This window comes from Mauremys reevesii, linkage group 17, assembly GCF_016161935.1.
Source record: "Mauremys reevesii isolate NIE-2019 linkage group 17, ASM1616193v1, whole genome shotgun sequence".
In the NCBI taxonomy this organism is placed as follows: Eukaryota; Metazoa; Chordata; order Testudines; family Geoemydidae; genus Mauremys; species Mauremys reevesii.
The window spans coordinates 8,073,801-8,144,689 of record NC_052639.1 but is presented as its reverse complement, the minus strand read 5'-3'; the positions used below and the strand labels follow the sequence as shown (position 1 = coordinate 8,144,689).

Here is a 70,889-nt window from a genome sequence, read left to right as displayed (position 1 = left end):
AGGTCATTCAGATCTTCCTGTATGATATCCCGGTCCTTCTCTGTGTTAGCAATACCTCACAGCTTTGTGTCATCTGCAAACTTTATTAGCACATTCCCACTTTTTGTGCCAATGTCAGTAATAAAAAGATTAAATAAGATTGGTCCCCAAACTGATCCCCGAGGAACTCCACTAGTAACCTCCTTCCAGCCTGACAGTTCACCTTTCAGTACGACTGGTTATAGTCTTCCCTTTAACCAGTTCCTTGTCCACCTTTCAATTTTCATATTGATCCCCATCTTTTCCAATTTAACTAATAATCCCCCATGTGGAACCGTAACAAATGCCTTACTGAAATCGAGGTAAATTAGATCCACAGCATTTCCTTTGTCTAAAAAATCTGTTACCTTCTCAAAGAAGGTACAGCTGTACAACAAGCCCATGGAAAGGAATAAGGGGATACACCGATTGAGTCAGCAAGACATGCACGTGTATGCCTGTCTACTGAGAACTCCAAGGCTTTTCCATGCCATGTGCTGTGAAGCTTGTGTTTGGGACACAGGAAGTACAAGCCACATGGCAAAGGGAATATAAAGGGCAGCTGCATCATCTGCATTTTCTCTTCAATCCCTCTTCCTGCCTCTGGATCAACTTCTCTACAAACTGAAGCCTTGAACAAAGGACTGAATGACCCATCCAACCTGTGGATGTGTTCCAGACGGACTTTCACACCAGCAACTCACCAATACATCTAAGAAACCTATATATAGATTATGGAATGTATCTGCCTGCTTTCCCATTTAACTTCATTCTTTTGTTCATTCTTTCTTCTAAACATTTAGTTTAGATGCTAAAGGCTTGGCTGGCGTGGTATTTTGGGTAAGATCCAAACCTATAGTGACCCGGTAATGTGGCTGACCCTTCCACCCGCCCACTTCCTGGATCCAAATAGGCTCACTCTCCTGCTGCCCTCTGGCCTTGCAGTATCACAGTGAGCAGAGTTTTTAAATAACCTCTCATTGACCGGACCTAAGTGCTGATTGGGAGTCAGAGAACTGTCATGCAATAAAGGGGGCTGCACAATTTCTTTTTTCAGCGTCTCGTTAACCAGTGTGGGGATCAAAAGCACAGTTTGTGACTGGTCAGTGAGTTTAACTTCAGTGTTAACCACCAGTTTTGGGAGCATCTGCTCTCCTTTTTCAGCCTGCCCTGACCCTGGCATTTTCAGTGAGGACTGCCCCAGGCACACCAGCTCACACTGAAGATCAATTAATAGAATGTTTGTTTTATATGATCAGGTTTTATGAAATCAACTGAACTCCTTTGTTTTCTTTCATCTGAGAAGGGTTTCCAGTTTCCCAACCTGATGTGATCTCCCAGCTGAAACAAGGGAAGAGCCATGGGTCCCAGACCTCCAGGGTTCAGAGGACAGAGAGATCCTGGGAGCACCCTGCACAGGTGAGGAAACATTAAAGCAACTCAGAATCTGTAAGTGCCTGAAGGAAACATCTGGGATGCCCTACAATGCCCTTGGGAGCTCTCTTGTTTCATTATTGTCCCTAGCAGAGGTCGTATCCTCGGAGTAAATATAGCTCATGGCTTCCTATAGATCCTAGCAGACACCAGGCAGTAGCTTCCTCCCTTCCTCCTGCAAAGTTGGATGGGATGTGAAGGCTGAATTGATCCCCTCCTCTCTCCTGTTTGGGGGAAGAACTTGGGGGAGTTCAGTTCCTGATTTTTATTTGACCTCTCTCCAGTACTTGTATTGGTTTGGCCTTCCCCTTTCCATCCCTGTTTGAGGTTTCTGTCTCTATCACAGCAGGTGATGCAATGGTATGTGAGAAAGAGGAACAGAATTCTCAGCAGGAAAATGTTGAGCAAGGGGATAAACACAGAGAATTATCGCAAAGATCGAAAAGGAATGTATGCAGCAGTCATGAGCAGGGAAGATCCTGTGAGATTCAGCACAGACCAGAAAGAGAGCTGGGAAACCAGCCAGGTGAGAAAATGGGTAAATTTTTTTCCTGTCAGCAAACTCAGAAGGGCCTTAAGGAATCCAGAACACATCAGGAAATCCTCAGGGAAAAGCGAAAAAATACATGCACTGAGTGTGGGAAAAACTTCACTCGAAGATCAACCCTTTCTCAACATGAGAGAATCCACACAGGGGACAGGCCCTATGAATGCAGTGAGTGTGGAAAATGCTTCACTCAGAGATCAGCCCTTTCTGAACATCAGAGAATCCACACAGGGGAGAGGCCCTATGAATGCAGTGAGTGTGGGAAAAACTTCACTCACAGATCATGCTTTATTAGGCATCAGAGAATCCACACAGGGGAGAGGCCCTATGAATGCAGTGAGTGTGGAAAAACCTTCAATCGAAGCTCACACCTTATTAATCATCAGAGAATCCACACAGGGGAGCGGTCCTATGAATGCAGTGAGTGTGGGAAAACCTTCAATCGCAGCTCACACCTTATTAGGCATCAGAGAATCCACATGGGAGAGAGGCCCTAAGAATGCAGTGAGTGCGGGAAAGGCTTCACTCAAAGATCAGGCCTTTTTCACCATAAGAAAATCCACACAGGTGAGAGAACTTATGAAAGCAGTGAGTGTGGGAATACCTTGTTTTAGCACTCAGCCCATGTTAGTCACCAGAGAATCTGCGAGGGGAATCAAGACCATAAAAATCTCATGGGCTATCAATACCCTTTTTTCTTTAATACTTTTTCTGATTCCCACATAGAAACTTTTAAAGCTGTTTGAACAATTTGTAGCATCATTATCCCTCAGCTTCTCCAGATGAGTGACTGTTTGAATTCCCCTTTCAGGCCTTTGATACTTTCATCTCCTTTCTATCAACTCCATTGTCCCATGAGTAATTCGAATGTGGCCTTCCTATCAGGAGCCAAGGATCATCACATTTCTACCATTCCTCCTATTACAAAATTATTGTTAGAGTAACCAATGATACAGCTTGCATCACTGCCAGTTGTTCTCACATTGCTCTGGGTTTTGCTGAAGAGCAGTTATATTGGGACCTTTTCAAATTATATTTAAATGAAGAGGAGCAGGGCAGGGGAAAAAAGTGTCATTTCAGCCTCTGTGACACTGGAAGGAGATGGGGTGACTCAGAGATTCCCTCCTTCCCCATCACTGCAGAACTGTTACCTTTTTTCTGAGCTATGCAGAGTTAATCTTCATCGATTCCGTGGTGAGCTGGAGCCGGTTCCCACCGGTTCATGGGAACCGGTGGTTAAATGTTGAAGCCCTTTTAGAACCGGTTGTCCTGGTTCTAAAAAGACTTTTAAATTTAACAAAACCTGTGGCAGCTCCCTGCCCTGCCCCTTGCCCCAGCTCACCTACCTCTGCCTCCTCCCCTGATGCTCCCCCCGGCTTCTCCTCCCCTGCTTCCCGCGAATCAGCTGATTCACAGGAAGCAGGGCTTCCTGCAGGTGAACTGGGGTGGGGATGGGATGTAAGGAGGGCTCCAGGCTGGCCACGCGGCACAGCTCCAGGCCGGGCCCTGGCCCAGGCCCTGACTCTGGCTCTGGGCCCGACTCCAGCCGCACAGCTCGGGCCAGGCCCCGACTGCGGCCACGCGGCGCAGATCCAGCTGGGGCCCCATCCCAGGCCCTGACTCCGGCCGCGCAGCTCTGGCCTGGCCCCGGCGGGGGTAAGAGGCCGGGGTTAGGGGGTTGGATAAGGCAGGGACAGGGAGCGGGGAGTTGGATGGGGCAGAGGCTCTTGGAGGGCGGTCAGGGAATGGGGAAGGGGGGGGGTAGGCACCGCATAGGAGTTCTGGGGGTCTGTCGGGGTGTTGATGGATGGGGTTGGGGCAGTCAGGGGATAGAGAGCAAGGCAAGTTGGGTAGGGGGGCAATTAGGGTTGGGAGTCTCGGGAAGGAGTGGTCAGGGGACAAGGAGCGGGAGCGGGTTATGGGTTGCAGTTTCTGAGGGGGGTATTTGGGGTCAGAACATGGGTGGGAGGTGTACTCACCGGATGGTTCCCTACCAGGTCTTCGGCAGCGGGTCCTTCACCCGCCGGAGCCGTGCCACCGAAGACCCGGTAGGGAACTGGTTCCTAAGATTTTGGCAGCTCATCGCTGATCACATTCTATCCATCCACTTTTCAACGTGTCATGTAATTAAGCATTCTTCATTGTCTGTGCTTGGAGGTGATGCTTTGACTTCTTTAATCCTATACCAATGTCGCTATGACTGGAGATGAAAGTATCAAAGGCCTGAAAGGGGAATTCAAATGGATCCCAAACACAGTGTGATCATTTGGAGTTTAAATCCCAGGTTCCATCTGATGATAAAGCCACTTCTGGCAAGGTGGTTGTTCTGTCCCCCATTATGGTGATGCTCGATACTAAAAATTTGGTAAATAGCATAACTGACTATTGAGACAGTGCTCAGTGAAACTGGTTTGAATGGATCAGAGGAAAAAGTGATAAGGAGAAATCTCTTGTCCTGATTCTGAATAATCAGATATAAACTGCTCTGGAGTTTCACTCCACATTTTCATTGTTATGTATTCTATCTCTCTGTGATGTGGATTTCTATCTTTCTTGAAGGCTCTGGTCACTCAGTTGGATATTAGTACAGTTGGATAGGATGTAGCTCAGATTTATTGGAGACATTAGGAGGAAATGACCATTTGCTAAGGTCATCATTTTTCACTTCATCTTTGATTTTCCCCACCCCTCAATGATGACATGGAGAAAGTTCAAGTGTAGTTCTGTCAACAGGAGAGAACTTTCTAATTTACTGGACATGCTAACAAAGAAACAGTGGTGATATAAAATCTCCACTCGGAAATGGTGAACAACAGCAGAACCCCAACTAACTGAAGGAAGTGCATATGATCACAGTGTAGTTCAATTGTTTAAGTCAATATTGTCTCTGATGTTCTGGAGAGAGAATTCCACTGTAAGTGGTTTTGAACTAGGCAAAATGGTTTCCAAAGCATTTATAACCCAGGCCCCACAGAAGATCTCTCCTAGCTAATCCTATGTTATGGGAGATGCTGCCCTTCAAGACGCAGATGTTGAGGAAATAGAAGTGGTTTTTTTTTTGTTGAATTGTTGAATTTTGTTGAATTATCCTTTGTAGTTGGTAAAAATGTGTATAAAATTGAACCAGTGTTGGAAATCTAATAGCTACAGATAAATAGCTATTTTTAATAGAAACTCCAGCTCTTGTAACTTGTAACAGGGATTCTGTTCCAGGCCTCTATCCAGTCCCTTGACTGGAACTGTGCCACCAAATTAAAAAAAGCTGGACATGTTTTGGGAAGCCATTCCTCACTAACACTGCTGAGATTTGACGTGGTTTTGTAAAGGATTCTACTTCAGAGAACTGTAAATTTACCCTAACCAAGGATTTGGAAAGAACTGGGGTGGAAAGAGCACACGCTCAGTTCTTGGTTTCCACCCCAGTAAAGGAAGCTATGGTGACCAGTGACCCAAGGAAAGTTGTTTGTACAACTCCACTTCCTAGTGCAGTGTCACTGATTACAGTTCCAGAGGATACCAGGGTTAGTTTGAGAACAATCATCCTTCACCGTTTGGATCCAAAGAGAGAGTGCTTCAGAGGACGTTCCTTCCCCGTGGATCCCAAACTGGCTGCCTGATTGGGTAACAAGGACTTTCAGGCTGTAGAAATGATGGTAACCAATGAGGCAATGAATGTGTCAGGCTCCAGTTTCAGACTTCTGGATACACACATGTTGAGTCCTGATTCCATGGTTTTGTGTCTGATGCTATGGCTGCACAATTAAGCTGATGTTGGTAACTGCACTGCTGTAGCGCTGGTATTACAGATGCTCCAAGCCAATGGTAGAGATCTCTCCCGTCGGACTTCATTAGTCCAGGTCCCGCAAGCGGTGGCTATGTTGGCAGGAGAAGCTCTCCTGCTAATGTAGCGCTATCTACACAAGGGGTTAGGGCTGTGTAACCACGTTGCTCAGTGGTGTGGATTTTTACCGATAAATGTTTTTAGTGTAGACCAGACAGTTTTACCTTGTGTTTTATGCATTTACATCACTTCTCCTCCACCTCCTTCTACTTTGAAAGATTAAAAAGTGTGACGAGAGAGGTATTTTTCCTCATGATGCAAACATGCCCATATAGGAGCCCCCTTCCACCAACACGCATGGCAGAAGAACCAGAAATATATGAACTCACAGAAGTGTTGGGACAAATCACAACTTGAATCAAGGTTCAGTTGTTGGCAGTGGGGATTAAAAGAAAATTATCACATGACAAGAATGTGTGATCTTTGAATATGGTGGTGCTTCCAATGAAAATGAAATTATAGGTGAAGTTATTGGTTAAAGAGTAAGAGACTAATTGTGTGATTAGAATTAAATTGGGAAAACTGAAAGTTGCCATGTTTTTTGTTTTGTTAGTCATACAGGAAATGATGGCTAATCTTGAAAAGTTAATTTGATTTAATTTACCCCCTGTAGTGTAAGGGGTTTTGGTAGAAAACCTCACTCCAAAGGTTGGGGTGGGAGAATGTGTGTGTGAGAGAGTGAATAAGAGAATATTGGGAAGTATAGACTTAAATTTTTTGTATTTCAAATAGAACTTATTTTGCTTAGCTTAAAAATCAATTTCTATTAAAAGGAAAACTACTTGAGGTGAGAAGTTGTATAATTTTTTACTCACTTAGCCTGTAAGGGTCACTGAGTTCCCCACGTCTCTGATTTGCAAAGGAAAGGCCTGACATCTGTCACAGGATGTGCCCAGTAGGTAGGAAAGCTGCAATTGTCAACCATCAATCTCCAGGAAAAGGAGAGTTCCAACCATTGTCATTTAAGTATCTTATTGTTTCGTTCTCTATTTTTTGTGCTGGCCTTTCTGTTGTATCAGAGTGTGACTGTATAGGTCAGTATAGCTTAGTGCATGTGTGACAAAAGCGCATTGGTCTCAATTAGCAAAGGGATCACTGTTAGTCACAAGCAACACCTGCAACAAACAACAAGCAACAAACTCACCACAGCTAATACACTGATTTTTATGATTTTTATCCAGGAAGCATAGCAGTGAGATCGCTACTGAAAGCTTGTAAAGACAGCACTGGGAGCAGTGTCTGATGTTTTCCTGTCTAGCCGGCTTGCTTCCTAGAACGAATGCTCCTTGAGTGGGGTGATCCACAGGGAGTACCTCAAACCTCCAAAGTGCCTGACCAGGGGCAGGACATTAGCACAGCAAGGGAGGGGTGTGGCAGTGACATCACAAAGGCCTTTTGCAGGACCTCAGACTATTGGTCAAAGGTGGTGGGGAGGTGGTGACCTCACAGAGAGATGCTGACATCAGCCAGGCAGGACAGGGGCGAGGGGCCAGGGAAACCTCAGAGACCCCTGTGGCTTTGCTTCAGCAAGTCTCCTTCTCCAGGTCTCTCTTTGAGGACTGAGAGAGTATTCGGGTTCACGTACGTGAGCGCCAGGAGGAACCTCTTTCGTTTTCCCCTTCCCTTTTCCTGATTTTACTAGAAAACAGCCGTCCTTGTTTAGAAGGTAAGAGCCTCCTCGAGGTTTGAAACCTGTTCAGTTTGATCCATCAGGTGACAGTTGAATTCTAGGCATGGAAAACACGAGCTTAAGGAGGCAGAATTTTATTGCGCACCTGGGATTTTGTCCCTTAGAATCACTAGGGACATTAGGGTTTGTCTTTTTTGTTTCACCTCTTCCTCCATCCATCACTCCCTCCTTTCTCTTTGTCTCTTGCTGCTTTTGTCCTTTCTCCTGTTCCCCTCCCAACAGCAGGAGTGGTGTGTGTGTGTGTGTGTGTGTTGCGGGGAGTGCTTGGTAGCTCCCACTCTGGGAGGTCCACCCAAAAATATGGGGCTGAAATAGTGCTCAGGCAGTGATCCCCACTGGTGACCTGGGCCATCCTTTGGGCTCTCTGGTGAGAACCCTCAGCCTCCCATCCTCAGTCTCTACCCTGATTGGCTGAGCAGGGGGTTATTGACAGGGAGGAGACTCGAGTCCTTGTTCTCTTTTAAGACCAAGGAAATAAGTCATAACCAGTCATATGTTTGATTAATTTTGCTGCTTCTCTGCATTAATGGTCTCTGAGCAGTTCATGATTCTCTCTAACATTGCAGTTCTCCTCAAATACTTGCTGAATAATTACTGTGCACTGTTGTTGGTCTGGAGCTCATCTGAGAGCACTTTATTCAGGTCATTCAATGTGTGAAATTCAAGATCCGATGGTTAGTTTGAAAATCAGGGCTCTTGGGTCCTATTCCCAACGCTGCCACTGACTGGCCGTGTGACCTAAGACAAGTCAATTCTCCTTTCTCAGCCTTAGCTTCTCCCTCTTTCAAGTAGGGATAATAATGATCCGCTCCTACCTACCTAAACACACTCACTCTTCCCCAACACACTTACTGTCTCTCCCCACACACACACACAGTCTCCACACTGCAGCTGAAAAGCAGCTGGCAATCTAGTAGGATGCCCATGGAACAATGGGATAGAGAAACCTGCATCACTGAAAGTACAGCCATGGAGACACCACACACCAGCCTTGCCTAGCTGGCAAAAATCAAACCTCCACAGAAAGACGCCTATGGTGTCATTCCCCAGCTCCCTAAGCCCTCAGCCACAACCACTTAACACAGGGGCCTTTCTACACTCTGGTTCTGTTCTCACTGAAGGGTCATTTCCAATGGTTTGCTCAGACCAGCTTCCCCAGCACACTCACTGCTGTGCAGCTCTGTACGTGTGGCCATGGCTGAACAGCAAGAATTCCTGCCCATTTCCCTTCTGGCATGGCTAGAGTGTGTCTGTGGTTAATGATGTTGCTGTAGATTGTTCATTCCCTGCCCTGGCAATTCAGACAGTCCCTTTTCCCAACATATCTCCAGCACATCAGTCCCTGGCTGGGTCTCCTGGACAGTGGAAAACATCCCTTGTTTGGTGCTGCCAAGGGGATCGTGCAGAGCTGAGACATCCCTCGGCTTGGATCAAAGGGGGAGTTGGATGGAATTTATCACACAACCCTCCCTGCTCCCCAGAGCCCCATGGGGAGAATGTAGAGAGGGGGGAGTCATTCCTCCCCTGTGCTCCCAGAAGAGCTGCTAGGGCTCTTTCCTGCCAGCTACTCACCCCTGGATTCACCCTCAGCTCCTGGGATCTTTCTGCTCCAAAGGCTCCAGAGGCCTGGGGTGGGGAGGGCGTCACTGCACAGTCTGAAACACAAGGGAGGTTTCTGGAATTGAAGGAAGGAGCAGAAAATGGAGAGGAAAGAAACAGAAAGAAAATGCCTCATCTCTCTCCCCTCCCCCTCCCAGCAAGAAATGTTACCAAGGACCAGTGTTAGGGGAAATGGTGCCCGGGGCAAAACTTGTATTTTGGCACTTCCCCACTGCCCCTGGACGATCCCCCTCCCCCTTTACCGCTAGCTCCTGCACTCCCACCTTCACCCCTAACTCCTGCCCCCTCCTGTGCCCTAACCCCTACACTGTGTCCCCTTTGCCCTTAACTCCTGCACTCCCCTCCTGTGCCACCAGCCACTGCCCCTCTCCTGCACCCCCTTCACCCCAAACCCTGCACCCCCTCCTGTGCCACCAACCACTGCCCCTCTCCTGCACCCCCTTCACCCTAACCCCTGCGCCCCCTCCTGCACCCACGTGGGGACACTGACCTGTGTGCATGGAGCAGCTGGCATTGCTGCCTGCTCCTGCCTGGGATGCTGCTCCTCCGGGCACCCCAAGGGGCTGCTGGGGGGGGGGGGTGTGAGAAGCGACATCATCCGAACTCCCTGCATCCAGTGACTTTCCTCAGCCGGGCTGCACTAGGGGAGGGCAGAGAGCAGCAGCTTCTGATGCTCCCCTCACAGCCCAGCCCAGCTGGGGAAAGTGACCAGGACGCAGGGAGCACATAGTGTTGCTCCTCGCTTCCCCCAGCCCTCTATGGGGCCACGGAGGAGCATTGGGGCAGGGAGAGCAGTGAGCACCTTTGCACTGCCACACGGTGCCCTTTGACCCCTGGAGCCCTGGGCGGCTGCCGGGGGGCCCCACCCCTAAGGCCGGCCAGGCTCCCCAGCACGAACAGCAGAGAACACAGGGAGACTGGCCACCCACTGAGCAGAGGTAGCCTGGGCGGCTCGTAATGGAGGCTCGGGGGGCTCAGCCTCCCCAAACCTTGCGTCGCCCAGGGGGCAGTGGGGCCCATGACTAGGGGCCCTGGCCAAACTGGGCCCCCTGGAAAAGTCTCCCCCATGTCGGCCCCAGGGCTGGAGGAGCTCCCACTCCCTGCTACGGCCCGGGGGCTGCAGCAGGGGCACAGAGCATCTCTGGTCTCGGGGCCACAGCGGGGCAGGGGTAAAGGAGTGACAGGGTGGGGCCAGTGGGGGAAGGGGTGGAACAGAGGTGACAGTGGGTGGGGCCGTGGGTGGAAGGTGTGGAAGGGGGCGGAGCCACAGACAGAAGGGGGGGGCAGGGTTCCGGTGCTGGGGCCCCCGCACTTGTTCTCCCTTTCCCTGGGCTTTGGCATCACTAGCCCCTGCTTAGCGAGTAGGGGTCAGTGGTCCCCAAAATGTGGGGCATGATTCCTAGGGAGACACAGAGGAACATTCATGGGGGCACCTCAGGGCCTGAGCCAGCCCCCATGGAGGGAGCAGCGCTCAGCCCCACTCTGCCCCAGCTCTTTCCCAACCCCACCCTCAGCCTGGGCCCCTGACTCCCAGCCCAGCCTCGACCCCCTTATCCCTGTCTGCACCCCTCTCCCCAGCAAGCAACAGCCCCACTCCCAGCCCCGGTTCTCGACGGCGGCTTCCAAGGGGCCACAGCCATCGCTAAGAGGGCACAGTGTGAAATGTTTGGGGACCCCTGGTTTAGGGTGACGTTCTCAATCACTTCTATGCAGTCCAATAAAAGCTATTCCTCACCCACCCACCCCTCCATCAGGACAGTCTAGGTATGTTCTGCTGCCCTTCACTCATGCAGGAAGGATAACAACATTTCATTCCACTCAATCCTAAAGTGATTTGTAACCCACCACCAGCCAAAACTGGTCATTTTGGGAAAGTGGCCGCATCACACTCCATAGCTAGGCAGAGTAGGTGTGTCTACGCAAACACGGTCTGTTCCTGAAGTCTTTCCCCCAGCTACTCACTAGATGTGAGGGGGGAGCTCATTCAGCCCCTGCTTCCGCTTAGTATTTCAAAACTCCTTATTGTCCCTAGCTCTGCTGGCCTTAGATTTCTCCTCCTGTCTCTTCATTGATGCGGTGGCCGAGTGGTTAAGGTGATGGACTGCTAATCTGTTGTGCTTTGCACACATGGGTTCAAATCCCATCCTCATCGGATGCATTTAGTCTTCATGCCTCTTCTATAGACAACCATCTCCCCTTTTGGTACAATGACAGATCAAACAATGTTGCTTCTTGCAATCAGAAACTCAGAACTCTCTTGCTTTAAATAAAATGTCTAAATCCCAGATTTCTTTAAAAAAAAAATCTCTAGTGCTGTATTTCCTAGTTTTTATCTCAAAAGGGAACATCCTCATCATCTCCCCCAAACACTCTGGGACCTGCCCAAATTATTAAAATACCCTCAACCCGAGCAAGGCCAGAACAGTGAACCAGAGCTAGTGTCTAGGCCAAGCTGTTCTGAAGGAGGCAACTCAAACATTTTCTCCCTGCTTCCCTGGGCAAGGTCTGACTGAGAAAACAAAATTCCCCAAACTGAAAAACCAATACTAGTCTGTATGGGGACTTTGGTTTGCAAGTATTATTGTTATTATTCTCTTCTGATTTCTGAATCAGTTCAGTTCAGTCTTTGTCCTCCAGGTGTGTTTCCAGCTGCTGAGTTGTGGGGGAGAGAGGCCAAGTCATGATGTCTCTTCCCCTCTTTCATAGTTTCTTCCATCTTGCTAGGAAGCTCCTTTGCTACCATGTGAGTCAAGCAGTGTCCATTGTCTCTGTGCTATCCCGGAGAAGCCTGCATTGTACACGGTTCCTGGGATAGTCCTTGGGAGTGTGGATCCCTTCAATGGGCCAGCAGCGAGTCTGACTTCTCCATTGTCACACCTGAAAGGCTGGTGGGGGCATTTCCCAACCTCATAACATATCTCAGTAACACACACAGAGCAAAACTTCATAACTTCCCAACCAATGCGAGCACACACAATCCAACAAGATATTAATGTTCAACAGATCAAGACTTTTGAAATGATACCTCACCAGGCAGACTTTGTACAAACCATGTCATCATTATATGAGAGTGGTGAATATGGGGCTTCCAGGTGCTGCTCTGAGCACAGCGTGCCACACCTGGGCTTACACTGCAATGGAGACGTACCCTTAGAGTCCATCTCTCCTGGGATAAAGATGGCAGCAGGGCTGGCCTGGGTCATCTGACTTGGGCTCATGGAACTAAAGCTGAGGGGCTAAAATCTGTGGTGCAGATATTTGTGTTCACACTGAAGCCTGGGTTCAGAAACCCTCACCCCTCCTGGGGCCTCAGAGGTTGGGCTCAAGCCCGTTTGTCTGCACTGTAATTTTATAGTCTTGCAGCCCGAGCCCCATAAGCCTGAGTCAGCTGAGCCGGGCTTTGGGACAGGTGCCCTGGGTGTGTTAATCACAGTGTAGACATAACACTAGGCTACGTCTCCAGTGCAATGAAACATCCTTGGCTGGCCCGGGTCACATTAATCAGGGTCATGCGGATTGGGCTGTAAAGTTGCAGTGTCCGTGTCTGGGCTCAGACTCAGTTCCCTGCTGTAGGAGCCCAGAAGGGTGGGAGGGAGTTTAGCGAGTGGAAATGGTGAAACCGCATTGAGGGAACTGGACCACTGACCTACCAGCTCTTAAGTCCCAAACTTTCAGTAACTCTATCGTCAGTGCCTGTGAGTGTAATTTAAACCATAAGAAAAAACACACTGGGCCAGACCAAAGATCCATCTAGCTCTGAATCTTGTCTTCTGACAGTAGCCAATGCCAGGTGCCCCAAAAGCCACTCCTCACCGCACCACTAGGAGTTGAACCCAGAATCTCCTGTTTACAAAACAGGGGCTGTAACCAGCTAAGCCATGGTGCCTGCTGTTACTTAAAGCATCATGTCTGCCCACACCTGACTCTCTGCCAATCCCCACTGGGCCCTGACAAGCTTTGCTCGTGTTTGGATTCTGTAAAGCAGAGGAGCAGGGGAAGGTTTACGCCCAAGGTGTGTGTGATATTCTTTGGACAGGTCTACGCTACAAAATTAGGTCGGTGTAATTACATTACTTAGAGGTGTAAAAAATGTCCACCCCCCTCCAGCAATGCAGTTCTATCAACCTAATCCTGGTGTAGATAGTGGCTCAGCTGTCAGAACTTTCTGGAGCTATGAAAGGGGAAGGGCCCAGCCTCTGTAGCAGGAATGCAGGGCAGGCGAGTTCACGGAGGGCATTGTGGGATACTGGAGGCCGCCACTTATGGTGATATAATGACCAGCAGCATTTACACTGACAATTTGTCACTTGAAGTTTGCTGCAAAAAGCTCTAGGCCTCTCGTCGAGGTTGGGATTGAGGGGCACCGGGAACAGGAGGGGCTGTGGGTTGGGACAGAGAAGAAGCTGCCGACCGAGGGAGCGTTGTGTGTTTTTCATACAACTGAGCAATATCATTCTGCTGAAATAACTTTGTAGTGCAGACCTGGCCAAAGATTCTCTCTCTCTCTCTCTCTCTCACACACACACACCCACCCACCCTTGCAAGGAAAACCTCACCTGCTCCTCTGCTTTGCAGAATCCAAGCACATGGAAAGCTTGTCAGTCCCCACTGGGAATGGCAGGGAGTCATATGTCGGCAGAGAGTGTCCCTTAGCCACAGGCAGTCACCATGGCTCAAGCACCTGTTTTGTAAACAGGAGATCCTGGGTTCAACTTCCAGTGGTGCCTTGTTGAGTAACTCTTGGAGCACCTGGTATTGGCTACTGTCAGAGGACAAAACAGAGCTAGATGGACCTTTGGTCCAGTCCACTATGGTTTAAATTAAACTCACAGGCACTGATAGAGTTGATGAAAGTTTGGGAGTTAAGAGCTGATAGGTCAGTGGTCCAGCCTGTCACAGATGACCCCCTCCCTCTGGGACAGGGGCAGGTCTGAGCTCTCACACCAAATGGCTCATTCTGGCTGCCAGAATCCACGGGCAGCTCCTTTAGTTTACACCAAGGATTGAATCCTGCTTTGTGCACCGTGTGCGAGAATGAAAATCCTAAACCACCCTTTGAAATAACCAATGCAGCAGGACGTGTTATTGTCCCTGCTCCAAAGCAGACAGACCCATGGAGAAATGTCATGAGTCCAGGGTAATACTCCACTGCGGTTTTACCATTTCCACTTGCTAATCTCCCTCCCAACGTCCTGGGCTCCTAGAGCAGGGGACTGAGCCTGAGCCCAGACACGGACACTGCAACTTTACAGCCCAAGCTGCATGACCCTGATTAATGTGACAGGAGTCAGCCGTGGGTGCTTCATTGCACTGTACATGTAGCCTAACCTTATGTCTACACTGTGATTAACACACCCAGGGCACCTGTCCCAAAGCCCGGCTCAGCTGACCCAGGCTTATGGGGCTTGGGCTGCAAGACTAAAATTGCAGTGCAGACATATAGGCACTAGATTTGCCTTTTTCCAATCATCCAAGACCTCCCCCAATCGCCATGAGTTTTCAAAGAGAATGATCAATGGCTCTGCAGTCACATCTGCCAACTCCCTCCGGCCCCTCAGATGCATTAGATCCAGAACCAAGGACTTGGTCATGTCCAGCTTTTCTAAATAGTCCTTAATTTGTTCTTTCACCACTGAGGGCTGCTCACCTCCTCCCCATACTATGCTGCCCGTGTCTGTGAAGACCGAGGCAAAAAAAAAAAAAAAAAGCATTGAACACTTCAGCTTTATCCACATCATCTGTCCCTAGGTTGCCTGCCCCATTCAATAAGGGTCCCACACTTTCCCTGACCCCCTTCTTTTTGCTAACACACCTACGTAGAAATTGACTTTGAAGCTAATCAAAAGAAGTTCCATTTGAAATACAAATCGATACTGGGTCAGTTTTCTCCTCTATTCTATTTCTCACACACATTCCCCCACCCCAACCTTTGGAGTGAGGTTTTACAGCCGGACATTTTAGGCCAAGGGGGGTAAGTTACATCAAAGAAGCTTTTCAGGATTAGCCCCCATTTCCTACATTACTAACAAAAAGAAAAACAAGACAAGTTTTATTTCTCCAGTATAATTCAGTTGATCACACAATTAAGTCTCTTCTCCGTTAAAGAGTAACGTCGTGTTTAATTTCATTTTCATTGGTAATAATAAATCCTCAACAATTAAAGAATTTTCTCACATATGGCAGTTTTCCTTCAATCCCCCTTTCCACCAGTGAACCCTTGAGTACAGTTGTGGTTAGGGATTAGATCGGGGTGGACACATTTTTTGGCCCGAGGGCCACATCTGGGTATGGAAATTGTATGGGGCCATGAATGCTCACAAAATTGGGGGTTGGGGTATGGGAGGGGTAGTGGGCTCTGGGGTGGAGCCAGAAATGAGCTCAGGGTGTGGGAGAGGGCTCCGGGCTTGGACAGGGGATTGGGGAAGGGCGAGGGATGAGAGGTTGGGGGGTGGAGGAGGGTGCTCCAGGCTGGGACTGAGGGGGTAGGAGAGTGGGAGGCTGGGGCAAGGGAGGGGGTCAGTCTCCAGTTGATGCTTACCTCAAACAGCTCCTGGAAGCAGCAGCATGTCCCCGCTCTGGCTCCTACACAGAGGCGTGGCCAGGCAGCTCCCAGTGGATGCAGTTCCCGGACAATGGGAACCGTGGAGGTGGTGCTTGGGGTGGGGGCAGTGTGTGGAGCCCCCTGGCTGCCCTTATGTGTAGGAGCTGGAGGGGGGACATGCCAGTGCTCCCAGGAGCCGCACGGAGCCACAGCACATGCGGAGCGGGGCAAGCCCCCGACCCGCTCCCCGGCTGGAGTGTCGGAATGTGGCAAGCCCTAGCGCCTGCTCCCCAGTGGCTGGATTAAAATGTCTGAAGGGCCAGATGCGGCCCCTGGCCGTGGTTGCCCACCCCTGGATTAGATACAGTCCTGGATCAGAATCTCTGTAAAATAACAGAGATGAGGTTCCTATTAAAAATGCAGCCATCTCACATACGACACTGATTTCGTCCTACACACAGTTCCATCACCCACAAATGGTGAGTTCAACAAAAACACCACTTCTGTTTCCTCCACATCTACATCATTATGGACAGTGTCATGGGGTTGATACATCCTGTCACAGGGTGTGTGGCCATGTACAGAAGAAGGCAGGAATTTGGGTGGGGGGGTCAAGACAGCTTGTCTTCAGGTGGTGACTCCATCCAGTGGTGGGTGCAGTGTGGGGAAGAGGGACCTGGGACCACCCTACTCCACCAGGTCCTGACCCAGGGCCTTGAGGATCCAATACTCCTGTGTCCAGGGTTGATCTCTCACTGCAACAGTCCCGCTCCCTGAGTCACTTCCCCCCTTACGTCCAGAGTCGGTAATGTCCCGGCATCCAGCGTCGCATCCTTGGCGGTCAACTGGGTGTCTGCAGGGGCCTCAGGGTGGCTGGATGGTGCAGCCTGGGGGTCCAGCAGCTTCCTGGCAAGAGCCCACAACATAGGTTTGTTCTCCTCCTCAGTCCACCCAGGCTGAGCTGAGCTGCTCCCTTTTATACTCTGTCTCCAGTCGGCGCATGCCCAGAGAGGGGGAGGGGGTGTGGCCTCTTCAGCCCACATGGCAGTTAACCCTAGCAGTGCCAGTTCAAGGTTGATACACCTCATCACAGACAGCATTTCCCAAATGTTGGGATTAGCTAGGAGATCTCTTCAGGAGTAACCTCCTGCAGGGACTGGGTCACAAATACCTTGGGAACCAAATACCTGGGCATTTTGCCTAGTTCCAAATCACTTGCTGTGGAATTCTATCCCTGGATCATCTGAGACAATATTGACTTAAACAATTGAACCACCCTGTGACCATGTGCAATTACTTCTGTCAGTTGCACCATTTGGGGTCTGCTGCTGTTCACCTTTTCAGAGTGGAGGTTTAAAACCAGACTGTTTCTCTGATAATATGTCCAGCAGCTTGGAGTATTCTCTCCTGCTGACTGAACTGCATTTGAATTTTCTCCATGTCACCATGCAGGGATAGGGGAAAAACAAACCTAAAGTAAAGAACGATGGTCATTTGGCTGAAATTTCCCAATAAATCTGAGCTACAATCTGTCAAACACCACTAACGTGCAGTTATATGACCAAGGACCCTTCATGCAAGATGGAAAACTCATATCACAGAGAGGTAGAAGACACTTTCATTTTAATTTAAAGTGAAATTCCAGACTAGGTTACATCTGATGTTTCAGAATCAGGATGAGAAATTCTCCAATGATCCACTGAAACCTGCTTCACCCAGCGCTGTCTCATTAGTGTTATTTACAGAAGTTTTAGCACCTTCATAACAGGTGGAAAAAACAGCCGACCTTCCCAGAAGTGGCTTTGCCAATAGAGGGAAAAGGGGATTTGAACAGTGCTTGGGATCCATTTGAAATCCCCTTCCGAGTCTGTGACACTTTCACCTCCTGCCAGACTGACTGTTTTAGGATCAAAGACGTACAAGCACCATTCCCAAGTGACAGCCAAGAACATGACCTCACCAGACACTTTGGGAAGTGAAGGAATATGAAGGGGTGAACTCTGCATGGCTCAGGCACAAGGTAGCAGTTCTGGGGTGATGGGGTGACTCAGATTCCATCCTTCCCCATCTCCTTCCAGTGTCACAGAGCCTAAAATGACACTTATTTCCCTGACACTGCTCCAGCTCTTCATCATATTTAAATATAGTTTAAATGAGAAAAAAAAGTCAAAATAACTGCTGTTCTGCACAATCCAGGGTAATGTGACAACAACTGGGAATGAGAAAATCTGTCCTCAAAGAGGAATGTGGCAACTCGAACAATAACTTTGCACTGGGAGGAGGAGTACAAATGTGAATCTCCAGGTTTGTTTAGACAAGGAAATGTGACGGTGGTTAGGTCAGATCAGGAGGAAATGTGCAAGATAACTCCACCTACTTTCCATGGCCCATGTCTTTAGTGCAAGAATAGTTCTCTTTTTACATCAGGAAAGTGAACTCAAGCTAGCTAACTCCATGGCAACCATAGTGATGAGGCCCAGGTAGATTTTATCTCAACGTAACTGGTTGAAGACACCCCCTATCTCCCTCACCTGGGGTGACAGACATTCCTGGTAGAAAGGACACCCACTCCCATGACTCGCAGGACAATGGAGTTGATAGAAAGGACCACAGGATCCACCCCAAAGATGGGCGAGCTTCAAAACTGGGCAACTCATGTGTGGGAGCTGAGGGACCACAATGTGCAAAAGATGCAAATACCTTAATAGTCACTATCTGGGAACTGTCAAAAGAATTAAAGAAAAAAAATTTCTGACAGCTCTAGAGAAGGTTTTTATGAAGTTTATCTCCTTTACGGATTCTCTGATGTTTAGAAAGGCCTGAGCTATGACTGAAGCTTTTCCCGCACTCGCAGCATTCATAGGGTTTGTCTCCTCTGTGTATTCGCTGATGCCTACTAAGGGCTGAGGTACGATTGAAGCTCTTCCCACACTCACAGCATTCGTAGGGTCTCTCTTTCGTGTGGATTATCTCATGTCGAATAAGGGCTGAGCGGTAATTGAAGTTTTTCCCACACTCACTGCATGTTGTCTCTCTCTTTTCCGTGAGGATTTTCTCCTGGGATGTAGTTTCCTTGAGGTCCCTGTGAGTTCCCTGACAATTAATGGGTTCATCCACTCTCTCCTCTGAGTGGTTTCCCTGCTCTCTCTCTGGTCTGTGGTAACTTTCACCAGCTTTTCCCTGCTCACAGGGGCTGGACACGCTCCCTTTGGCTCTTCGCAGTAATTCCCCATGTGCTTCGGCGAGCTCAGCATCTTCCTGGTGAGGACTCTGCTCCTCGCTCTCCCTCACCAGCCCATCACCTGCTAGAAGGGAGGAGAAATCTCAGAATTGGGGATGGAAAGGCAGAGAACAAACCCAAGTAAGTGCTGAGGACACAGAAAATAAAAATCGGGGACTGAATTCCCCCAAACTCATCCCCATAGAGGGCAGTGGAGGGGATCAATTCTGCTCCCCACCCAGGACCAGCCCTTAGGGGGGGCCGTACGGGTGTCCCACCCAAGGGGGTGCCGGGCGCAGGGTTTGGATTCCTGCCTGACCTGCTGCCGAGAGGCTCGCTGGGCTGATGAAAGCGGCACGGGAGGCAGATAAGCAGCAGCGTGGGGGAGTGGGAGGGAGCCGAGCTGCAGGGGGCAGTTGGACGACCAGCCGTCAGAGCCAGGTGACTGCTCCGGAGCAGAGGGGCCCCTCTCCGCCCTGCTCCACGTGTGCAGCTGCTGCTGTTCCTGTCCCCCCCGGAGTCGCCCCTGTCCACTGCCGATGGGGAGCATCCTCCTGACTGCTCTGCGGGGGGAGGTGCTGATTGATGGCGGGGTGATCCCCTCCCCCCAACCCAGGTACCCGATTTCCACTGAGCTGGGGTGACGGGACGGGGGGAATCTGCGTGTGCTGCTGCCTCTCTGCCGGCAGCTGCTTGTGTCTGAACAAGCCTAGTTCAGGCTCCTGACCCTGAGAGCTTTCTTAAAGAGACAGCGCGCTCACTCACTCAGGGGCGCACACACACAGTCCTTCACACACTCCCCTCAACACACACACACACACCCCCACACCCCAGGGCTCCCTGCATCCAGGTCACTTCCCCCTGGGCTGAGCCGAGACATCAGGAGCAGCTGCTCTCCTGCCCTCCCCTTACGCAGCCTGCAGGGAAAGTGACCGGGGTGCAGGGAGCCCTGACGTCGCTCCTTGCTCCCCTCTCCCAGCCCCCCAGGGCTGCATGGGGTGGGGGAGCAGCAGTCCAGTGGGGGAGCGAGCAGCAATGCCAGCTGCTTTGTGCATCTAGGTCAGGTTCCCCACTTGGGTGCAGGAGGCTGCAGGGGTTAGGGGCAAAGGGGGCAGAGTGCAGGGCTGGGGCTCAGGAGGGGCAGGGGCTGGGGGCTCAGGAGGGGCAGAAGTTAGGATTGAAGGGGGTGTAGGGATTAGGGGTGCAAGAAGCGGAGAAGGCATTTGGGGCAAAGGGGGCACAGTGCAGGGGCTGGGGGCTCAGGAGGGGCAGGGGTTGGGGTGCGGGGGCAGATGTTAGAATTGAAGGGGGTGTAGGGATTAGGGGTGCAGGAGGGGAGAAGGCATTTGGGGCAAAGGGGGCACAGTGCAGGGGCTGGGGGCTCAGGAGGGGCAGGTGTTGAGGTGCAGGGGCAGGGTTTGGGGTGCAGGGGTATGCACCATGCAGGGGTTCAGGGTGCAGGAGGGAGGCACAGGGGGTATGAGTGAAGGGGGCACAGTCCTGAGCTTAGGGGCACATGAGGGAGGGGAAGGGGTTGGGGTGAAAGGGCACAGTGCAGGGCTTAGGGGCACAGGAGGGGGCAGGGGTTGGGAGGGGCTGGAGGGGGCAGGCGTTAGGAGCGAAGGGGGAGCAGGTATTTGGAGCGACGGGGGCACAGTGCAGGGGCTGGGGGGAAGGGAGGGTGAGGAGCCTGGGGAGCCCATGGGGGACAGAGGGAAGGGGGGTGCCATGCCCATGGGAGCCAGGGGCACCAAAATGCAAGTTTGCCCAGGGTGCCATGTCCCCAAGGCCCGCCCTGCCCACATCCCATCCAAACACTCAGTAGGAAGGGAGGGAGCTCCAGCCAAGCTGTCAGTCACCATCTGTAGGAAGCCAGGAGTGAGATCTGCTGGGGACTGTCCTGAGCTCACAGAGTCTGTGTGGGGAATCCCAGCTGGTTCTCTCAGGCACTGACAGTTTCTGGGTTGATTTCATGTTTCCTCACCTGTCCAGGGTCTTCTCAGGATCTCGCTTTCCTCTGAACCCTGAAGATCCAGGACCCACGGCTCTTCCCCTCCTTCCAGCTGGGAGATCACAGAGGGTTTGGAAACTGGAAACCCCGCTCAAGGGAAAGAAAACAAGGGAGGCAGGAGGGTACTTTGCCCACCTCTGGTATAGATGGTGACTAAACTTAACTTCTCATTTCCTGGTTCGCAGAGGTTTAATATAAACGCCCCCCCTCCAATGCAACCTTAACTTTGCCCCCAACCCTTAACCCTGCAGCTGGCAAGAACCACTGAGGATGGTTCTGTGTGGGCCGTGCAAAGGTTAACAAACTGCCACAGGGACTCAGGTGTTCAGCTCAACGCAGCAGTAACGGGATGAATTCTATGGTCTGTGGTATAAAGGACATCAGAGTAGATGACCTAATAGTCATATCTGGCCTTCAAAGCTACGAACCTATAATCGATCTGAGGAAAGACTAAGAGAACGTGCCACTGTCTGTGCTGTGTTCACAGGTGGGAATCCCAGCATCTATCCGCATGTCCTCCAGCTGTGTGCACGGGGCCAGCTGGAGCTGTGACTGGCTGACGGAGGGATGGGTTGCAGCAGCTGGGCAGAGCTGTGCCTGTGCTATGCAGAGAGGTGCATGTGAAACTTGGGGGGCCAGTTCTGCCTCAGTTCTGTGCTGAGTGTTGTAGGCTGTGTCAGCAAAGGTGCCCAAGGGCGTGTTCTTGCCATGGGGGTTGTCAGCACCCTGGCGACGTATGTTCCAGTGATCTGTGGGGCTCAGTGAGGGGTAAGTGAAGCAGTGACTCAAAAGGAAAACGCAGGTTGAGGGAAAAGAGGTGGTAACACTGCGAGTCTCAGCTGGTCTGTGTGCAGGAGGTTCAGCACTGGAGAGCAGGCCGGGGGGAGGAAGCTTCTATTTGCTATGACGGAGACGAACCCGAATATTATCTTAGCACAGAGAAGTCGTGAGACTTTCTGCTGCACTGCTCTGTTCCCAGAGCGCTCTGTAACCGGGGAGGGGAGAGGGCTAGTGTGTGTCTCTCTGGCATGTTGGGGTGATGCTGAAACAGGGCAGAGCAGAGGTGGCATTGTGGGAGTGCCATGAACCTTAACTCTTCATTTCCTCCTCTAAGAAGGGAGGGGACGGGAATCCTTACCCAGCGAGGTCACATTCTCAGAGTTCTTCTGCACGACGTCTCTGCAGAGGGCTCTCTGAGTGGGGTCCAGCAGAGCCCCCCTCTTCCCTGGAGAAATACACAGCCACCTCCTCAAAGGTCACCGGCCCCTGGAAGAGCAAGAGTCCAACACCTGCTGCCCCACTATTCATGGAGGAAAGGACCCAATCAAATGGAAGCTCTGAGACAGAGACAGTCAGCAGAGTCCTATCCCCACACTGCCGAGAAAGCCGGGGGGCACCACGGTGAGAGAACAAAGAGAGACCCCTTGTCTCTGCCAGCAGATCCATCACACCCCTACGAGCCAGAGGCTGATCCAGCCCCATGGCAGGAACCCAACACCCTCCCCACTGCCAGCAGCTGGATGTGAGGGGCCAGGACATCTTCCCTACACCTCCCAGGTGGGTGCCCCCTTTCCATGTCACACCAGCCCCTGGCTGGCAGGCTGAGGGTTCAGCACTGGAAGTCTGGTCAGTTTTCCCAGCCCCACCCAGGGGGTTGCTTTGTCTGTTTCCTGTTTCACAAATTAGGGAATTTTCTCCCCCAACACCCAAGTGTTAGTTCTGAGGAGCTAGGCCCACGTTAAACAAGTCCCAGCAGGTTTGTCACACTCTGTCCCCTCCCTTTCCTCACCCAGCAAATTCCCTGCCCCCCCCCAGACCTAACTCCCCAGAAGTTGCTTTTCTGCCCCTCCCCCTCCAGCAGGACCCCACCAGCCGCCCCCCAATAACCCGACCTGAGCTGGCTCCACTGCAGCCTCCCCTACCCCCCACCCTGTGCGGCAGCGGGGCCATGGCCGGGCGCGGGCCGGGGACTCGCGTGGGGCGGACACGCTCCTGCCGGGCGGGGTCGGGACCGGGGGCTGTTCGGGGCCGGTTATCACGTGGGGTCACGAGCCCCCGGCTCTGCCGCTCCCCGGGAACAGGCGGGGGGGGGGTCTGAGAGTCACCGGCTGGGGGAGGGGGCGGGGCCGGGGGGAAGGAGGAGCGGTGGGGGGCGGGTCAGGCTGGCCCCGGGGACCTCCCTTCCCTGGGCTGGGGAGGGCGGAAGCGCCCCCGGGGCAGGCTGGGAGATGTAGTTCCTCACGCTCCCTGGACAGGAAGTGACGTCGGCGAGGGAGGCGGAGCCGGACTGCGAACTCGCGCGGAGTGTTGGAGCCTCTCCCGGAGCCGGAGAAGAGTTTTGTGTCTCCCGGCTCTGGGCATGCGCAGATCGGGGGCGGGCGTGATCCGCTGCTGGGTGAGCGCCGCGCGCTGCTCCATTGTGAGCCGGGAGCCCGGGCGGGGCAGCGGGAGTGTCGGTGCAGCCCGGACATGGCCGGGGGGGGGGGAAGCCGGTGACCCCCGGGGAGCGGGGGGAGAGAAAGGGGGGGGCTGAGACCCCCTCGGATTTACCGCTGGCCCCCCCGTGGGGTCCCCCCCGCCCCCTTTCTCCCTAGAGCCACGAGCAGCCCCCAGGTGACCCCCACCCCTGAGAAGTTCCCTGCCCCCGATTGTGCCCCATTTTCTCTCCCCTTCGCCAGTGCCCAGCTCTCCCTGGGGCTGGGGGGGCTCTGGGGGTGTCTGGGGCCCTGGCCAGGGGCTCTGGGGACTGGGGGCCAGGGAAGATCTGGCAGGACCCTGGCTGGGGCTGTGGGGGTGTCTGGGGCCCCGGATGTGGGGTCTGGGCACTGGGGGGTGTCTGGGGGCTGCTGCTAACCCTGATCCTGCTCCCGGATCAGTTTGTGCCACAATCCTGGCTCCAAGCGCGGCCAGGCAGCCCCCAGCCAGGCCCACTCGCCCTGATAACTTTCTATCCACTTACCAAACACTGTCAGGTGAAATCACAGATTTTGCTTTTCTCCCCTCTTGAAAACTGCAGGAACTTCCCCCGCAGGGAATATTCATTCTCCCCCCCCCCAAGTCCTTGTCCTAGATCTGGGGGGTGGGAAGGGGGCTACAAATGCCACACAATGGTCTCTTCCACAAGCATTCTGGACTCCTTCTTTCTGAAATCTGGTTTCATTGAGACCATTGTTAATCCAGAGTCACTGCATGGAAAGACAAGGAGTGACTCCGGATGGACAGTGGGGCAAATGAGATCAGCAGTTCTCCCTGTGAGGAGGGGCTCTCATTAGCTGCTCTCCCCAGAGAGCTAAAGGAGGGAAGCTGCTCAAATGCTCTGTCCCTCTCTGCTCAGGATATTGGGGTTCAGCTTCCTGGGTCAGACGCTGCAGCCTCCACTGTGATCTGGGAGACCAGGCTTAGCAGCCGCTGCTCCCCCAGCAGGGGCTCTGTGCTGGGATGTGACCTTAATTAAAGCTGCTTCTCTGCCTGGCCCAGGTGATGACTTTCTCCAGCTGGTCCTAGCCCCTTGGGGCAGCCCTGGGCCCTGTTAATGCAAATTCTGAGCTACGGACTCCAGGTTATTGAAAGACCTCAGGGAAAGTGCTGGGGCCTGGCAGGAAAGTGACTCTGCACAAACAGCCCCTTGTCATTTCTCCTCCCATTAGCAATTGCCAGGAGAAAATCCAGCCATGGGAGAGCAAAGCCTCCAGGAATGGGACTGTCCCAGCCAGAGGGGCAGGGAGGGAGGACAGGGGAAGGGGAGACTGAAAGGGGCAATGGGAGAAGAGAGCTGGAAATCTCTCTTCCCACTCATTAGTCCACCTAGACACATGTATTGCAGCATCCCTGGGCAGAACCACTTTCCAGTGATCAAGAAAAGGCTCAGACAGAGGAAAAGCTGGTTCTTGACTCCATATTCCCCCTGCTGGGGTGTGGCTGCTGTGGGGTCAGTGTCTGAGGGAATCCCCCACAGTGACTCCTTTGGTTCTGCTCTTTTCTAGCCTTGTGTTCAGAGACTTTGTTATGCTATCGGGGGAGGGAGAAGGGAAGTTAAAAACCTCTCTGTGGGCTTAGCCTGGCAGGAGGGGCCAGCTCCACACTGTAATAAAGAGATTGAGCATTTTCCCAGGATGGCAGAATCTAGGATGTCTGTCTGCAGGGAAAAGGCCTGGGGGAATCGTCCTGTGAAATTAACTAAAGCCTGTTCTGAAACCTCCACCACTGCCCTTCTCACCCTCCCACGCTGCAGAATGACGTCCACGTTTCACTCCAGCTCATCCCATCCTCCCGTGGGACAGGGGAGAGAAACAGGCAGAGGAGCCTGTTCAGGTAGGGATTATCGGGGCGATGCTGGTGGGTTCCTGCAGGAGGGAGAGGGACAGCAAATACACTGGAGATAAGAAGATTTTATTTGGGGAGGGATAGCTCAGTGGTTTGAGCATTGGCCTGCTAAACCCAGGGTTGTGAGTTTAATCCTTGAGGGGGCCACTTTGGGATCTGGGACAAAAATTGGTCCTGCTAGTGAAGGCAGGGGGCTGGACTCAATGACCTTTTCAAGGTCCCTTCCAGTTCTAGGAGATAGGTATATCTCCAATTACTTTAAAAAAAAAAAACTTGCACAGTCTGGTTTGGAGCCGGGCAGGAAATGCACAAGGTGGGGAAGGGAGGAGGACAGCTTGTGACATTCCTGCTGGGGGGAGTTTAATGAGTGGCCCAGATTCTAGGAACAGACCCATGAGATTAGGAGGTGGAAATACCCTAATTTGTGAAACAGAAAATAACCCTCCTACACGGGGCTAGGAAAACTGACCAGACTCCCAGTGCTGGAGCCTGACCCGACTAACCAGCGGCTGCTGTGAGATATGAAGGGGGCACCCATCAGTGAGGTTTAGGGGAGATTCCCCTCCCTTCATATCCAGCTCCTCACAATGGGGAGGGTGCTGGGCTTCCTACCAGGGAGCTCTCCCTGGTCCTTGCTAGGGGCTCCATCTCCTGTATCGGTCTGTGGCTAGTAGGTGTGTGATGGATCTGCTGGGAGAGAAAAGGGACTCTCTATTTGTCCCCTTAACCTGGTGTATCCAGGATGCTCTGAGTGGGGTGGGACTCTGACTGTGATCCACCCAGAGCTTGCATTTGATTGGCTTCTCTCCCCCACAAATAGTGGGAGTGGGACATCAGGTACTGAGTATTGGACCCTTGCTCTTTCAGGGGCCGGTGACCTTTGAGGAGGTGGCTGTGTATTTCACCACGGAAGAGTGGGCTCTGCTGGACTCTGCTCAGAGAGCCCTCTACAGAGACGTCATGCAGGAGAACTATGAGACTGTGACCTCGCTGGGTAAGGATTCCCGTCCCCTCAGTTCTTGGAAGGGGAAATGAAGAGATATGGTTCACGCCAGCCCCACAATGCCACCTCTGCTCTGTCCTGTCTCTGCATCACCCCAATATGCCAGGGACCCACACACTGCCACAGACCCTCCCCTGCTGCAGAACACAGGAACAGTATTGCACAGTGTCAAATATCTCCTGTTTGCAGAAGTAAACTTCTTTGAGATGGGGCAACCACATCTGCATGCAGTGTTATGCTCCTACAAAGCACACGGGATCTTTATAGAGGAAGGTAAATACACAGCATTTATTGAGAATATAACAGTTACCATATGCTTTTTACACACACTCTCTCTCTCTCTCTCTCTCTCTCTCCATAGTTACTGGTCTGTTGTAGCTGAAGTCAATCTAATGGCCAGTTAGATTGAGCACGAGTGTGGGGCTGGGCTCTTGTCGGTCGCAATCCAATGCTCCGGGAGTGTGGCAAGATGAACCCAAAGTCCCATGGCCAAGCACCCTGGTTCTTATAGGGTTTTTTCCTTTGTTGAACTCTATGGATTTTGCTGTATCAGTTTGTGATCGGTTACTTCATAACTGGTGTAAACATTCCAGTGCACCTCTGAGAGGGTCAGCCTGTCCTTTGTTCTGATTTAATCAATTGTCCTCAGGGGTGCCAGCCTTGACCTCAGGGTCATCAATCTGCCCTTCATTATGGATGCGCGTTGTTGATTCTTTGATGTCATTTAAGTCTCTTGACTCCTTCTTCCTTGACTCTGTCTATAACAATGGCCTTTACACCTTCTCTTTTCCTGATGCATACATCCTCATTCACACAAACCCACTGAGAATACAAACAGTAGTGTTTTATATCGAGCAAAAAGGCATTGCAAATGAAACCTTGCCTTCAATGTTTCTCTAATCTACTTAACATAGACACAATAGTGAATCCTGTCTCTTACTTACTAAACATTAAAACAAAGACATGTAGATTTAACTAGAGTGCCTAATTTGTAATACATAAAGGAAACCATAGTAGACAGTGTAACTTATGCTAAAACAAAAGGTGACCATAATCAGTCAGAAGGATTGTTCTGGTCTGTCATTCCTTTCTGCTATTCAAACAGGGTGGCTGACAGGATGAAATCAAATCATACATTAAATTCTCCCAGTACATTGTAAAATCCAGCTCCTACAGCCGTATTCGAGATGTGGGCGCACCATAGATTTGTATACAGGCAATATGATATTTTCTGTCTTTTCTATCCCTTGCTTAATGATTCCCAACATTCCGTTCGCTTTTTGACTGCCGCTGCACATTGCGTGGATGTTTTCAGAGAACTATCCATGACTCCAAGATCTCTCTCTTGAGTGGAAACAGCTAATTTAGACCTCATCATTTTATATGTCTAGTTGGGATTATGTTTTCCAATGGGCTGCACTATGTGCTATCCTGACATCTAGTACTGCTGAGATCCTGCATTCAGTACTGTCCCTGCCCTTCCTGTTCCCTTTCTCCACTGAACCCCACCAGCCCATGGTTACTGTCCCCAGCTTCCCCAGGACTCTCTCATTGTCTCTGGACCTCTCCGTCAGCAAGAAGCAGTGGCAGGGAGACTTGCCCTCTCTCTGGAGTCTTGGATTTCTGGGACATGGATTTACTTTGTGTGTTTTGGGAGCCTCTTTGAAATTGAGTGTCTGTGACATTAACCACAGTGCAATCTGGAGTGTTGAACAGCTGTGTCCCCTCAGTTTCCCAAGCTGGGGTGACTTTTACACTGATTTACTGTGAGAGCAGCCGCTCCTGGGCAGTTATCACACAGTCTCCAGCATGTAACTCGCTCCCAGCTACACAGTATTTAGTGCTGCTAGTCAGCGACTCAGGAGTTACAGTGCAGCACAGGAAAACCCCAGAAAAGTCTCTGTTCCCAGACTTCCCCCAGAAAGGTGCATCTTTCCCTGTCCAGCACACCACTGAACAAGGCAAGCTCATATGACGTCTGTCATTTCATCAGTGGAAAATGACATGCACCAGCCTTGTTATCCCATGTAGATGAGTGGACTCACCCCTGCGGCACCCCCTGCTGGTGACTTCTGGGAATTAGCTCATTCCAGCTCCAGCGCACCCTCTGCAGGCCGGTGATCCGCCTGTCCTCTGGCCCCCCGTGTCCCTCCCTGGACCTGGTGCCCCTTTTACCTGGGGTGCTGCCCTCTGACAGTAACCCCTCAGTCTTAGGGTCTCCCCTCCCCAGGGAACTCCCACCCACTATTCCCGCCTCGGCTCAGTATAAGGCCAGTCATCGTCTAGCCCCACACCCTGGGGCAGGCTGCAGTATCAGCCACTCATCACTGGCAAGGAGGGTTTGGACCTGCTGCCTTTGCCTACCGCTGGGCTGCCCTCTGCAGCCCCCCAGTACCTATTGCCTTCTGCTAGGCCGCAGCCTGGGGCTTTCCAGGCTGGAGCTCCCCAGCTCCTCTGCCTTTCCCCAGCCCTGCTCCACTCAGGTACCCTGTGTCCAGCTCCCTGCCGCCAGGCCCATCTCCCTCTACAAACAGAGAGAGACTCTATCTGCCCCTGGCTTCTCTGCCTTTATAGGGCAGCTGAGTCTGTTTGGGGCGTGGCCCCAGCTGCAGCCACTTCCCCCAATCAGCCCAGCCTAAAAGCTGCTTTCTCCAGCCACAGCCCCCTCCCAGGGCTGTTTTTAACCCTTCAGAGCAGGAGCGGGGGTCCACCCCGCTACATCCCAAATGCAGTTTCCAACACACTTTAATCCAAACACGCTAGTTGGATAAAACAATAAAACAAGATTGTTAATTACCAAAAAAAAAGATTTTAAGTGACTACAGGTAACAAGTCATAAAAGTCAGAATTGTTTACAAAAGAAATGCAGATAAACCACAAATAAATTTGTTAGTCTCTAAGGTGCCACAAGTACTCCTGTTCTTTTTACAAACTAACGTGTAAGTCAGGGGTGGGTAAACTACGGCCCGCAGGCCACATCCAGCCCCTGAGCTCCTGGATGGGGAGGCTCCCCCGTCCCCTCCTCTCCCCTGCTGTCCCCTCGCCCCTGCTGTCCCACTGCAGCCTCAACATGCCGCGCCGCCAGCGCTCTGGCCCACCCCTCCTGGGCAGTGCTGCAGAGGTGGGGCTGCGAGCTCCTACTGTTCTGAGTGGCATGGTAAGGGGGCTGGTCTGCGCACTCCTGAGGGACCCCGTGTCTAGCTGCAGCAGGCCGCGTGGCTGTGGTAAGGGGGCCAGGGCCAGGGGGTTGGATAAGGGGCAGAGAGCCCTGGGGGGCAGTCAGGGGACAGGGAGCAGGGGACGGTTGGGCGGGGGGTCAGGGGATGGGGAACTGGGGGGTTGGATAGGCGTAGGAGTCCCGGGGTCTGTCAGGGGGCGGGGGTGTGGATATGGGTTCATATCCAGGACCCCACCCCCTACCCAACCCCGCTGCTACCTGTCCCTGACTGCCCTGACCTCTATCCACCCCCCTGCCCACTGACAGACCCTTGGGACTCCCACACCTATCCAGCCCCCGTCCCCCCACAACCACCACCCCATCCAACTGTCCCCTGACTGCCCCCTGGGACTCCCTGCCCCTTATCTAACCCCCCGACCCCCTTACCATGCTGCTCAGAGCAGCGTGTCTGGCAGCCACGTGGGCCACGCAGAGCCAGACACACTGCGCAGCAGGAGCGCTGCCCGCACGGTGGCGTGGCTGTGGGGGAGGGGCTAGCCTCCCCAGCCAGGAGCTCAGGCACTGGGCAGGATGGTCCTGTCGGCTGGATGTGGCCCGTGGGCCGTAATTTGCCCATCCCTGATCAAGGGCATAAACCTATTGAGTCAGCAAGACATGCAGGGGTATGTCGGTGTGCTGAGACTTCCGAGGCTTTTCCATGCCCTGTGCTGTGAAGCTTGTGTTTGGGACACAGGAAGTACAAGCCACATGGCAAAGGGAATATAAAGGGCAGCTGCATCATCTCCATTTTGTCTTCAATCCCTCTTCCTACCTCTGGAGCAACTTCTCTACAAATTGAAGCCTGGAACAAAGGACTGAAAGACCCATCGAACTTGTGGATGTGTTCCAGACGGACTTTCAAGCCAGCAGCTCAACAATACTGCTAATAACCTGATATATAGATTTTGGAATGCATCTCACTGCTTTTCCATTTAACAACTTTTTCTGTGTCGTGTCCTGTCTTGTCTTTCCATGCTAAAGGATTGGCTGGCAGTGTGGTCTTTTGGGTAAGATCCAAACCTATAGTGATCTTGTAATGTGGCTGACCTTTTGGGGTCAGAAAAACATTTTGTATATGAGCAGAGTTTTTAAATAACCTCTCACTGTACTGGACCTAAGTGCTGATTGGGAGTCGGAGAACTGGAATGCAATAAAGGGGGCCGTGTGATTTCTTTTTTCAGCTTCTCGATAACCCGTGTGTGGGATCAGAAGCACAGTTTGTGACTGGTCGTTGAGTTTAACTTCAGTGTTAACCACCAGTTTTGGGAGCATCTGCTCTCCCTTTTTCATCCTGCCCTGACCCTGGCATTTTCAGTATGGACTGCCCCAGGCACACCCGTCACACTAAGCACTGAAGTTAAATTAATAGAATGTTTTTTATGACAAAGTTATGAAATCAAGTGACCTCCTTTGTTTTCTTTCATCTGAGCAGGGTTTCCAATTTCCCAACCTGATGTGATCTCCCAGCTGGAACAAGGGGAAGAGCCATGGGTCCCAGACCTCCAAGGTTCAGAGGAAAGAGAGATCCTGAGAGCTCCCTGCACAGGTGAGGCAATATTAAACCAACTGAGAATCTGTAAGTTCCTGAAGGAAACATCTGGGATGCCCTACAATGCCCTTGGAAGGTCTCTCAGTTCAATATTGTCCCTAGCAGGGGTCGTATCCTTAGGGTAAATATAGCTCATGGCTTCCTGTAGACCCTAGCAGACACCAGGCAGTAGCTTCCTCCCTTCCCCCTGTGAATTTGGATGGGATGTGAAGCTTGAATTGATCCCCTCCTCTCTCCTGTTTGGGGAAGAACTTGGGGGAGTTCAGTTCCTGATTTTTATTTGACCTCTCTCCAGTACTTGTATTGGTTTGGCCTTCCCCTTTCCATCCCTGTTTGAGGTTTCTGTCTCTATCACAGCAGGTGACGCAATGGTATGTGAGAAAGAGGAGGAGAATTCTCAGCAGGAAAATGTTGAGCAAGTGGATAAACACAGAGCATTATCACAAAGATCGAAAAGGAATGTGTCCTGGAGTCATAAGCAGGAAAAATCCTATGACATTCAGCACAGACCAGAAGGAGAGCAGGGAAACCAGCCAGGGGAGAAAGTGGGTAAATGTATTTCCTGTCAGGAAACTCAGAAGGACCTCAAGGAAACCACAACACAACAGGAAATCCTCAGCAGAAAGAGAAAAAATACATGCACTGAGTTTGGGGAAAACGTATGTGATTACTCCATCCTTATAAAGCATCACAGAATCCACACAGGGAAGAGGCCCTATGAATGCACTGAGTTTGGAAAATGCTTCCCTAGCAGCTCAGCCCTTTCTCAACATCAGAGAATCCACACAGGGGAGAGGCCCTATGAATGCAGTGAATGTGGGGGAAAATTCACACGCAGCTCAGTCCTTATTAGACACCAGAGAATCCACACAGGGAAGAGGCCCTATGAATGCAGTGAGTGTGGAAAATGCTTCACTTGCAGCTCAGGCCTTTATCAACATCGGAGAATCCACACAGGGGAGAGGCCCTATGAATGCAGTGAGTGTGGAAAATGCTTCACTGACAGCTCAGCCCTTTCTCAACATCAGAGAATCCACACAGGGGAGAGGCCCTATGAATGCAGTGAATGTGGTAAATGCTTCACTAGGAGCTCAGGCCTTTCTCAACATCAGAGAATCCACACAGGGGAGAGGCCCTATGAATGCAGTGAGTGTGGAAAATGCTTCACTTGCAGCTCAGGCCTTTATCAACATCGGAGAATCCACACAGGGGAGAGGCCCTATGAATGCAGTGAATGTGGGGGAAAATTCAGTCGCAGCTCACACCTTATTACACATCAGAGAATCCACACAGGGGAGAGGCCCTATGAATGCAGTGAGTGTGGGAAAACCTTTATTACCAGCTCAGACCTTATTAGGCATCAGAGAATCCACACAGGGAAGAGGCCCTATGAATGCAGTGAGTGCGGGAAAAACTTCACTCGCAGCTTAAGCCTTTCTAAACATCAGAGAATCCACACCGGTGGGAGACCCTATAAATGCACTGAGTGCGGGAAAACCTTCTGTGGGCACTTAGCCCATGTTAGTCATCAGAGAATCTGCAAGGGAGATCAACAACATAAACACCTCTAGGGCTATCAATACTTTTTTTTCTCTAATAATTTTCCTGATTCCCACATAGTAAAGGTCCATCCAACCTCACATCCTATCTGCCAACAGTGGCCAATGCTAGGTGTCCCAGAGGGACTGAATCTAACAGGTAATGAGCAAGTGATCTCTCTCCTGCCATCCATCTCTACCCTCTGACAAACAGAGGTTAGGGACACCATTCCTTACCCATCCTGGCTAATAGCCATTCATGGACTTAACCTCCATTAATTTATCTGCAAAAAGAACAAGGAGTTCTTGTGGCACCTTAGAAACTAACAAATTTATTTGAGCATAAGCTTTCCTGGGCTAAAACCAACTTCACTGGATGCATGCAGCGGAAAATACAGCCGGAAAATACACACACACACACTCAGAGAGGACATGAAAAATTGGGTGTTGCCATACACACTATAACGAGAGTGATCAGTTAAGGTGAGCTATTATCAGCAGGAGAAAAAAACCTTTTGTAGAGGTTTTCGTGGCCTTTGAGAAAGCAAGACAGAGCTTTGGAAGACCCAGCAGGGTTTGTGGCACAGGAATTGTTCTCAGATTCCACTGAGACTTCAACTCAGATTGCAGGATTCAAAGTCCTGAGTGCTGGCCCTTACACCATGGGACCAGCAGAGCACCTGTTGATTACTGTAGACTTCCAGCAGGGAGGACTCTGTGGGCAGGGGCGGCTCTAGGCATTTTGCCACCCCAAGCACGGCAGGCAGGTTGCCTTCGGCAGCTTGCCTGCGGGAGGTCACCGAAGTCGCAGGACCAGCGGACCCTTCACAGGCACGCCGCCGAAGGCAGCCTGCCTGCCGCCCTTGCGGTGACCGGCAGAGCGCCCCCAGTGGCTTGTTGTCCCAAGCAAGCGCTTGGCGTGCCGGGGCCTGGAGCCGCCCCTGTCTGTGGGGACAATTTTTTCTGGCAGGGAGGACTCAGTGGGAACATGCCTCTGTGACCAGCCCTGCATTTGCTCAAAAAGTCAGCACCCAGCACTTTGCTGCAGGCCCAGAGGCCTTTCTTCCTCCAGACTGTGAGGCCAGTGGACAGGTGAGGCAGTAGCACCTTCAGTCCCAGGCAGTAAAGGGCCCTTCCTAGGAAAGGCCATGTCCTGAAAAGGAAAAACTAAAGTCAAGGAGAGTCCTTCTAAAACTCTTTGGGTATGTCACAGGGGGAAAGTGTTTCTTTGCCTCACCAGGGACTTGAACCCTGGATCCTCAAATTAGAAGGCTGATGCGCTGCCAACTGAGCTAGCCAGGCTCACACTCTACAAAAAGCAAATTTTATACAGAAGAGAAACTAGTCAAGAAAAATGAGGGCAGGAAACTATACAGAAAACCTGCTACTCTCGCTCTCTTAGCAGTCCTAGCCCCAGCCTGCTCCTCCATCTGGAGCCCTGAGGCCGTATTCTTTTTTTTGTTAAATATCAAATCCAAGAGAAAACACAGTTATACAAAGCAAAATGAAATCACAAACAGAAATGTCATTGGAAATACAGAAATAAAAAAGGAAAATGCAATTCCCATCACTTTATCATATCTGGGCCATTCCTGTATCGAGAGCACCCGCGAAGGTCCCTGTGTGCTTACGAGAAACGTGAAGGAACTCATACCACAGCCTGAACATGCAACTCAGCTGCTCCCAGGTGTTGCAGTAAAACCCTTTCCCTGCTGTGACGTTGCACTCCATAGGTTTTTATGAAAATATGCTAATGAGTGTGAATATAAAGTGACTGGACTATGCTTCATGCAAAAGGTCTCTTGTAAGGTATCATTACAAAGCTTATAATCTACTGTGTGTGTTCATCCTATTTGTATGAACTGATCATTCTTGTATCTGAAACTAGAAATATGAACTATAACTCTGCGGTCCTGTTGTAATCATGCAAAGTGTGGGCCATTAATAGTGGTTTGGACTCTTGATGGCTCCCATTAACCAGGACAATTGATTGGAGATGGCTCTGTCCTGCACCATCTGTGAGTCAGGCCAGGAAGAATGAAGGCTTGGGGGGTGGGGGTGTCTCACGGGACATGTGACCATGTCACCTGGTACAGGAATCCATCTTAAACCTGGGGCTTTTCCCCAGGAGAGAGACAAAAGATTCCTGCCTTGTACCAAAGCTCTATAAGAGGGTGGAACTGAACAAACATGCTGCAGTCATGAGACATCCCCTAGCTACCACCTGAGCTGGAACAAGGGCTATAGCAGGTGAAAAGATTGGGCCCAGACAAGAAATAAGTCTAGTCTTTGCAGATGGGACCTTTCCCTCCAGTGCTGGAGGATTTGCCCTTCTCATCTACCCTTGTCCCAAGCAGCACAGCAGGTGGGAATCTTAAATGTGCAGAGGAGATTTAGGAGCAGAAACCCCCCCCAGACCTTCCATGCAATTGGCACTTGCCCCTCACTGAGCAGGATTAAAACTCCTGCAGGGCAGGAGCAAAGCAGCAGGGTGAAAAGAACCTGGAGATTGAACCCAGGACCTCATACATGCAAAGCATGTGCACTACAACTGAGCTATATCCCCCGCTGGGCCATTTGTGCCATAGGTTACATTCAGAGCCCTCCTGTTTCCAGAGCACCTAGTGGCCTAAAAGCAGCATGAGGGACACATTCCCTGCTCTGAGGCCAAATCTGCTGTCCTGGAAGTTGCTGGTTCTTAGGGGTCACTTTGCAGCAGGGCCAGATTCTATGTGTGGGGCAGAGAGAGTGGGTGCCCTGGGCTCAGGGTGCAGAGATACACTCAGCCCTCTCCCCTGCATTGGGTGGGGGGTGCTGCCACCCCCTCCTGGAATGTAATGGGAGGGGAGGGGCGCTGTGAGTCGCTCAACAGCTGACCCCGGTGGCAGAAGTGCTGTGGGGAGCTCCAGGTGTTTCTAGGGTCTGCTATTGCCACCTGCCTGTGAAGTCCAGCTTTCCCCAGCACATTCACTGTGGTGCAATTGGGTCACTGTTTCCATGGCTGAGCAGCAAAGAATCACTCCCAGTTTCCCTTCTATCTGCGGCAGGATTAGCCTTGTCAGTGATTAATGAGATGGATCTTGTTGTAGATTGTTATTCATTCCCCACCTTGACAATTCACACCATCCCTTTCCCATGCAGATTCCCAGCACCTCAGTGATCCTCGTAGCAGGGGTTGGGGCCTGAGATTTTCAGGGTTCTTCCCCCTCCAGCTGGAGTGAACTCAGCTTTTCCCCCATCCCAGACAATCCATGAAATAACAACAGGGGCATAAAGAAAGAGGGGAGGGAACATCTCACAGCCAGGGCTGGATGTGCCCAGGGCCCCCTGCTTGTCCATTGTTTCCCTGGAATTTGGCCTCCTGCTTTGCACAAGGGACAGCTCAGCTCAGCATCAATTAGGTGACTCTGGGAAGTTCGGGGTCCCTGGGCTCCCAAAGGAGGGGGAAGCAAGTCACCCCTGGAGCAGGTTAAAGCTGCAGGTTGACAGTGGGGTTGCTGCCCCTGTGAACAGCTGCTGTAGCACCGCCTGGGCAGGACAGGGAGAGCCAGTTATACCCCCCCCCCCCCAGCCTGTATCGGGGGATGGGAGCACTCACACCCTGGGGATCCACCCACCAGAGATCTACTGGGAGGGAGAGTGGCACCCACACACCCAGGATGTTGTAGGGGGGGACAAGGGCATCCACACTCCGGGATCCTCTGCAGAGGGACGGACACCCACACATCCAGGATTCTGTATGGGGGGCAGAGGTACCCGGACACCTGGGCGGGGGATGGGGGGCACTGAAACATCCGGGATCTTACCTGGGAGGACAGCGGCGCCTGCAGCTCGACATGAGACGGGGGCGGGGGAAGCAGGAGCATTTCCCAGTTCCAGGCTGTCCCCGTCTGGCCCAGGCACAGAGCTCACAAGCAGAGTTTAAAGCTCCAGCTGCCAGGCTATAATACAAGCCGGGCTCTGTGGCTGGTGCCTGTGATCCCAGCGCCTGGGGAGGCTGAGGCTGGCGGATCACTTGAGCTCAGGAGTTCTGGGCTGCAGGGGGCTGTGCTGATCAGGTGTCGACACTAAGTTCAGCATCAATATGGTGATCCTGGGGAAACTTGGGGTCCCCAGGTTGCCTAAGAAGGGGTGAACCGGCCCAGGTCAGAAACGGAGCAGGTCAAAACTCCTGTGCTGATCAGTAGTGGGATCGCTCCTGTGAATAGCCCCTGCAGTGTAGCCTGGGCAAGACAGTGAGACACAGTCTCTTCTTATACAGACACCCCCCGCAGAGCCTGGCTGGGGGGATGGGAGCACCCACACGCTGGGGATTCTGACGTGGGGGGAGGGACACCCCTCTGCAACACTTGAAAAGAGGAACAGCGACACCCACACACCACAGAGCCTGGATGGGGGCAGGGGAACCACACACGCGAGCTAGTTCATGGGGTGGGGGACACACCCATATGCTCCGTTGCACCATTCTTAATGAGAAGAACGGGGGCATCCACACAACACGGATCCTTAACGAGCTGGGGGACACCCACACACTCCATTAACCAGGAGGGACAGGGGCACCAGACACCCCCAGTAGCATGGAGAACACCCACATCCACCGGATCCCTCATGGGGGGTAAGACAGAGGGGATTGTAATGGGGCCCAGCGCACCCACGCACCAGGGATTGTTAAGGGTTGAAGGGACAGGGACACCCACACACACTGAGATCACGTCCTTGGAGGGACGCAAACCCTCCACAGAAGGACCTGGTCTGTTCCATGATGGCAGCCCAGCCTGGGTGAGTCAAAGTCTCTTTTTATACAGCCACGCCCCAGAGATCCTGACTAGCGGGAGAGACACCCACCCACCAGAGATCCTTAATGGTCTAGGGTGCACCCACACACCAGGGATTCTTATGGGCGGGAAGAATGGAGACAGCCAGACACACTGAGATCACTTCCTCCCAGGAGCCTGGGCCAGACAGGGAGACACAGTCCCCCTTTACAGATCTGCCAGACAACCTGCCTCCCACCCCCTCCACACAATGTTCTTATCTGGAGGTGAAGCCAGGGAAATCCCATGGAGGATTCTTATCTGGGGAACTGGGGGGACCCACTTACCACCACAGATTCTTAAGGGCAGGAGGAACAGGGACTCCCACCTCTGCAGCATGGGGGTGGGTCGCCTGCTGGGATCATCTGGGCATATTTCACCTCGTCAGCTCCCTGCCATTGCCTTGGGGGCCCCTTGTTCGCTGCCTCTGGCACCCAGTTTAGCCTCCGTCCTGAGGGCTGAGACGCTTTGATCTGTCTAAGGTCTGTGGGATCAGTGTGTGTCATGGTGTAATTCTGTGTTATTCAGGGGTCAGACTAGCTGAGCTAATGGCTCCTTCTGCCCTTAAACTCCATGAAAACATTTCCCTGGTTTCTCCTTGCGCCTGACAGACACCATGGTGAGGGGCCCGATAGAAGATCCTGGACACAGCGCTCTGGCTCTTACGTTACTTGGGGACGTCAGCGCTTTCCTAGCAAAGCTGCTGCTAAAGCGCTGGGTTTGGGGAACGGTTCGGCTCCGGTTCAGAGATCTGCCTGGTGTGAACCTGCCACGAGGAGCGGGAAACGCAACCAGCAACGGGAGGCATTGGCTGAGCTCCAGGCTGCCCCCGTGTGGCCAACGCTTAGAACTGAGCAGCGGAGTTTAAAGCTGGCGCTGGGAGGGAGCTGAACACGCGAGGCATGAAGGCTCCTGCGTGTAACGCTTGGTGCTTAGGTTGGCCTCGCTATGCTGGTTTCTGGGAAGTTTGGGGTCGCCAGTCCCCCTAGAGAGAGGGGAGCCAGGTCAGTCCAGTAAAAGGAGGCTTTCAAAACTCTGGTACTGATTGGCCATAGGACTGCCCCTGTGAAGAGCTGCTGCAGCCCCGCCAGGGAGAGCCGGTTTCTCTTTATGCAGCCCCCCCCCCACTCACCCATTCCTCAGGACGAGGGTTGTGCTCAAAGATCTGTGCCCCGTGTTTTAACCTCCATGTGAAGCGCGCAGTGCAAATAACCCTCAGCGCATCAGCTCAGTTCCAGGCTCCACTTCCACCCGCTCTGAGCGCAGAGCTCCCAGGCTGAAGCCTGAAGTTGGAAGCGGGAGACCCTGTAACCAGCTGGGTCCCGTGGCTGGTGCCTGTGATCCCAGGTCTGGGGGAGGCTGAGGCCAGTGGATTGCTTGAGCTTAGGAGTTCTAGGCTGCAGGGGGCTGTGCCGATCGGGTGTTCACACTAAGTTTGGCATCAATATGGTGATCCCAGGGAAGCTTGGGGTCCCCAGGTTGCCTAAGGAGGGGTGAACCAGCCCAGGTTGGAAACAGAGCAGGTCAAAACTCCCATGCCAGTCAGTAGTGGGGTCGCACCTGTGAATGGCCCCTGCAGCGTAGCCTGGGCAAGACAGTGAGACACAGTCTCTTTTTATACAGACACCCCCGCAGAGACTGGAGGGGGGGATGGGAGCACCCACACGCTGGGGAGTCTGACTTGGGGGAAGGGACGCCCCCGTGCGACACAGATCTTGAAAAGGGGAACAGAGACACCCACAGATCCCAGATGGGGGCAGAGAGGGGAAACCACACACTGGACCTAGTTCCTGGGGTGGGGGGCAGAGACACCCACCAGAGATCCTGGATGGGAGCACCCACATGATGGGGATCTTGAACTGGGAGGAGGGAAGCACCATGTACCAGGGGTTCTGAAGGGGAACAGGGACACCCACACACCACGTGTCTTGCAGCAAGAGCTGCGGTCTTCATTTACACAGAGCAGTGATGGGGAATTAACCACGTCCCTTGCGGAGCTTGTTCCACTAGATGATTAGCCTCATTGTCAGGGCGGCTTCAGGAAGTGCGGGGCCCAATTCGAACAGTTTCGATGGGGCCACGGCAGGGACGACTAAAACAAAAAAAACCTTTAAAAAAACCCTTTCATTTCTTCCATGTATTATTTACTTTCCATGACTATATAAATAATAACAAAATTATCTATGACATACATTGCATCATATATTAATTAGCTGATTTGCACTTTCATATCAGGAAAATAATTTGTTTTGATAGTTGTACAACTGATTTTCTTCACTAATGTTTATTTTATTAAAATTTATAAATTATTTCCTTATTAATATAAAATTGCCCCCTCCTTCCCCGCCCCCCCCCCCAGCGCCGCCCGGCTCTGTGGAAACAAACCCTCCTTCCCCAGCTCCGCCCCATCGAAACAAGGTTCGGGGGCGGAGGGAGGAAGAAACGGCACACATGGGGTGACCAGATCACAGCAGTAAAATAGGACCTGTCCCCTCCCTGCTCAGCCCCACCATCACACCTCTCTTCACCCCCTAGCCCCCCCCCGCTGGCTTGCTGCATCCCTCCTAGTCAGTGCCCCCCCACCACTCGCCTCCTTTCACCTTCTCCCTCCCCTGCCAGAAACCCCCATGCCCGCCCCTAGAATCCCTGCTGGCTCACTGCTCGCCTCTTTGCCCACTCGCCACTTACCCCCTCACCCTTCCCCCCAAGTATAAAGCCTCATTCAAAGCCCCAGGGGTCACTATATTACTGCACACAGAAGTCAATCAATGCAGTTGTAGATAAATCTCTGCATTATGCATTTTTGTATAACTTTTATATGACTTTGTATTGAACCTTGGTAATATGTTATAGCAGGCCCTAAAGGTAGTGTAATTAAGGTAAAAGAAAAATGTCTTTTTGCTTGGAGTAGAATAAGATCTTCCCCCCACTTTGTAATCAGTTGCCCTGTTGAATGAATGAGGTGTGATTGAGGAAGGTTTGGAAGGCAGCACCTCCAGACAGCTGCAACCCTTGGAGAGGGGCTGGGAGCCAGACGGAGGAGAGCTTTGCCCAGGCTGAGTGGGACAGAGTTTGGGTGCTTCGTGCAGGCTCTGGGCTGGGGCACAGGTGGGGTGCAGGAAGGGTGGAGGGGTGCAGGCTCTGGGAGGGAGTGCGGAGGGCTGGGTGCAGGCTCTGGGACAGAGTTTGGGGGCCGGAGAGGGGGTGGTGGGTGCTGGGAGGGGGAGGGGAGGGGACTGCCATCACATGTGGCTTCCTTCCTCCTCTGCTGCCCCTCACCCTAGCCTCGGTGGGGACTGGGGCTGCCCCTTGCCCAGTGTTTGCAGGAGTGGTGGCTGGGGGGAAACCCAGTCAAACTCTGGTTTTACTCTTTCGTTGACGGGTCACTTTAACCCATTACACACCCTTTCCCGCCTCTCTCACCCCCCTTTTCTACTGGGCTTGCTTGATCTTTTCGGTGGAGCCAGATGAAAACCACAAACCTCAGTGAGAGCAACAGGCTGGAAGACTAGACTGAACCCACCACCCAGCCTAGTCCATCCCAGAGCCCAGGACTGAGGGCAAATGTCCCCCCACCCCCAGGCCACCTGCTTCCACTCCTGGCCTCTCCCAGCGCTGCCAGCGATTCTGTATGGCTGCATCAGGCGGGATTTCAACCCGACCCCCCCCGCTAAATTCACCCCTGTTTTGCAACCACTCTGCACCAAGAGCACCTTCCTTCCCTGCCCTAGAGCTGCTGGATGGCTAGAAAGCTGAGCTGGGCATTTGATTGATCTGGAATATTATCATGCCCCCCCCTCAAAAAACCTTAATATCCCCACAGCTTTGGGGGAGGGGAATAGCCCCCCTCCCCCGAAAGCTGGTCTAATTTATTGTTGTAGGGCAAACAAAGGAGCCATAGTTTTATGGAAATATTCAGCCCCTACAGAGATCTTGCAGCAGGGAAAGCAGAGTTGATGGGAGGGAACTGGTCTGGATAGGAGCCTCCGTCCAAAAATAATTTGGAGAGGGGAATCAGATCACTCCGTGCCTCAGTTTCCCCTCTTGCCGGAGGGGGGCGCGGGGGAGAGAAGTCTCAGCCTGCCTGTTGCAGACCTTTCGCATTCTCCCCTCTTGATGTATTTGGTTTCCTCCTCAAACCTCCCTCTCTCTCTCACCTGGAGTTCACAGCACTAAGTACCGGCTCGGGGCTTTTTTCCTGGGTTACAGGATCCCGGCTTTAGTTTTGAACCAGACACAGGCAGGCACCAACTCACCCTCAAACAGCAACACCACGAAAACCACAACACCAGCCCAATATTACAACCCTCCGGGGAATCACAGGGTCAGACACTCACGGCTGGAAGCCCCAGCAGCTGCTCAGGTGAGTGAGGTGCACGGCAGAGATTCCTGTCTCCCACCGGGCCGGAAGCTCCCTCGGCGTCTCCTCCAGGTGAGTGCTGGGGTGGGGAGGAAGGAGGGCTGCAAAGCACATGTGCCTCCTCCTCCTCCCCCTCCTGACCTGCAACACCCAGGCGGCTGCCTCTGCCTCAGCCCTCAGCCGGCCAGGGTCTCTCGTTGCCTAGCAACAACAGCTGCTGCTTCCGGGAGACGCTGCCGGCGCGGGGCCCTCTCAGGCGCGGGGCCCAATTCAGGGGAATCGGGCAAATCGGCCTAAAGCCGGCCCTGTGCTCAACACTACGAGTTTATATCGAATTGAGCAGCGTTAAATCGCATTAACTCTGCACCCGTCCACACAGCGAAGCCCTTTATATCAATATAAAGGGCTCTTAATACCGGTATCTGTACTCCTCCCCGACGAGGGGAGTAGCGCTGAAATCGGCATTGCCATGTCTGATTAGGGTTAGTGTGGCCGCAATTCAATGGTATTGGCCTCCGGGCGCTATCCCACAGTGCACCATTGTGACCGCTCTGGACAGCAATCTGAACTCGGATGCACTGGCCAGGTTGACAGGAAAAGCCCCGTGAACTTTTGAATTTCATTTCCTGTTTGCCCAGCGTGGAGCGCCGATCAGCACAGGTGACCATGCAGTCCCAGAATCCAAAAAGAGCTCCAGCATGGACCGTACGGGAGATACTGAAGCTGATCTCTCTATGGGGAGATTAATCTATTCTATCAGAACTCCGTTCCAAAAGACAAAATGCCAAAGCATTTGAAAACACCTCCAAGGCCATGATAGACAGAGGCCACAACAGGGACTCGACACAGTGCTGAAACTTAAGGAGCTGAGAAAAGCGTAGCAGAAAGCTAAAGAATGAAATGGACGCTCATGGAGGGAGGGGCGACTGATGTCTGTAGCTATCCCAAAGTTCCCGCACTCTCCAAAAACCATTTGAATTCTTGGCTGAGTTCCCAAAGCCTGAAGGGTCAAAAACATTGTCATGGGTGGTTCAGGGTACATGTCATTCCTCCCTCCCCCGTGAAAGCAAAGGGAAAAAAATCATTTCTCGCCTTTTTTCAATGTCACCGTATGTCTACTGGATGCTGCTGGCACATGTGGTGCTGCAGCGCTACACAGTAGCATCCCCTTCCCTTCCCTTCCCTTGCGGACGGCAGACGGTACAGTAGGACTGGTATCTGTCATCGTCGTCCCATGAGTGCTCCTGGCTGGCCTCGGTGAGGTCGGCAGGGGGTGCCTGGGCAAAAATGGGAATGACTCTTCTTTAAACTTTGTCTAATGGAGATTCAGTCCTGCCTGGAATATCATAGCAGCTGGAGGCTGCCCTCCCCTCCCCCCTTTGAGCTCTACTTGCAGAGGCAATAAAGTCAGTGTTGTTTCAAATTCCTGCATTCTTTATTACTCTGTCACACAAATGGGGGATAACTGCCACGGTAGCCCCGGAGGGGTGGGTGAGGAGGGAAGCAATGGGTGGGGTTGTTGCAGGGGCACTCCCTAGAATGGCATGCAGCTCATCATTTCTGTGGGATGTCTGGGGCTCTGACCTGGAGCAGCCGTTTGCCTCTCTGGTTCTTTAGTAGGCTTGCCTGATAGTCTAGACAGGACTGACTCTCCCTTTAGACAAAACTTAAGGAAGGGAATGACCGGGGTAGTCATTCCCATTTTTGTCCATGCGCCCCCAGCCGACCTCACCGAGGCTGGCCAGGAGCACCCATGACAGCAGAAAATGGTACAGTATAACTGGCAACTGTCATTGTCAACTTGCAAAGCAGCAGACGGGACGGTATGGCTGGTAACCATCTTTGCTAACTTGCAAAAGGCAAGGGGATGCTGCTGTGTAGCGCTGCAGTACCGCGTCTGTCAGCACCATCCAGTAGACATACGGTGACAGTGAAAAAAGGTTGAACGGGCTCCATGGTTGCCGTGCTATGGCGTCTGCCTGGGCAATCCAGGGAAAGGGGCGCGAAACGATTGTCTGCCGTTGCTTTCACGGAGGGAGGATAGAGTGACGACATTTACCCAGAATCACCCACAACACTGTTTTTGCCCCATCAGGCATTGGGATCTCAACCCAGAATTCCAATGGGCGGGGGAGACTGCGGGAACTATGGGATAGCTACGGGATAGCTACCCACAGTGCAACGCTCTGGAAATCGATACTAGCCTTGGTACATGGACGCACACAGCTGAATTAATGGGCTTAGTGTGGCCGCGTGCACTCGACTTTATACAATCTGTTTCCAAAAAACAGTTTCTGTAAAATTGGAATAATGCCGTAGTGTAGACATACCCTGTGATTAACAACTTTGCTGGCTAATTGAAAGGCTGATGGTTCAAACCCAAGTGAAGATGGAGGTGTTTTTTTAGTGATGAGCATCCAGTACATTTTAACAGGCAGAAAAGCGCCTCAATGCTGCTCTAGCCTCATTGGGCAAGCATAAGGGACACTTTTGTCAGATGCATTGGTGGTATAGTGGTGAGCATCGCTGCTTTCTAAACAGTTGACCTGGGTTCAATTCCCAAATCAATGTCCTGCAGGTCATTCAACACACAATGGAGGAAGAAAGGGGCAGGACTATACAATGAGCTGTTGGAGTTATCCTGGTATTACAGTTTGGTTGATTTTTAATAAAAAAATTCTTTACTTCCCTCTCCCTTTTAGACTCAGAGCCTTTAAGGTCAGAAGGGACCAGTGTGATCATCTAGTCCGACCTGCTGCACCTTGCAGGCCAAAAGACCCCACCCACCCACTCCTGTAATAGACCCGGGAGGGGAGGCAGCTCTGTGCTCTGCCCCTACCCCAGGCAGCACATGGAGGCCCTCTGCTCCCTTCCCCCCATGGGTGTGCAGAGATGTGCCAGCAGCACTAAGGTGGCTCCCTGCCCACTCTGCCTGCGTCCCTCCGTGCCGCTCCCAGAAATGGCCGGCATGTCCCAGCATCCCCTGGGGCGGGGGAGTGTCTCCATTCACTGCCCCTGCCCCGAGTACCAACTCCGCAGCGCCCATTGGCCAGGAACTGCAGCCACTGGGAGCTCTGGGGGCAGCACCTGCAGGCAGCGGTGCACAGAGACCCCCTGGCATGGCCCACCTAGGAGCTGCTGCCGGAGGGTTGTGTGTACCAGTCACTTTGGGAGCTGCAGTGCCCAGGGTAAGTGCCACCCCTCCTGCACTCCAACCCCCTCCCACAGCACAGAGCCAGCACCCCGCACCCAAATTTCCTGCCAGAGCTTTGCTTGTCTTCCTTTCACCCGAACCGTCGTCCTTCTCCTGGGCTGCAAGTAGCCATCACTGGGAAGCGAAGAGACAGGCACAGGATTCTACCTCCCAGCAGCCAACCGCACCTCCCCAGGCTTTGCAGAACAACTGGTGGTGCTCTACTAACCCCACTTAGCCGCACTGAGGCGCTTAGCTTCTGCCCTGCCTTCCTCAGCTCGACTTTCCTCTTTTGCCCCATACCCGCCTCACTTTCTCCTTTGGCAAGTCACGCAGAGGAGGCAGCAGGAAGAGCCGGCCGCCATAGGCCAACCTCCAAGGGCAGAGGAAGCCAAGCCACAAGTCTTCAAAAGGTGACTGGCCAAGATCCTCTAGCTTTCCCCTGCTGATGCCAAGGCTTTTTCCCAGCTCATTTCACCACCCTCTATCCTGCAGGGGTTGAGTTTATCACAGGTGTTACCCAAAATTGGGCCAGCTAGTAAGCGTAGGGAGAACTAATGACCCACCAGAGTTTGGCAGAAAGCAGCACGTTTATTATACTGACAGCTATGCTCAAAAGAAGAAGCGGGGGGGGGGGGCGGGGGTGTCACACTAACACTTGCATACTCACGCTCCCAGGACAGGCACAGCACTGGAGATGTCAGGATTCTGCAAGGTAAGTGTCCCACAGCGCAGCTATGGATGGTGCGATGAAGGTAAGTCTCCCTGAGGCACAATGAAATACAACGCAGAGAACCACTGGCCAGGCGGTCCGGGCGAAGGGCATTCACTGGAGGTACAAGCTTGTGAGTGCTCTCCTGAGCACAGGGCCCCTTCCCCTTTTAAGGGCCTGCACCTCATGGCCTGCGACTAGAGATGACTTGGCTGCATCTGGTTGGTCACACTCCACCTTGGGCAGTGTCCATGCTCTGGATGTGTGAGTGCTGCCTAATTAGCGTCCCAGACACCTTGTCTACCTGGGAGCTCTTCTGCTCTTCAACCAGCCCCTTCATCCCAGGAGCATTCCAGGAGGGAGCGGGAGGGGAAAGCCACTTCACAGGCATTCAGAGAGGGAGAGGAGACAAAAGTGGGAGCAGGGGAAGTATAAGAGACCTTTTGAGCATAGAAATCACTGCTGCTCCTACAACAGCAGGGACAGGCCAGTAGGAGCTGGGAAAAACAAGCCAGCATGTTTCTGCCTGGTTTCGAACCAGAGACCTTTTGCGTGTTAGGCAAACGTGATAACTACTACACTACAGAAACTCTGTCATAGGTAACTGCCTCTCCCTTCATAAGAACATAAGAATGGCCATACTGGGTCAGACCAAAGGTCCATCCAACCCCGCATCCTATCTGCTAACAGTGGCCAATGCCAGGTGCCCCAGAGGGACTGAACCTAACAGGTAAAGATCAAATGATCTCTCTTCTGCCATCCATCTCCACCCTCTGACAAACAGAAACTAGGGACACCATTCCTTACCCATCCTGGCTAATAGCCATTCATGGATTTAACCTCCATTCATTTATCTGCAAAAAGAAAGAGGAGTGCTTGTGGCACCTTAGAGACTTACAAATTTATTTGAGCATAAGCTTTTGTGGGCTAAAACCCACTTCATCAGATGCATGCAGTGGAAAATGCAGCAGGAAGATATATACACAGAGAACATGAAAAAATGGGTGTTGCCATACACACTATAACAAGAGTGAGCAGTTAAGGTGAGCTATTATCAGCAGGAGAAAATAACCTTTTGTAGTGATTATTGGGATGGCCCATTTGCAACAGTTGACAGGAAGGTGTGAGTAACAGTAGGGGGACAAATAAACATGGGGAAATAGTTTGACTTTGTGTAATGACCCACCCACTCCCAGTCTTTATTCAAGCTTAATTTAATGGTGTCCACTTTGCAAATTAATTCCACTTCAGCAGTCTCTCGTGGGAGTCGGGTTTGAAGATTATTTGTTGTAATATTGCGACTTTTAGGTCTGTAAATGAGTGACCAGAGAAACTGAAGTGTTCTCCAACTGGTTTTTGAATGTTATAATTCTTGACATGTGATTTATGTCCATTTGTTCTTTTACGTAGCGACTGTCTGGTTTGGCCAATGTACATGGCAGAGGGGCATTGCTGGCACATGATGGCATATATCACAATGATAGATGTGCAGGTGAACGAGCCTCTGATAGTGTGGCTGATGTGATTAGGTCCTATGATGGTGTCCCCTGAATAGATATGTGGACAGAGTTGGCAACAGGCTTTGTTGCAAGGATAGGTTCCTGGGTTAGTGTTTTTTGTTGTGTGGTTGCTGGTAAGTATTTGCTTCAGGTTGGGGGGTTGTCTGTAAGCAAGGACTGGCCTGTCTCCCAAGATCTGTGAGAGTGAGGGATCGTCCTTCAGGATAGGTTGTAGATCCTTGATGATGCACTGGAGAGGTTTCAGTTGGGGGCTGAAGGTGACGGCTAGTGGGGTTCTGTTCCTTTCTTTGTTGGGCCTGTCCTGTAGTAGGTGATTTCTGGGTACTCTTCTGGCTCTGACAATCTGTTTTTTCACTTCAGCAGGTGGGTATTGTAGTTGTAAGAACGCTTGATAGAGATCTTGTAGGTGTTTGTCTCTGTCTGAGGGGTTGGAGCAAATGCAGTTGTATCTTAGAGCTTGGCTGTAGACAATGGATTGTGTGGTGTGCTCTGGTGAAAGCTAGAGGCATGTAGGTAAGTATAATGGTCAGTAGGTTTACGGTATAGGGTGGTGTTTATGTGACCATCGTTTATTAGCACTGTAGTGTCTAGGAAGTGGATTTCTTGTGTGGACTGGTCCAGGCTGAGGTTGATGGTGGGATGGAAATTGTTGAAATCATGGTGGAATTCCTCAAGGGTTTTCTTTTCTATGGGTCCAGATGATGAAGATGTCATCAGTGTAGCGCAAGTAGAGTAGGGGTGTTAGGGGATGAGAGCTGAGGAAGTGTTGTTCTAAGTCAGCCATAAAAATGTTGGCATACTGTGGGGCCATGCGGGTACCCATAGCAGTGCCGCTGACTCGAAGGTATACATTGTCCCCAAATCTGTTATGAGTGAGGACAAAGTCACAAAGTTCAGCCACCAGGTTTGCTGTGACATTATCGGGGATACTGTTCCTGACGGCTTGTAGTCCGTCTTTGTGTGGAATGTTGGTGTAGAGGGCTTTTTTGGCCTGCTGCTTCTCTGTCTGGGAGGTTTTTGTCAGCCCTGGCACACAAAAAGGGCATCACTGCGAGTGCCCACGAAGGCGAGATGAATTTTTGCCTGCCATGCTCAGCTTGACTTGCTTCCTCACCCCATTCCTGCCTTTGATCCTGGGTCGCCTGGTGGCTGAAGATGGTCCATTGTCTCAAGCGGTGCCAGAGCCTGACACAGTGCCCCGGGCAGCCTTTGCTCTGCACATGCCGGCCGTGCACATTTGCAAATACTTTAAAGCTCCTGTCAGTAAGTTCTGGGCACAGTTGCTCACCTTCAGAGGAAGCTCCCTAAAATTGGCCAGTCTCACCCAGTGGTACATTGACCTCTGTTCAGACTGAGTCAAAGGGGGGTGGGGCTCGCCACTGTGGCCGCCGCTGCTGTGAGGGTGGCCACTGTTGCGGATGAAGCCATCCTTCAAGCACCTTCCGCCTAGCCACCCACTGAAAATCGTGTAGGGTGTAAGGTGTGGGTAGAAGAACACTGGGGGGGGCTCCTCCTTCCCCCACCATTCGCCATCCCATACCCGGTGCTGCACCCAGTGGGGTAAAAAGAAAATACAGCCATATCGGAAGAGTCAGTTGCATTCTTTATGGTTACCCTGCCATTCCCCTCGGGCCTGACCTGCCCTCCAGCTCAGCCACCACTGAAAATTGAAACACAGAACAGTAGAGCCGTACAAGGCTTCAAAGCCCACCAGGCCCAACCCCTCTTCTAATACGGCAGAAAAGCCACAGTTCTCCTGACTAGGTGGGGACGTCCTATGGCCCCACAAGAAGTGGAAGGCCATCGTGTTCGGTCTCAGCAGCATTCGTGGAGCAGGGGGAAACACATGGCTGAGGTTAATGACAAGGTCCCCTTACGCCACCGGCTGAGCCATTCCTCACAGGCCAGCAACCATTTCTCCCAGTTCGCGTTCCCCACCTCAACCCCAACCGAATGCTAGAAGGCCCAGCTCATCAACCTGCCCACTCTTGCAGCCCTCCTCTTCCGCCCTGACTGATAGGGGGAGCATTGAGCCTCCCTCCCTTAGGCCCTTCAGCATCCCCGGGGAACACCAACACCGCCCAAGTGACTTTGGGCCAGTAGGTCAACCAATAGGGCTGCCTCCAAGGCCAGGCTGCAGCCCAGCTTCAGGACTCAGAGGAAATGGAGCTCACATCCCTACCTACAGGACTCCAGGCACGGCCAGGCTTCTGGATCAAACGTCCCCTCTTGTGCTCAAATCACAACAGCTAGCGGGTAAAAGACAGGCTTTCATGGCCTTGGAGAAAGCAAGATCGAGCCTTGGAAGACCCAGCAGGGTTTGTGGCACAGGAATTGTCCTCAGATCCCACCGAGACTTCAGCTCAGATTGCAGGATTCAAAGTCCCGAGTGCTGCCCTTACACCATGGGACCAATAGGAAACACCCAGACCTCTGCTGAGCTCTGGTGTGTATGACCCTGTGCAGGCAGCCCTGCCTTTGCTCACCAAGTTGGCCTGCAGCAGTTTGCTGCAGCTCCCAGAGGCCTTTCTTAAACCAGCCTGAGAGGCCAGTGGGCATGTGAGGAAGTTGCCCCTTCAGTCCCAGGCAGTACATGGCCCTTCCTAGGAAAGAACAAGTCCTGCGGAAAAAGGTGATGTCAAATAACAACTTGGAGAGATGCCTTCTTTCCTTCTGTGGGGAACTGTTCCCTTTTTACCTGACCAGGAACTTGAACCCTGGACCCTCAGATTAAAAGTCTGATACTCTGCCAACTGAGCTAGCCAGGCTTACACATAAATGAAGCAAATTTCATGCAGAAGAGAAACTACTCATGAAAATGAGGGCAGGAAACAATACAGAAAACCTGCTACTCTCGCTCTCTTAGCAGTCCTAGCCCCAGCCTGCTCCTCCATCCGGCGCCCTGAGGCCTTATTCTTTTTTCAGTTAAATATCAAATCCAGGAGAAAACACAGTTATACAAAGCAAAACGAAATCACAAACAGAAATGTCATTGGAAATACAGAAATAAAAAAGGAAAATGCAATCCCCATCACTTTATCGTGTCGGGGCCATTCCTGTATCGAGAGCACCCGCGAAGGTCCCTGTGTGCTTACAAGAAACCTGGAGGAACTCATACCACAGCCTGAACATGAAACTCAACTGCTCCCAAGTGCCGCAGTAAAACCCTTTCCCTGCTGTGACGTTGCACTCCATAGGATTTTATGAAAATATGCTAATGAGTGTGAATATAAAGTGACTGGACTATGCTTCATGCCAAAGGTCTCTTGTAAGGTATCATTACAAAGCTTATAATCTACTGTGTGTGTTCATCCTATTTATATGAACCGATCATTCTTGGATCTGAAACTAGAAATATGAACTATAACTCTGAGGTGCTGTTGTAATGATGCAAAGTGTGGGCCATTAACAGTGGTTTGGACTCTTGATGGCTCCTATTAACCAGGACAATTGACTGGAGATGGCTCTGTCCTGCACCATCTGTGAGTCAGGCCAGGAAGAATGAAGGCTTGGGGGTCTCACAGGACATGTGACCATGTCACCTGGTACAGGAATCCATCTTAAACGTGGGGCTCTTCCCCAAGAGAGAGACAAAGAATTCCTGCCTTGTACCAAAGCTGTATAAGGGGGTGGAACTGAACAAACATGGCTGCAGTCATGAGACATCCCCTAGCTACCACCTGAGCTGGAACACGGACTATATGACGTGAAAAGATTGGGCCCAGATATAAAATAAGTCTAGTTTGCCAAAGAAGCTTATTGAAAGATCTCTGAGGGTGAGATTTGATCTGTATTGAGTTTCATACTGTATTAGGCTTGGGCTTGCATGTTTTTGTTTTACTTTGCTCTGTGAAAAATACAAGGTCCATAGAGAAGGAAAAGAAAATGCCCTAGAAAAGTCTGTGTGTGTGTGTGTGAGAGAGAGAGAGAGAGGGTGTCTAGAAACCACTCTCCTCTAGTTTCTTTTCTCTGATTTCCTGTAGAAAATCTGAAGCAGGGAGCAAAAGCCATTGCCTTCTCTGAGGCTTGAACTCAGGACCTTCAGATTATGAGACTGACACGCTGCCAACTGCGCTAAGAAGGCTTGGAAAAGTTTTAGGCTCAGTGTTTATAGGACCCTCCTACAGCAGTGACTGGGGCAGGGAAGGAGCCAGAGATGTGCTGGAAGAAGCAGGGAGCTCTGGTGACCAGAGACTTTTCGTGGCAGCTTTCACAGCAGCAAAGAAATCAATTCATGCTGCCAGTGAACAATCTACTGGAACTAATGGCAGCACAGGGGGGATGTTTCCAAGCTGTGCACCTACTTCCACATTTTAGAACTTACTCTCCTTTTCCTAGTAGGGCACTTTCCATGCAAATTAAGCAAAGCAAGTTGGGGAAACTACACAGGTAATAAAAACCAGTGCTCCAAATAAGGCTTGAATTCATAATCCCAGCAGTAGCCCCCTCTGCGCTAACCAGTTGCACCAGTGCAGGTGCTTCTCAGGCCTTGGCTACACTTGCAAATTTGCAGCGCTGCAGCAGGGTGTGAAAACACACCCTCTCCCAGCGCTGCAAATTGTGGCGCTGCAAAGCGCTAGTGTGGTCAAAGCCCCAGCGCTGGGAGCGCGGCTCCCAGCGCTGTCCGTTATTCCCCACAGGGAGGTGGAGTACGGACAGCGCTGGGAGAGCTCTCTCCCAGCGCTGGCGCTTTGACTACACTTAGTGCTTCAAAGCGCTTTGAAGTGCAAGTGTAGCCAAAGCCTTAGGCAAAGCTGGGAAGCAGGCAGTTATCAGTCTCTGTGATTCACACCTTTGCCTGGTCATTGAAAGGCTGATGCATCAAACCTAACTCAAGATGCGGCTTTTCAGCCATGAGACTCCAGGACATTTTGACAGAAAGAAAATCTCTGTTTTGGTTTAGCCCCATTTGACTCCTTCTGCCCGTCTTCTCCCCCTCCCTCCAGTCTCTTTCCTTCCCCACTGGGGCCGTGCAGAGAGGAGCCCCAGTCTGTCTCTGTCACAGAGTCTGTATCCCATAAAGGGAGGGAGGGGTTGCTCCAAAACATTGATAATGGGGTGGGGAGGGGTGGGCATGGTTAGGGGGAGAAAGGATGGAGAATTAACAGTGGGGCCCAGAGAGATTCCCCCAGATTGGGGAGATCCTCTGCTGCCCCCCATCAGCCAGCTGTGGGAAGAACAACTTGGGATTGCTTGGGGAAGCCACCTTTAAAAACACAAGTGTAACATGCTAGTTACATTTTAATAAGACCAAAGCCTCCTCAATCCCAGGGTCACAATCACTGGAATGATTTTGCCTTGATATTTTACCAGCCGCAGACACAAATCAAGTCAAATTACAGTTTCCGTTTGGAGTCAGTGCACACACAAGAATCCGGAGGCTTTTAATTCCTTAGGTTCTGCTGCCATTTCATTTCTGTCCTGTTCCAAGATTTATCATTGTGCAAAGCAACGTTAGGCCCTTGGGAGTGTCCCCCTCAGTGCTGCCTGCCACCCTTGGGCAATTTAAAAGGGCCCAGGGACCCCCGCCACCACCGCCAGCAGCACAAGGGGACTAAGGCAGTTTCCTGCCCGCCCTCACTCCATGTGGCACGTCACTCCCGGAAACGGCTGGCACCTCCCTGGTGTGGGGGAGGTCTCCGTACGCTGCCCCGCCCTGAGTGCCAACTCTGCCAGCTGTGGCAATGGGAGCTGCAGGGGTGAAGTCTGCGGGCAGCCATGCACAGAGACTCCCCTGGCCCTCCCGCTTAGGGGCTGCTGCCAGAGGAGGGTGCAGGTTGCTTTTGGGAGATGCCCGAGGTAAATGCTGCACCCCTCACCCTCTCCTGCACCCCCAACCCCAACCCAGACCCCACACCTGCACCCAAACTCCCTCCAAGAGCTTGCCCCCTGCACACCCTCCTGCAGCACAACCCCCTGACTGAGTCCAGACCCTGCACCCAAACTCTCCCAGAGCCCAGCCCCTCTCCCTCCCACACCCAAACTCCCTCCCAGAGCCTTAGGCAGGTGTGTGTGTGTGGGGGGCAGGACTTGGTCCCATTCTGGGCACCACCAAAAATTGTACAAACCTGCCGCCCCGTCCAGCCCAACCTTCTGCTGATGCACCTCAGCCCCCACCCATGCAGGGTTTGAAGCTTCCATTGCTTAAACTCCAGGACACTGAGGGATTTCAGCTCCCCTTTGCCCAGAGGGAACCTTCACCCCACTCCCAGCCAGGTTCTTGTCCATGGGATCACTGTAGGGGGGCTGGGTCCCGCTGGGTCTTTTCTCTCTCTGTGACAGGCCAGGGTGCAATAACTGGGGCATCGGAGCACCCAGGACCTTCTGTGGGGCTGCCATTGCCCTTCCCCTTCTGTGGTCTCGTCTGTCATTGACTCCAGCCTTTTTTCTATCCATCGTCAGCACCATCCCAAGCCAGCTGCACTCGCCTCAAAAAGACAGTGTCCCCTGGTGGGTGTAAATCACTGACCTCCCTCCTCTCTGAGCACTGACTGCCCCTCTGTTTCCTTGCCTCTCAGTCTGTGCAGATGGGACCTTTCCCTCCAGTGCTGGAGGATTCGCCCTTCTCATCTATCCTTGTCCCAAGCAGCACAGCGGGTGGGAATCTTACATGTACCAAGGTGAGTTAGGAGCAGAACCCCGCCCCCCCCCAGACCTTCCATGCAATTGGCACTTGCCCCTCACTGAGCAGGATTGAAACTGGTGCAGGGAGACTGCTGGGCCACATCCCAGCTGGGCATGAGCAAAGCACCAGGGTGAAAAAATGAACTTGGAGATGTTGGGGATTGAACCCAGGGCCTCATACATGCAAAGCATTTGCTCTACCACTGAACTACATGCCCACATAGATTAGTTGGACTATGGATTACACCCAGAGCCCTCCTGTCTCCACTGCATCCAGTGACCTATAAGCCTCATGAGAAGCCCATTCCCCTCTCTGAGGGCCAGTCCTGCTCTCCTGGAGGTTAACTGTTCATAGGGGTCACTTTGCAGCAGGGCCAGATTCTATGTGTGGGACAGAGAGAGTTTGTGCCCTGGTCTCAGGGTGCAGAGATACACTCAGCCCTCTCCCCTGCATTGGGTGGGGGGTGCTGCCACCCCGTGCTGCAAGGTGGGGGATGCTGTGAACAGCTCAACACCTCACCCTGGCGGCAGAAGTGGGGTGGGGAGCTCCAGGTGTTTCCACCTGCCTGTGAAGTCCAGCTTTCCCCAGCACATTCACTGCAGTGCAATTGGGTCACTGTTTCCATGGCTGAACAGCAAAGAATCACTCCCAGTTTCCCTTCTATCGGCAGCAGGATTAGCCTGTGTTGGTGGTTAATGAGGTGGATCTAGTTGTAGATTGTTATTCATTCCCCACCTTGACAATTCACACCGTCCCTTTCCTACTCAAATCCCCAGCACCTCGGTGATCCTGGTAGCAGGGGTTGGGTCCTGAGATTTTCAGGGTCCTTTTTCCCCTCCACCTGGAGTGAACTCAGCTTTTCCCCCATCCCAGACAATCCATGAAATAACAACAGGGGCATAAAGAAAGAGGGGAGGGAACATCTCACGGCCAGGGCTGGATGTGCCCAGGGCCCCCTGCTTGTCCATTGTTTCCATGGAATCTGGCCCCCTGCTTTGCACAAGGGACAGAGAAAGATCTTGCTGTTCCTGTGTCTGTGCAAGGAAAATTGTGCTTCTGTATGAAAGAGAGGCAGGAAATGACCCCATGGTGGGACAATATCCTCAGGATTAAGACCTAAGGACTCAGGCTGAGAACTGATTTAACTCCACTCATCTGGGATTTAACAAATTGTCTTCCATGGAGCAGGGCCAGTTCCAGTGTTTTTGCCACCCCAAGTGGAAAAAAAATAAAAAAGCTGCAATCAATGGCAGCTCTACCTCTGCTGCTTTTGGCCTCCAGTCCTTCCCTCTGAGAGGGACAAATTGCTGCTGAAGCCTCCCCTTTCCATTGGCTGCCCCAGGCACCTGCTTGCTGGGCTGGTGCCTGGAGCCAGCCCTGCCATGGAGACACTGGGAAGATGGGGGAATCAGGAAAACACCACGGATTTGTTTATGTTGTAAGTGAAGAGTAAAAAAAGCAGTTTTGGTTTAAAGTCACTTTTCCCTGACTGGGAATTGAACCCAGGCCTTGGCAGTGAAAGTGCCAAATCCTAACCACTAGACCACCAGGGAGGGGTAGAGGCTATTTGTCTCCTCACTTATGTTACACTTTCTTAGGCTACTTTCTACCCAATTTCTGAAGTTGCTCCATTGTCCATTCCCTGAGGGGCTAAGAGCAGAGAGTGCAGGAATCCCTGTACTCAGGGTCACAACCTGAGACCAACTCAAGCTACTGAAACAAACACAAATGATGCTTCCTCCAGCAGGATCACAGAGCCACACAAAGAAAACCCATGAGGAACAATCCTCCTCTGCCTTCATTTACCCCATTGCAAGCCTCTCAGCAGCCAACTCTTGTGGGAAGGACGCTGAGCTGATAGGAGCTCTGGCACAGAGACCAAGGGAGGGGTGTTGCACCCCCTCAGTGGGAGCTGATCACATTCTGACTCTGGAGGAGGAGGGAAAGGTGATGGCCACATGATGGGGCCAGTATGTACTACAACCTGGTTCTTTTCTGTGGGATGACTCTGAACATTGACTGATCTCCACTCCCTTGGATTTGAAGAGATGTTTAGTTGGGCACTTAGGAACCTGTAAGGCTGAAGCAATGTTATGGATGGTGACACTAGGATTGAAGGGTTATTTAATGTTGTAGAAATTGTTAAAAACACTGAGCTTAAACTGGAACTGCCTGTTATTAAAGGCTGGTTTCCCCACATCAGTTCCATAAGCTCTGCTAGAAACACCCTGGGTTCTCTCCTGCCTCGGTGGGAACTGGAGGGAATCGTCCCCTGCTGCCCTTGGCTCCAGGCTGGTTTTCCTGGGGAGGGGACGTGGAATTGATTTGTTTGCTGTTGAGAAGGGAGCCGGGCCAGTTCTCAGGGAACGATAACTCCCAGCATCTTCCCAGCCCAGGCTGCTGCCCTGTCCCAGCCTCTGTTCCCCTGGGGCCCTGCGTGTTTGACTCTAGAGCAGGCAGGGAGCAACAGCTGAGGCAGAGGACAGCCTGGGCCGGGCAGATAAGAAGGAGTTTAGCCAGCAAAAAAGCTAAAATGGCAGGGGAGTGTTACCTTGGACTCGACGGCATTTCTCCATTGGTCTGTCTGCTTTGGGGCAGGGACAATAACACGTCCTGCTGCATTCGTTATTTCAAATGGCAGTTTAGGATTTTCATTCTCACACACGGTGCACAAAGCAGGACTCAACCTTTGGCGTAAACTAAACAAGCTGCTCACAGATTCTGGCAGCCACAATGAGCATTTGGGTGAGAGCTCAGACCTGCCCCTGTCCCAGAGAGGGGAGGGGGGTCATCTGTGTGGGGACTGGACCACTGACCTACCCGCTCCTAATTCCCAAACTTTCAGTAACTCTATTATCAGTGTCTGTGAGTGTAATTTAAACCATAAGAAAAACCACCCTGGGCTACACCAAAGGCCCATCTAGCTCTGAAACTTCTCTTCTGACAGTAGCCAATAACAGGTACCCCAACATCCAGCCAACAAGGCACCACTGGGAGTTGAACCCAGACTCTCCTGTTTACAAAAGAGACGCGTTAACCAGCTAAGCCATGGTGCCTGTGTGTGACTAAAGCACTCTGTCTGCCCACACCTGACTCCCTGCCATCGCCACCAGGGCCTGACAAGCTTTGCTTGTGTTTGGATTCTGCAAAACAGAGGAGCAGGTGAGGTTTTCCTTGCAAGGGGTGGGTGGGTGGGTGTGTGGGTGTGTGTGTGTGTGTGTCTCTCTCTCTCTCTCTCTCTTTGGCCAGGTCTGCACTACAAAGTTGTTTCAGCAGAATGATATTGCTCAGGTGTGTGAAAAACACACAACGCTCTCTCAGTCAGTAGCTTGTGTACACACTGCAATACCACGTCTGGCGACAAAACTGCTCTGATTTGCTGACAAAATAAAACAACTTCGATGAGAGGTCTAGAGCTTTTTGCAGCAAACTTAAAGTGACAGAGTGTTAGTGTAGATGCTGCTGTTCATTATATCACCATAACTGGCCTCCTCCAGTGTCCCACAATGCCCGCCGTGAACTCGCCTGCCCTACATTCCTGCTACAGAGCCATGGGCCCCTCCCCTTTCATCACACTGGGAAGTTCTCACAGCTGAGCCTGCTGCTCTGCTCCGGCAGCCAGGAGCAAATCACTGCCGTGGATGCTGCTCTCTCCCGCCCTGCGAACACAGAGCAGGTGGCGGGAACTTCCTTACAGTGTAGGGGGGCCACTGGAATCCGAACTGTGACACGCCCAGGACATCCCTTCCCTAAGGAGGCTCTTACCTTCTAAACAGGGACATCTGTTTTCCAGTAAAATCACGAAAAGGGAAGGAGAAAACTCGAAAGAGGTTCCTCCTGGCACTCATGTCCGTGAACCCGAATACTCTCTCAGTCCTCAAAGAGAGACCTGGAGAAGGAGACTTGCTGAAGCAAAGCCACAGGGTCGCTGAGGTTTCCCTGGCCCCTCGCCCCTGTCCTGCCTGGCTGATGTCAGCATCTCTCTGTGAGGTCACCACCTCCCCACCACCTTGGACCAATAGTCTGAGGTCCTGCAAAAGGCCTTTGTGATGTCACTGCCACACCCCTCCCTTGCTGGGCTAATGTCCTGCCCCTGGCCAGGCACTTTGGAGGTTTGAGCTACTCCCTGTGGATCACCCCACTCAAGGAGCGTTCGTTCTAGGCAGCAAGCCGGCTAGACAGGAAAACATCAGACGCTGTTTGGATGGACAAGGTGGGTCTCAGGGGAGAGGCAGAGAGGGTGCGGGGGGGAACTGAACGCAACACTCCAGATGTGGCCTCACCAGTGCTGAATAGAGGGGAATAATCACTTCCCTCGATCTGCTTGCAATGCTCCTACTAATCCAGCCCAATATGACCAGTTACCCATATTGAATGCAGACACAGCAATATCTGATACATTGGTTCCTGTCCATTCAGGAGGTTATTTCCCACCTATTCATAAATAATGAAGCTGCTCTAAGCGGAGGGGAGAGAACTGTCCCGTCCGTGCAGTTAACCCATCTCCCCGAGAGGTGGTAGCTATGTCAGAGGGGGAAGCTATGTTGGTGGGTGTGCAAGCTGTGGTATCTACATGTGTATATAAAGTTTACTCAAACCCCATTTTTAAACCCCTGTGGTCTGGGAATAGAAAAGGAGCTCTCTGAGGCAGAGCCCATCCTTCAAAATCCTTAAGATCACTGACTTGCCAATGCAAATGTCAGGGGGGTATAGCTCAGTGGTTGAGTGTTTAACTACAAATCAAGTGGTCCTTGGTTCAAATCCAAGTACCCCAATTTCTTCAATAAAAATAATTCTGTTTGCAGTATGCTCAGGAGCTCCCCTAAATAGGGATCCCTGAAATGAATGGACATACTCAATGTTTGCCTGTGCAAATGCAGAAAGACCTAGCAAACATGTCCCCCAGCTGAAATCAGTTCCAATCCTCTAAGTGTCTAGGTTTGTTTTCATCAACTAAACAAAGGCCCATGAAGACACATTTGCAGATCCTTGGCCTCCATGGGCTACAATGTGCAGAAGAACAAGAACCACATCCACTTGGGAGGCATGGACTAGTCTGTATTACATTGGTAAGTAAGTTGCCATTGGGACTGAAAACTCTACTGGAGGTGGACAGGAGCCTGTTACAAAACTAAAAGAACCAAGATTTACAAACTCCCTGTTACACATTCAATCCTCTGTTTGTGCACACGGCATCAACTGGGGCTCTAGTAAATGGCAGCCTTCCTTTAACACAGATCGTTGTTCCTTGTGACTTTCAGATACATTCGAATGGCAGCTGTTCAGAGGTCATGTGCTGCTAGTTCATGAGCAGCAGCAGAGTCTCTGTACGTTACCAACCGTAGAGCTGGGTGTGTCTGCATCCAAGTAACTGCAGAGTCAGTGTAGTACAGACAGTTAATTGCACAGTCTCACTTTCTGGTCTCATTGATCATTTGGGTAGAAACAGCAACGGTTTGGTGGGTTTTGGTTTTTCCCCCTTCGTTTTCGCCTAAGGAATGTGTGATCTTGAGCGTGTTAGTTTAAGTTCCCTGTGGGTCAGGAAAATTCCATCTCCTTGAAATAGCTGGGAAGTGACCTGTTTGTATCACCTAGAATAAAGGAGCTTTTGTAAAGCAGTTTCATCTTTAAATACGCTGGGATAAAAATAGTAAACAGTAAATTCCACAGCCAGACACCAGGCCAGGATCAATGGATGGGGCCAGGGTCAATTAATTACAGAAGAAACAAACTCTTGGAAAGTAGCTGTAATTTGTCCCCAAACCTTTCCTTGTTCTCATATGCTATCAGGGATTCTCTTCTAGAGGGCAGAGTTAAGGTTATCTAGGCATGTACCCTCACTCTGTATTCCCTGTTTTTCCAGAGTTTGAGTTTTACTGAACTCGATGTTCTGGAAGGTAAGAGATATTCACTGTCAAAGTTAACTCTGTGTTAACAAAGGTTTTGTTAGTGGCAAAAAATGTGACTAATCCCTCACTGCGGTAATTCCACTGACTTCAGTGTGCTCTTTCCCCATTTCTAGTTCCAAAAAAATAAGCAAATTAAAACAACCTTGAGACCTAAAATGCTGTGAGAAAATGGAAATTTTAGTAGCTCAAATAATTCAGTTTCTTCTGTGTCTTGTGTGTGTGTAAATGGCACAACACGTTGATTTATAAGCACATCTTTCTTAACTTCTTTAAATATTCTGTAGTACATTGACTAGATCAGGTGGGTTGTTCAATGCAGTGAGGTTTTCATGCATTGCCTAATACATATTTTTCATATTATGTAAATGAACACAACTCATTGAACACAAAATTGTGTATTTCATGCTGTGAACTGTGTTGGTAGCTCAAATTAATAGGTTTATTTTCTCTCTCTCTTTCTGTCTCTGTGAGGCACAACAAAATAATTTAGTGATGCTGAAAACGTTCCCTTCTCCTCCAGAACTGCCTTGGAATCACCTTCCCTTTGTAGATTAATCTGCCCCTGTGTCTCTACAAGGAAAATATAGTTTCTATGAAAAAAACACAATTTTTTAATTAAAGGGACTGAGACAGAATAGCCACATGATGGTGACACATCAGGAATGCAAAGCAACAGGTTTGTTGCCGGCTCAAAGGGCCCAAGGCGGAGCAACAGCAGGGTTCGTTGCCCGGTGTGCGTCGCACACACCAGGGTGGAGAAGCAAACCACGTTTATTTGAGCTCAAAAAAAGGTGCCAGGGAGAATAAGCATCTCAAATCCTGCACACCCGCGCGCAGGCGGGGTCCCAGCATTTATACCCCCCTTGTTTGTGGAAGCCTTTTGTTTGGTTTTCCCCCTCACCCCTCCCTTCCCAACAGCAGTTACTTTAAACATTACATCTCAGCGTGTTAGAAAAGTTCCCATTTGCATATTTATCTATGGCCTTCACAGCACAGACGCATGCAGATTTTCCTCCCCCCCTCCCCCTCCTCCCCGCCGCTTTTTGCTGTTTCAAACTGTCCTGCAGCTGCAAGCTGAGACAGCTGACAGTTACACATTTTGCTTGCTGTTTTGTTAGCATCTTAGGCTTTGGCTACACTTACACTTCAAAGCGCTGCCGTGGCAGCGCTGCTGCGGCAGCGCTTTGAAGCGCTAAGTGTAGTCAAAGCACCAGCGCTGGGAGAGAGCTCTCCCAGCACTGTCCGTACTCCACCTCCCTGTGGGGAATAACGTACAGCGCTGGGAGCCGCGCTCCCAGCGCTGGGGCTCTGACCACACTGGCGCTTTGCAGCGCCGCAATTTGCAGCGCTGGAGAGGGTGTGTTTTCACACCCTGCTGCAGCGCTGCACATTTGTAAGTGTAGCCAAGCCTTTAGGCTGGTTAAAGTTCACAGCATGGAAGAACTTGGGTTCACTCAGGCCCAAATTCACAACTTTGGTTTACTTAGGCCTAGTGACACCAACAGGTTCCTGGTTTGCACATTGATGGTGACAAGGGATTGAACTCGACTCCCCTCTTTTCACAGACACATTTGTTTTATTCTCTGAGGTCAAACATCAGTTTAAATGTTGTACTTAGTCCTCTGCCTTGTAGCTTCAACAGCCGCAGATGCAAGATGAGTTACTGCAGCCCAGACCTTGTGTCCGTGTTTAGGTGGTTTTCACCTAAACGTTCGAGCAGCTCCCAGTAATGTCCCGAGCTCCCCAAGTCCCACTGACAGCTGAGCTCTTCCTGCCCACTGAGCCCAGCCCAGACCGTGGGTGGGGGGTGAGTTTGTACCCAAATAACTGACAGAGCCAAGCAAGGAGCAAAGAAATGTTTGCTTCGGTCACTAGGTCTGTGTTTCTATTGCTCGTTTGCTCTCTCCCCTTCCCTGATAAGGAGCAACGGTAAGAGAGGAAGAGGTTAAAACATGTGCGAGGTGGCGGCTGGGTTTGGATGACAAATTTAAAACCATCTCAGCACCCTCTAGTGTGACACTGACACCATCAGAGTCTCACCTTTCACTCACACTTCATGAATAACAGTTTCCTGAACTACTTTGCTGTGATTATTTCAATGGCTCCTACACCGATACCTGCTGCCCCTTCTGGCTGGTTAATTGCACTATTTGGAACCTGCTCCTAAAATTTCACCCTTCCTGGGAGCAAGATTCAGAACTGCCCAAGGAAACCCCATTGGGTTTCAAGTGCAGCCCAGGCAGGGTGGCAAGGGGACAGCCCAGGGGTCTCAGAGCTTCTTCTTCCTCACAGAGAGAAGGTTAAGGGGGGGGGCACTAGTTATGACTCCTGGGTTTTAGTCCTGGCTGTGGGAGGAAAGGGGTGTTTAGTGGATTAGAGTTGGGGGCTTAGGAATCAAAGAGGAAACATCTCCCTTTTCAGCTTCAATGCACATTGAACAAGAACATGGCTTCTCATCTCTTCGGTTTCAGAGGAGCAGCCCTGTTAGTCTGTATCCACAAAAAGAACAGGAGTATGTGGCACCTTAGAGACTAACAAATTTCTTAGGTTCTGTTGCCATCATGTGGCCATTTCATTTCACTTCTTATTGTTAAAAAGTTTGGGTACTTTGCACAGAAACATCATCTCCTTGGGAGAGACAGAGAAGTGGAAGCTGCATTGATTTAATCTCTGAAAAATAGATAAGGATTAAAATATTCCCCCGACAGCTCAGTCCCAACCGTTCTCCCTTGCTGCTGCCAGTGAAGCTCAGCTCTGTCCCACAGCCGCAAGAACTGCTGGGTGCAAGTCCTGGGCCTGATGTGAAGTAAATGTAGGGGTGACTCTGCCTGCCTAGACTGTTCTGTAGACAAATTCAGACACAGACCATGTCTGGTGAAGGAGAGACAGATGTGTTGTTTGATTGTTTTTCTCATTTTAAATTTACTTGATCATTTTGATGGCAAAAATATTTGTATGAGACCATGAAAAAAGGAAGAAACCATAAAAATACCCATGGGAGAAAGGGGGTTTCTGAGGCCAGGGTAGATATGGAGATTTTTATGAAAGGGGGAGAGGCCAAATTAGGGCCTTTAGCTGGAGCAAAGGGGGAGGGTTTTTTGTGCAGTTTCATTTTAACCAGCCTCACATCCTGTAGTCCCTACTTCCCCACCCCATCAACAAGTGACCTAGCGCCTCCCCACTGGCAAAGCCACCTGTGACTCCTGAGACAGCCCCACTGGTCTGGCCCTCCTCCCCACTGCAAAAACTGCAGATCCCCCAGCACTCCCTCTCCTAGCTGGACCCCCTGGCAGCCAGAGCTCTCCACAGAACTGCCGTGGTTGCTCCCCTGGGTCTCTGGTCAAGGACGGCTACCAGCTTCTCCTGAGAATGCAGCTGAGAAATGACTCACCCTTCTCTAGATTCTCGCCTGTGGGCTCTGAGAAGCAGGATGGGCCCTGTATGATAAAGTCCATGTAACATTCCCCTCACATCCCAGCCCTGGTATGTCACCAGTAGCGGCTGTCCCTGGGTAGCAGCCAAGGATGTTTCCCACCATTCAGGAGACCCCAGCCTGGGACTAAAGTCAACTTCAGGGTTCTCCTCTCTCCCTTCTTGGAATCAAGTTCATGTTTTTGCCAAGAGTTAAAGCAGCCCGAACCCCCAGAGTCTGGATCAATGTCACAAGTTCCCAGTGTCTTCATGGAAGAGAATTTGTTAAATCCCAGATGAGTGGGGTTAAATCAGTTCTCAGCCTGAGTCCTTTGCTCTTAATCCTGAGGATATTGTCCCACCATGGGGCCATTTCCCGCCTCTCTTTCCTAGGGAAGCGCAATTTTCCTTGCACAGACGCAGGAACAGCAAGATCTTTCTCTGTCCCTTGTGCAAAGCAGGGGGCCAAATTCCATGGAAACAATGGACAAGCAGGGAGCCCTGGGCACATCCAGCCCTGGCTGTGAGATGTTCCCTCCCCTCTTTCTTTATGCCCCTGTTGTTATTTCATGGAATGTCTGGGATGGGGAAAAGCTGAGTTCACTCCAGGTGGAGGGGGAAAGAATCCTGAAAATCTCAGGACCCAACCCCCGCTACCAGGATCACTGAGGTGCTGGGAATCTGCATGGGAAAGGGACGGTGTGAATTGTCAAGGAGGGGAATGAATAACAATCTACAACTAGATCCACCTCATTAATCACTGACACAGGCTAATCCTGCCGCAGATAGAAGGGAAACTGGGAGTGATTCTTTGCTGTCAGCCATGGAAACAGTGACCCAATTGCACCGCAGTGCATGTGCTGGGGAAAGCTGGACTTTACAGGCAGGTGGAAATAGTGGATCCTAGAAATACCTGGAGTCCCCCACACCATTTCTGCCACCAGGGTGAGATGTTGAGCTACTCACAGCACCCCCCACCATGACCTTGCAGCATGGGGTGGCAGCACCCCCCACCCAATGCCGGGGAGAGGGCTGAGTGTATCTCTGCACCCTGAGTCCAGGGCACCCACTCTCTCTGCCCCACACATAGAATCTGGCCCTGCTGCAAAGTGACCCTAAGAAGCAGCAGCCTCCAGGACAGCAGGTTTGACCCTCAGAGCAGGGAATGTGTCCACCATGCTGCCTTTAGGCCACTGGGTGCTCTGGAAACAAGAGGGCTCTGAGTGTAACCTATAGCATATATGGCTGATCTGGGAATGTAGCTCAGTTGTAGCGCATGTGCTTTGCATGTATGAGGTCCTGAGTTCAATTCCCAGCATCTCCAAGTTCTTTTCACCCTGGTGCTTTGCTCATGCCCAGAGGGGATGTGGCCCAACAATCTCCCTGCAGGAATTTCAATCCTGCTCTGTGAGGGGTAAGTGCCATTTGCATGGAAGGTTGTGGGGGGTGGGGGTTCTGTGCCTAAGTCTCCTCTGTACATTTAAGGGCAGGTCTACACTAAGGGCGGGGGTCGAACTAGGGTATGCAAGTTCAGCTACGTGAATAGCGTAGCTGAAGTCGAAGTACCCTAGTTTGAACTACTTACCCGTCCACACGCCGCGGGATCGAAGTCTGCGGCTCCAAGGTCGACTCCGCCACCGCCTTTTGCAGTGGTGGAGTACCGGAGTCGACCGCGGTGCTTCCGGAGTTCGAACTATCGCGTCTAGATCAGACGCGATAGTTCGAACTCCGAGAAGTCGAACTCACCGCGTCGACCCGGACGGTAAGTGTAGACTAGCCCTAAGATTCCCACCAGCTGTGCTGCTTGGGACAAGGGTAGTTGAGAAAGGAGAATCCTCCAGGACTGGAGGGAAAGGTCCCATCTGCTCAGACTGAGAGGCAAAGACTAGACTTATTTCTTGTCTGGGCCCAATCTTTTCACCTGGTATAGCCCTTGTTCCAGCTCAGGTGGTAGCTAGGGGATGTCTCATGACTGCAGCCATGTTTGTTCAGTTCCACCACCTTATACAGCTTTGGTACAAGGCAGGAATCTTTTGTCTCTCTCTCCTGGGGAAGAGCCCCAGGTTTAAGATGGATTCCTGTACCAGGTGACATGGTCACATGTCCTGTGAGACCCCCCCCCCCCCCGCAAGCCTTCATTCTTCCTAGCCTGACTCACAGATGGTGCAGGACAGAGCCATCTCCAGTCAATTGTCCTGGTTAATGGGAGCCATCAAGAGTCCAAACCACTATTAATGGCCCACACTTTGCATTATTACAACAGGACCTCAGAGTTATAGTTCATATTTCTAGTTTCAGATCCAAGAATGATCGGTTCATACAAATAGGATGAACACACACAGTAGATTATAAGCTTTGTAATGATACTGTACAAGAGACCTTTTGCATGAAGCACAGTCCAGTCACTTTATATTCACACTCATTAGCATATTTTCATAAAATCCTATGGAGTGCAACTTCACAGCAGGGAAAGGGTTTTACTGCAGCACCTGGAAGCAGTTGAGTTTCATGTTCAGGCTGTGGTATGAGTTCGTCCAGGTTTCTCGTAAGCACACAGAGACCTTAGCGGGTGCTTTTGATACAGGAATGGCCCAGACATGATAAAGTGATGGGAATTGCATTGTCCTTTTTTATTTCTGTATTTCCAATGACATTTCTGTTTGTGATTTCGTTTTGCTTTGTATAACTGTGTTTTCTCCTGGATTTGATATTTAATGAAAAAAAGAATAAGGCCTCAGGGTGCTGGATGGAGGAGCAGGCTGGGGCTAGGACTGCTAAGAGAGTAAGAGTAGCAGGTTTTCTGTATTGTTTCCAGCCCTCATTTTTCTTGACTAGTTTCTCTTCTGCACGAAATTTGTCCTTTTTTTTAAATGTGAACCTGGCTAGCTCAGTTGGCAGAGCATCAGACTTTTAATCTGAGGGTCCAGGGTTCAAGTTCCTAGTCAGGCAAAGAAACACTTTCCCCCTGTGACATCCCCAAAGAGTTTTAGAAGGACTCTCCTTGACTTTAGTTTTTCCTTTTCAGGACATGGCCTTTCCTAGGAAGGGCCCTTTACTGCCTGGGACTGAAGGTGCTATTGCCTCACCTGTCCACTGGCCTCACAGTCTGGAGGAAGAAAGGCGTCTGGCCTGCAGCAAAGTGCTGAGTGTTGACTTTTTGAGCAAATGCAGGGCTGGCCAGAGAGGCATGTTCCCACTGAGTCCTCCCTGCCAGAAAAAATTGTCCCCACAGACAGGGGCGGCTCGAGGTCCAAATAGTGACCATAATACAATAGCATTCAACATCCCTGTGGTGGGAAGAACATCCCAACTGCCCAACACTGTGGCCTTTAATTTCAAAAGGGGGAACTATACAAAAATGAGGGGGTTAGTTAGACAAAAGTTAAAAGGTAGAGTGACTAAAGTGAAATCCCTGCAAGTTGCGTGGGCCCTTTTTAAAGACACCATAATAGAGGCCCAACTTCAATGTATACCCCAAATTAAGAAACACAGTAAAAGAACTAAAAAAGAGCCATCGTGGCTTAACAACCATGTAAAAGAAGCAGTGAGAGATAAAAAGACTTCCTTTAAAAAGTGGAAGTCAAATCCTAGTGAGGCAAATAGAAAGGAGCATAAACACTGCCAACTTAAGTGCAAGAGTGTAATAAGAAAAGCCAAAGAGGAGTTTGAAGAACGGCTAGCCAAAAACTCCAAAGGTAATAACAAAATGTTTTTTAAGTACATCAGAAGCAGGAAGCCTGCTAAACAACCAGTGGGGCCCCTTGATGATCAAAATTCAAAAGGAGCGCTTAAAGACGATAAAGTCATTGCGGAGAAACTAAATGGATTCTTTGCTTCAGTCTTCACGGCTGAGGATGTTAGGGAGATTCCCAAACCTGAGCTGGCTTTTGTAGGTGACAAATCTGAGGAACTGTCACACATTGAAGTGTCACTAGAGGAGGTTTTGGAATTAATTGATAAACTCAACATTAACAAGTCACCAGGACCAGATGGCATTCACCCAAGAGTTCTGAAAGAACTCAAATGTGAAGTGAATATTAACTAAGGTTTGTAACCTGTCCTTTAAATCGGCTTCGGTACCCGATGACTGGAAGTTAGCTAATGTAACGCCAATATTTAAAAAGGGCTCTAGGGGTGATCCCGGCAATTACAGACCGGTAAGTCTAACGTCGGTACCGGGCAAATTAGTTGAAACAATAGTAAAGAATAAAATTGTCAGACACATAGAAAAACATAAACTCTTGAGCAATAGTCAACATGGTTTCTGTAAAGGGAAATCGTGTCTTACTAATCTATTAGAGTTCTTTGAAGGGTCAACAAACATGTGGACAAGGGGATCCGTGGACATAGTGTATTTAGATTTCAGAAAGCCTTTGACAAGGTCCCTCACCAAAGGCTCTTACGTAAATTAAGCTGTCATGGGATAAAAGGAAAGGTCCTTTCATGGATTGAGAACTGGTTAAAGGACAGGGAACAAAGGGTAGGAATAAATGGTAAATTCTCAGAATGGAGAGGGGTAACTAGTGGTGTTCCCCAAGGGTCAGTCCTGGGACCAATCCTATTCAATTTATTCATAAATGATCTGGAGAAAGGGGTAAACAGTGAGGTGGCAAAGTTTGCAGATGATACTAAACTACTCAAGATAGTTAAGACCAAAGCAGATTGTGAAGAACTTCAAAAAGATCTCACAAAACTAAGTGATTGGGCAACAAAATGGCAAATGAAATTTAATGTGGATAAATGTAAAGTAATGCACATTGGGAAAAATAACCCCAACTATACATACAACATGATGGGGGCTAATTTAGCTACAATGAGTCAGGAAAAAGATCTTGGAGTTATCGTGGATAGTTCTCTGAAGATGTCCACGCAGTGTGCAGAGGTGGTCAAAAAAGCAAACAGGATGTTAGGAATCATTAAAAAGGGGATAGAGAATAAGACTGAGAATATATTATTGCCCTTATATAAATCCATGGTATGCCCACACCTCGAATACTGTGTACAGCTGTGGTCTCCTCACCTCAAAAAAGATATTCTAGCACTAGAAAAGGTTCAGAAAAGAGCAACTAAAATGATTAGGGGTTTAGAGAGGGTCCCATATGAGGAAAGATTAAAGAGGCTAGGACTCTTCAGTTTGGAAAAGAGAAGACTAAGGGGGGACATGATAGAGGTATATAAAATCATGAGTGATGTTGAGAAAGTGGATAAGGAAAAGTTATTTACTTATTCCCATAATACAAGAACTAGGGGTCACCAAATGAAATTAATAGGCAGCAGGTTTAAAACAAATCAAAGGAAGTTCTTCTTCACGCAGCGCACAGTCAACTTGTGGAACTCCTTACCTGAGGAGGTTGTGAAGGCTAGGACTATAACAATGTTTAAAAGGGGACTGGATAAATTCATGGTGGCTAAGTCCATAAATGGCTATTAGCCAGGATGGGTAAGAATGGTGTCCCTAGCCTCTGTTCGTCAGAAGATGGAGATGGATGGCAGGAGAGAGATCACTTATATTCTTCTGTTCAGGCCCCAGCACACCAAGCACATGCTTGGGACAGCAAGCCGCTGGGGGTGCTCTGCCGGTCGCCGTGAGGGCGGCAGGCAGGCTGCCTTCTGCAGCGTGGCTGTGAAGGGTCCACTGGTCCTGCGACTTTGGCGGACCTCCCACAGGCAAACTGCCAAAGGCAACCTGCCTGCTGTGCTTGGGGCGGCAAAATGCCTAGAGCCGCCCCTGCCCACAGAGTCCTCCCTGCTGGAAGTCTACAGTAATCAACAGGTGCTCTGCTGGTCCCGTGGTGTAAGGGCCAGCACTCAGGACTTTGAATCCTGCAATGTGAGTTGAAGTCTCAGTGGAATCTGAGAACAATTCCTGTGCCACAAACCCTGCTGGGTCTTCCAAGGCTCTGTCTTGCTTTCTCAAAGGCCATGAAAGCCACTACAAAAAGGTTTTTTTTCTCCAGCTGATAATAGCTCACCTTAACTGATCACTCTCGTTATAGTGTGTATGGCAACACCCAATTTTTCATGTTCTGTGTGTGTGTGTGTGTGTGTATATATATATATATATATATATATATATATATATATATATATATCTTCCTGCTGTATTTTCCACTGCATGCATCCAATGAAGTTGGTTTTAGCCCAGGAAAGCTTATGCTCAAATAAATGTGTTCGTTTCTAAGGTGCCACAAGTACTTCTTGTTCTTTTTGCAGATAAATGAATGGAGGTTAAGTCCATGAATGGCTATTAGCCAGGATGGGTAAGAATGGTGTCCCTAGCCTCTGTTTGTCAGAGGGTGGAGATGGATGGCAGGAGAGAGATCACTTGTTCATTACCTGTTAGGCTCAGTCCCTCTGGGGCACCTGGCATTGGCCACTATTGGCAGATAGGATGCGGGGTTGGATGGACCTTTGGTCTGACCCAATATGGCCATTCTTATGGTCTTATGAAGAGAGGGGCAAAGCCCTTCAACAGAGTTTCTGTAGTGTAGTGGTTATCACGTTTGCCTAACATGCAAAAGGTCCCTGGTTCAAAACCAGACAAAAACATGTGGGTTTAATTTTCCCAGCTCCTACTGGCCTGTCCCTGCTGTTGTAGGAGCAGCAGTGATTTCTATGCTCAGAAGGTCTGTTATACTTCCCCTGCTCCCACTTTTGTCTCTTCTCCCTCTCTGAATGCCTGTGAAGTGGCTTTTCCCCTCCCGCTCCCCCCTGGAATGTTCATGGGATGAATGTTCTGGTTGAAGAGCAGAAAAGCTCCCAGGTAGACAAGGTGTCTGGGACGCTAATTAGGCAGTGATCACCCAGAGCATGGATACGGCCCAAGGTGAAGTGTGACCAACCAGATGCAGCCAAGTCATCTCTAGTCACAGGCCATGAGGTGCAGGCACTTAAAAGGGGAAGGGCCCTGTGCTCAGGAGAGCACTCACAAGCTTGTACCTCCAGTGAATGCCCTTTGCCCGGACCACCTGGCCAGTGGTTCACAGCGTTGCATTTCATTGTGCCTCAGGAAGACTTACCTTCATCGCACCATCCAACACGGTGCAGTGGGACACTTACCTTGCAGAATCCAGACATCTCCAGTGCTGTGCCTGTCCTGGGAGTGTGAGTGTGACACCCCTCCCCCGCTTCTTTTGAACTTAGCTATCAATATAATAAACGTGCTGATTTCTGCCAAACTCTGGTGGGTCATTAGTGCTCCCTATGCTGACTAGCTGGCCCAATTTTGGGTAACACCTGCGATAACCCCAACCCCTGCATGGCAGAGGGTGGTGAAATGAGCTGAGAAAAAGCCTTGGCATCAGCAGGGGAAAGCTAGAGGATCTGGGCCACTCACCTTTTGAAGTTTGGTCTCCTCTGCCCTTGGAGATTGGCCTATGGTGGCCGGCTCTTCTGCGTGACTTGCCAAAGGAGGGACTGAGGCAGGAATCGTGCAAAGGAGGAAAGTCGAGCTGAGGAAGGCAGGGCAGAAGCTAAGCGCCTCAGTGCGGCTACGTGGGGTTAGTAGAGCACCACCAGTCGTTCTGCAAAGCCTGGGGAGGTGCGGTTGGCTGCTGGGAGGCAGAATCTTGTGCCTGCCTCTTGGCTTCCCAGGGATGGCTACTTGCAGCCCAGGAGAAGGACAGTTCTGGGTGAAAGGAAGACAAGCAAAGCTCTGGGAGGAAATTTGGGTGCACAGTGCTGGCTCTGCGCTGGGGGAGGGGGTTGGGGTACAGGCGGGGTGGCGCTTACCCCGGGCACTGCAGCTCCAAAAGGGACCGGTACACACAACCCTGCGGCAGCAGCTCCTAGGT

The 70,889-nt window shown here is 51.1% G+C and overlaps 1 protein-coding gene and 4 non-coding genes across 5 annotated transcripts; 3 read left to right on the top strand and 2 right to left on the bottom strand.

Moving 5' to 3' along the window:
- Positions 1 to 11,220: 11,220 nt before the first annotated feature.
- TRNAS-GCU lies at positions 11,221 to 11,302 on the top strand. Its single transcript has one exon. It is a non-coding gene; the product is annotated as a tRNA-Ser (tRNA).
- Positions 11,303 to 31,625: 20,323 nt separating this feature from the next.
- Positions 31,626 to 32,375, top strand: LOC120385054 (zinc finger protein 3-like; the record flags this gene model as incomplete). The annotated part of the gene is made up of 1 exon (XM_039504147.1): positions 31,626 to 32,375. A coding segment is annotated over one exon (750 nt), but the record flags the coding sequence as incomplete, so codon positions are not given.
- Positions 32,376 to 51,162: 18,787 nt separating this feature from the next.
- On the bottom strand, positions 51,163 to 51,235 carry TRNAM-CAU. The gene has a single exon. It is a non-coding gene; the product is annotated as a tRNA-Met (tRNA).
- Positions 51,236 to 55,257: 4,022 nt separating this feature from the next.
- Positions 55,258 to 55,329, bottom strand: TRNAE-UUC. The gene has a single exon. It is a non-coding gene; the product is annotated as a tRNA-Glu (tRNA).
- Positions 55,330 to 58,479: 3,150 nt separating this feature from the next.
- On the top strand, positions 58,480 to 58,551 carry TRNAC-ACA. Its single transcript has one exon. It is a non-coding gene; the product is annotated as a tRNA-Cys (tRNA).
- The last annotated feature ends 12,338 nt before the right edge of the window (positions 58,552 to 70,889 follow it).